This window comes from Erinaceus europaeus, chromosome 17, assembly GCF_950295315.1.
Source record: "Erinaceus europaeus chromosome 17, mEriEur2.1, whole genome shotgun sequence".
NCBI lineage: Eukaryota > Metazoa > Chordata > Mammalia > Eulipotyphla > Erinaceidae > Erinaceus > Erinaceus europaeus.
The window spans coordinates 78063460-78135548 of NC_080178.1; the positions used below are offsets into that span (position 1 = coordinate 78063460).

Sequence of the window (72089 nt, forward strand, 5' to 3'; positions counted from 1 at the left end):
AGAATATACCTAAAATAGACTTCCTAGCTTCTTCCAACATGAAGACCCCAAATTTCATCTGCTATACTCTTATCTTTAGGTTTCTGATTATTAAACAATTTGTTCTGCTTTTTATTTTAATGCTTTTCAGCTACCAAGTTGCAGATATTACCAAGACTCCAGCCTGACTTCCCTGGACAGACAACCTCACTAGTGTGTCCTAGAACCCCACCTCTGCAGACCTCTGCCCCAACTAGGGAAAGACAGAAATGGGCTGAGGGTATGGATTGACCTGCCAATGCCCATTCCCAGAGGAGAAGCAATTACAGAAGCCAGACATGCCGCCTTTTGCACCCCATAGAGATCTTTGGCCCATACTCCCAGAGAGATAAAGTATAGGGAAGCTTCCAGTGGAGGAGATGGGATACAGAACTCTGGTGGTAGGAATTGTGTGGAATTGTACCCCTCTTATCTGATAATCTTGTCAATCAATCATTATCAAACCACTAATACAAATATACAGTTTTCCCACCACAGCTGGTAGCAGCTGTTCTCATACTTCCTGAAACTCCTTTCCATTCACACCCCCTTCCACCCGACTGCTCTCAGCTAAAAAGAACTAGGAGTCACCACCATCTGTGAGCTAAACAAAACAAAAAAACAAAAAAACAGATCAGAGAACAGGTTTTGTTTGGTTTGGTTTGGTTAATTGCATGCCAAGCTGTCACCTAGAGCTTAGCAAAGGGCATGAACATACCCATAAATTACCCAGTAGTCAAAGGCAATTTTGATATTCCGATCGGGAGCCTCTCTATGCTCAAAGGAGCGTGCGGTATTTTTGCAAAGGTAAGCATTCCAGAGGGTGGCTTGAGTGACTGCAAATACCAGTCAGTTCTTCCCAAAGGGAGTTCAGCATGAGACAGTTGCCGATCGGACAGTCACATGGGAACCACTTCAAAAAGCAAGAGTAGCCTGTTGGGTTGTTTGAAAGCTCAGAAGTGGCTCGCTGTGACAGTGATGGAATTTGCATGTCCCTGACAGAAGGCCCAGTTGCCCCTGGCACTGCTGCTGTTATTGACAGGTGAGGGTGAAGGAATAATAAAGGCGACATTGAATCACAATTCTTGTAGAAGCCACAGAGGAATCTTTGGGAGCATCTGAGAAGGGGGTTTCTCATGTTCCATGTGCCTTCTCACAGGGCTTTCTCTATTCCTTGTGCTGATGATGCCAATGTCAAGGGTTAAGCCTGTACACAATTCTGAGCCAACTGTAACAGGTAAAGGCAGAGTCTTTCATTCCTTTTTATCCTTATATTGACTCAACACACAGACAGAGTGACAGGTATTGTTCAGAGCATTGTTGCAAGGATAAGAGAATACTCAAGGAGTGGTTTCTCCCTTGAAGTAGCCTACGCACCACCTACGGCTGCAAATGGACACAAAAGTAACCTTAATCTCTAATTTGTTCTTCCATACCTTGCCCTACCCCCAAGTTAGCCTCCACCTGACACCGACTTGCTCAACAAAGTCTGCCCAGTGGGGGTATGGCTTGACCTGTCACCGCCCCATGTCCAGTGGAGAAGTAATTACAGAAGCCAGAACTCCCACCTTCTGCACCCCAAAAGGCAATTCTGATCCATGTTCCCTGAGGAGGAGAAACAAGGGGAGGGGGGATGACTAGAGGGCTCTGAACTCCAGCTCCATCAGGTCCCAGAGAGAAAAGAGGAAAAGGAAAGGGACATTTGGATGGAGTAGTAGTAGGGTCAGGAGCGGCTTGGAGGGGAAGAGAGGGCTGGACCTGGATGAAAAGGGGGGCAGTTATGTACAAATCTAGACAGTCAGTTGTAGAGATGACAATTAACCCATGTCTGCAACCTTGGGAGAGCGCAGTGGACTGCAATAGAGGAATTGGGGATTCAGGATCCTAGAGATGGAAATGGTGTGGAGTTATACCCTGTTGACATGTAATTTTGTAAATCAATATTAAAGCACCAATAATAATAGTAATAAGATGGTGTATTGCACCAAAGTAAAAGACTCTGGGGGGAGTCGGCGGTAGCACAGCATATTCACTGCACTTGGCGCGAAGTGCAAGGACCGGCGTAAGGATCCCGGTTCCAGCCCTGGCTCCCCACCTGCAGAGGAGTCGCTTCACAGGCGGTGAAGCAGGTCTGCAGGTGTCTGTCTTTCTCTCCCCATCTGTCTCCCTCTCCTCTCTCCATTTTTCTCTGTCCTATTCAACAATGACGACATCAATAACAACAACAATAATAGCTACAGCAATAAAACAAGGGCAACAAAAGGGAATAAATAAATATTCATAAAAAAGAAATAAAAGTCTCTGTGTTGGGAGGGGAGGGTTCAGGTCCTGGAGCATGATGGCAGAGGAGGACCTAGAGGGGGTTGAACTGTGATGTGGAAAACTGAGAAATGTTACACATGGACCAACTATTATATTTTACTGTTGAATGTTGTAAACCCATTCATCCCCAAGAAAGGGGGAAAAAAGTCTGCCCAGTACTCTCCCTACTCCAGCCCTATGCCGCCAGGAAATGACAGTGCCCTGAACCTCGCTTCAAAGTTAGGAGTCGTCTCACACAGCAGAGTGGGGCAGCTCAGAAGAGCAAGGAAGAAAACAGAGAGGACAAGGTGGCCCAGCGCTGGGGCAAGGCAGCAAAGGCGTCCCGGGTAGAGCATGAATAAAAGGCAGCGCGATAGGTCTGTGCATCTGTTGTTTCAAACTTATAACTGTACCTGGGTCCCACATGATTCTCAATATCGTATAGGAGTCAGGGTTGGGGTAGTGAAATTGAACTCAGATCAGTATTTCTCTTAGACTCAGCATCTAAGAAGGTCTCCCTGCCACTTCCATCCTCTCCCCACTTTTTTTTTTTTTTTTGTCTCCGGGTTGTCTCTAGGGCTCAGTACCTGCACTATGAATCTACTGCTCCTGGTGGCCTTTTTTTTTTTTTTCTACTTTGTTGCCCTTGTTATTGTTGTTGTTGTTACTGCTGTCATCCTGTTGGATAGGACAGAGAGAAATGGAGAGAGGAGGGAAGAAAGAGAGGGGGAGAGAAAGAGAGACACCTGCAGACCTGCTTCACCGCTTGTGAAGCGACTCCCCTGCAGGTGGGGAGCTGGGGGCTCGAACCAGGATCCTTATGCCGGTCCCTACACTTCGTGCCATGTGCACTTAACCCACTGCACTACAGCCCAGTCCCCCGCTCCTCCAACACACACACATTTTAGAATAACTTTCTTAAACATTTATCTGGTGTCTGGGACCAAGCAAAAAACTAACAACTAGCAGCGATGTTTAGGCTGAGTGGCTTGATTCCAGAGGGGCTCTGCATGCGCTCTGTCCTCTCTCAGAGGCAGTAGAGTGGGGTGGGTGGGGAGAGGGGCTCTCTCCTACACTGAAAAGTCAGGGGACAACACATGGGAATAACGGTGGCCAGGCAGAACCTGCCACATGTAAAGAAGAGAAAGCCTAGGAGTGGTGGAGAACAAGGCTGGCAGGAGACGGACAAGGGATGGGGACAGAGAGGAGACCATGAGACTCTCTATTCTCTGCCTTTTTTTTTTTTCCTTTGTCAAGACTAAACATCTGCGAGCAGAAGCAGCATCTCAGATTGACACTTTGAAAAGTGACTGGGCTGCAGTTTGATAAACAGTTGGCCCAATGTTCCGAGAGGCAGAGAGAGGTCAGTTCGGGAGGATCCTAGAGAAATAATGGTGGTCTGCTCCCAGGAGACAAGAAGCTAAGAAGATTGTTGGCAGAGACACCATGGAAGTGGAATGGGTATTTCACTGGGTCAGGCTGCAGGCAAGGAGAGAGGCAATGGCGAAGGGGAGGTCTCTGTCCTCTTCGTTCTCGAGGTTCGTATCTTTTTATTCTCTCTTTCTTTCTTTCTTTCTTTCTTTCTTTCTTTCTTTCTTTTCTTTCTTTTTTTTTTTTTTTGCCTCCAGGGTTATTGCTGGGCTCAGTGCCTGCACCATGAATCCACTGCTCCTAGAGGTCATTTTCCCCCCTTTTGTTGCCCTTGTTGTTGTAGCCTTGCTGTGGTTATTATTGTTGTTGTTGATATCATTTGCTTGTTGGATAGGACACAGAGAGAAATGGAGAGAGGAGGGGAAGACAGAGAGGGGAAGAGAAAGACAGACACCTGCAGACTTGCTTCACTGCTTGTGAGGTGACTTCCCTGCAGGTAGGGAACCGGGGGCTTGAACCGGGGGCTCGAACCGGGATTTGTTCGCCCATCCTTGCGCTTTGTGCCATGTGCGCTTAACCTGCTGCACCACCGCCTAACCCTGAGGTTCATTTCTTAGATAGTGTCTAGTGATGGTGTGTTAGCTCCCTAGGGTCTCCATAGCAAAGTAACACAGACGGAGTGACCTCAAATAGTTCTCACAGTTCTGGAGGTCAGAATTTTGAAATCAGGGGCCAGGCCATGGCACACCCAGTTAAGTGTACATAGTACTAAGCACAGGGTCCCGCGCAAAGATCTGAGTTCAAGCCCCCGGCTCCCCACCTGCAGGGGGTTTTCTTCACAACTGGTGAAGCAGGTCTGCAAGTGTCTTTCTCTCTTCTTCTCTATCTCCCCCTCTTCTCTCAATTTCTCTCTGTCCTGGCCAATAAATGGAAAAAATGGCCTCTGGGAACAGTGAATTTATAGTACCAGCACTGAGACCCAGTGATAAACCTGGAGGGGAAAAAAATTGAAATCAAGGACTTGGAAGCATCATTCACTGCTGTACTACTCCAGGCCTCTCTCCTAGATTCTGGTAACTTCCAAAGTTGGCCATCTACTTTCTGGGTGTGTCTCCCATGGCATGTCTCTATGCCCATCTCTATCCAAGTGTCCTTTTTTTTTTTTTTTAAACCAGAGCACTGCTCAGCTCTGGCTTATGGTGGTGCAGGGGACTGAACCTGGGACTTTGGAGCCTCAGGCATGAGATACTCTTTGTATAACCGTTATGCTGTCACCCTCCACACAGTTCCTCTTGTTATTAGGACACCAGTCACCTTCAATGAGTGGTCCAGTTCTCCCTCATTTTAATTGATTCCATCCATAATAACCCTTTTCACAAATAAAGCTACATCCTGAGGGAAGGGGGACTCGTACATCAATATATGAGTTTGGGGGTGGGGTGCACAGGCCAACCCAATATGAGGTGCCTACAGTGTCATTCAAGAGACAGAGTTTAGTGCAGTGAGTGTGGTGAAGGGACGAGAAGAAAGCCTTGAGCTTGAAATCTGCTGGGTGCAGTGGCCCTGCAGGACACTCACTAGGAGTCACCTGGAGAACGGCAAGCTATAGTACTGGGTTTGTGTTTAAAGAAGGGAGCTGTAGGAAGGGCCGGGAATATAGATCTGAGAGTCTTCTGTATATCTGGGGAAGGTTAGGCCACCTGGAGGGGAAAAAAATAAGAATAAAACACTACCAGTTCATCTTGAGAAATACCAGAGCCTCCTTTAGTTCCTGCCAGTCTTCTGTACACTGAACTAAGCATGTGTCTGATAGAATAAAGACATTTCTTCTACCTTCCATTGGCAGAGACAAGAAGGCCCAGCATGAGTGATGACGGCTCACCCTCAGACAAACAAGCACCCCTGGGAGTCCCTTTTGCATCCTTCCCCCCCAACCTAATTTGGTGTTTTTGTCAAAAGCATCCACTCAGCAACACACACACACACACACACACACACACACACACACTCACACACACACACACACACACAGAAGGATATGAGGTCAGGAGTGCAGGCAGGACCCCAGGGCCAAAGATTGCTTGTTTGTATTTGGAGTGGGGGGGGGTGTGGGTGTCTGTCTGTCTGTCTCGTAAGGCCACAAATAGAAATAGCTTATACACCCTGCCATCCTTTGCAGCAACTCTTTCTTGAAAATCTTTACTCTTGGCTGGAGGTAGACAGCATAATGGTTCTGCAAAGAGATACCCATGCCTGAGGCTCCAAAGTCCCAGGTTCAGTCCTCCCCCAACACCACCATAAACCAAAGCTAAGCAGTGCTTTGGTCAAAAAAAAAATTTTTTTTTACTTTTGTCCCCCCCATCTTGCTTTTCAATAAATTAAATTGTAGTGAACTTTCTTTTTTTTTTAATTTGATATTAGTGGTTTAATAGTGATTAACAAGATTGTAAAATAACAGGGGTATAATTCCATACAGTTCCCACCACCAGAGTTCCGTGTCCCATCCCCTCCATTGGAAGCTTCCCTATTCTTTATCCCTCTGGGAGTATGGACTAAAGTTCTTTATGGGGAGCAGAAGGTGGGAGGTCTGGCTTCTGTAATTGCTTCTCTGCTGGACATGGGCGTTGCCAGGTGGATCCACACCCCCAGCCTGTTTCTATCTTTCCCTAGTGGGGTAGGACTTTGGGGAGGGGAGGTTGCTGGACACAAAAGAAAGCCTTTTGAATACCTCATCCATTCCCTCCAGTTCCCAAGACTTAGAGTAATTTGAGCTTGGAGGAGCTGGGCTGGAGGCTCTCCTGCCTGGCTGCCCTAGGGTGGCTGTGGGCTGGCCAGCCTGCTTTGTGTCTGTTGCCTGGTGACATCCGGAGGCTTCTCTCTTAGAACCACACTCTGGCTATTGGTCCCATGGTAGCATTTGTTGACAACAGACACTTCCCTGGCTCTGGACCCTGAAAGAGACCTTGGAGCTTGAGTTTCAGGCTACAGTGTTTCCCTGAAGGCATTTCCAACTTAACTCTTTGTGTTCTCTGCTAGGAAGAGTGAATTGCAGCCCCTTTGAAGCTCTGCTCTTGGCTTGCTTCAGTGTGTGCTGTCAGGCTGAGGACCCAAAGGGATGAGAGAGAGAGAGTGTGTGTGTGTGTGTGTGTGTGTGGGTGTGGGTGTGGGTGTGTGTGTGGGGGAGTCTTTTCTGCCTTGCTCTCTGTCAGGATAGTTTTATCCTCCTTCGAACCCCTTCCTGGACTTTCTAGTAAAATAGCTCAAAGTATCACAAGTCATCTGAACTGAGCTAGGAAGGCAGTTGAGATTAGCCAGAGAAAAGTTTTAATCAATGTTCTGGGGGCCAGGTGGTGGCGCACCTGGTTAAGTGCAGACCTTATAATGAGTGTGGTCCTAGGTTCAAGTCCCTGGTCCCCCCTGCAGGGGGAAAGCTTCATGAGGGGTGAAGCAGGGCTGCAGGCGTCTCTGTCTCTTTCTCTCTCTCTCTCTCTCTTTTTCTCTCTCTCTCTCTCCCTGCCCCCTCTCAATTTCTGTCTCTTCCAATAATAAATAAAAACCAATGTTCTGTTCTGAGGCATCTGAAAGACTGCCACTTTTTCTGGGGTACCTAGGGAGCTATGGATGTGATGCAGACCTTTCTCTGACAGAGCTGGCACAATGCAGGAGAAGAGAGGTTAAAAAAAAAAAAAACTAGGGTGACTATGAGGGAGGTGACGTGAGTGGGACACAAGACAAAAGAAGGGATTCTGGACGCCTCCAAGGAGGGCCTTATTGGGTTAAGGAGTGAATCCGTGACGCAGAGGCGTGGCATCGTTTCTGGAGGTCAGTTTGCCACTGGGGTGAATACCTGGCACCTCTGAGCCTCAGGCAGTTCCCTGGACCCTCCCTGGGTCTCGCCTCTTCCCTTTCTGCCTTGGAAACCCTTTAGAGGATGAATCAGCTGAAGGCCGGGCTGTGACAAGTAGGGCAGGGCAGCTACAGTGAGGATCCAATCTGCCCAGTTCAGAAAAGGAGACTTGTGACTGGTTCCTCCAAGGGGCCAAGCCTTGATCTTATATCCCTGTACCAGGTGGAGGGATTTACATGCCCGACCTCCTGACAACGCCTCCTCCCCTCCTAGGGGATGGGGAGCAGTCTTTGGTCCCACCTGTAATGAAATGCACTCTAGCAGGGAAAGCATAGTCTTGCAAAGACTGAGCAAGGCTAAGCCAACAGTGAGGCAATGCTGGGAAACAGAAGGAAGAGGAATGGACTGCTCTTAGGGTTAAAGCTTCAGTATGCAGACGACCTCACCAATGTGTCCCGAAGTCTCACCTCTCCAGAACTCCACCCCACCACAGAAAGATAGAAACAGGCTGGGGGTGGCAGACAGAGACGTACTCTGTTAAGCATACATAGTACTATGTGCAAGGACCGGGGTTTGAGACCCCTCGCCTCCACTCCCCATCTGCAGGGGGAATGCTTTGCAAACTGCAAAGCAGGTCTGCAGATGTCTATCTTTTCTTTTCCTCTCTTTCTCAATTTCTCTCTGTCCTATCCAATAAAATTGAGGGAGAAATGGTCATCAGGAGCAGGGGATTTGTAATGCAAGCATTGAGCCACAGTAATAACCCTGGAAGCAAAAAAAAAAAAAAAAAAAAAAAGAAAAAAGTGGGAGGCGGGCGGTAGCGCAGCGGGTTAAGCGCAGGTGGCGCAAAGCACAAGGACCGGCATAAGGATCCCGGTTCGAACCCCGGCTCCCCACCTGCAGGGGAGTCGCTTCCCAGGCGGTGAAGCAGGTCTGCAGGTGTCTGTCTTTCTCTCCTCCTCTCTGTCTTCCCCTCCTCTCTCCATTTCTCTCTGTCCTATCCAACAACGACAACAACAATAATAACTACAACAATAAAACAACAAGGGCAACAAAAGGGAATAAATAAAATAAATTAAAAAATAATAATAATAAAAAAAAGAAAAAAAAGAAAAAAGTAAAAGAAGAAAAAGAAAAGAGAGAGAGAAACAGGCTGGGGCTATGGATCCACCGGCTAACACCCATGTTCAGTGGATAAGTAATTACAGAAGCCAGACCTCCCACCTTCTGCACCCCATAAAGAATTTGGGTCCATACTCCCAGAGGGATAAAGAATAGGGAAGCTTCCAGGGGCCAGGCGGTAGCGCAGTGTGTTAAGTGCACGTGGCTCAAAGTGCAAGGACCAGCGTAAGGACCCTGGTTCGAGCCCCCGGCTCCCCACCTGCAGGGGAGTCGCTTCACAGGCGGTGAAGCAGGTCTGCAGGTGTCTTTCTTTTTCTCCTCCTCTCTGTCTTCCCCTCCTCTCCATTTCTCTCTGTCCTATCCAACAACAGTAATATTAACAACAACAACGATAGACAACAAGGGCAACAAAAGGGAAAAGGTGGCCTCCAGGAGCAGTGGATTCGTGGTGCAGGCACAGAGCCCCAGCAATAACCCTGGAGGCAAAAAAAAAATAAAATAAAGAAAGAATAGGGGAGTTTCTGATGGAGGGGATGGGATACGGAACTCTGGTGGTGGGAACCATATGGAATTGTACCCCTGTTATCTTAGAATCTTACATCATTAAATCACTAATAAATTTTTTTTTCAAAAGACTCCAATATGTGAATTGAGAAGAGCCATAACAAAGAGCTGTCGAGTATTTGGTGAAATCACCAGCTATCCCTAGGAAACAAGGTGAGTCTGCTAAGAACAACCTTCCAGTCTAGCTGGATTTTTTTTTTTACTGTCATAAGATTCAGGAAGAGTAACCAGGTTTACCTGGAGACAAGAGGAGGGACTAGAGTCCCATCACTGTCACTTTCATCCCAAGGAGAATGATGCTTTCCCTGAGTAAGCTAGGTTCTGACTTCTCTTCTGACCCAGGCCTCTAACATAAGTGCCACAAGTCGGCAAGAAAACTAGCCCTCCTGTGGCCTCCCCACTGGATCCGAGGGCAACGGTCTCTCATGGTTTCTAGGGTGCCAGTCACCATACACCCAGGGAGGCAACTCTCAGAATCATTTAGAATGAGATCCTAAAGCTAGGAAAACAATCCCGATCACTTCCCTCCTCAGCACACTTCCTCTCCATTTCCAAGCCTCATTCGCACCTCTTCCCACAGAGTCTGTCTGAACTGCTGCAGCGAATCTGTTTTTTGCCAGGAATAACAGTGCAAAGCAGTGTGGGTGGCAGGGCCCTAACTTGGGTCTCCATTTCCCGCCATTGTTCCCTGGTCAGGTTCCCAAACACTCCTCTGGGCTGTCCAGGGGAGGAGGAGGGTGGCGGTGGTTGGGGGGGGGGGACTTTTTCCAGATAAAAATGACCTGGTTGGTTGCCAGTGATTCAAGCAGGTTCACAGCGTCAAACCACCGGCTTTATCTCGGGCTTATCATTTATCGTCAGCTGCCAGGAGACAGACAATAGAGGTGAAGAGGCTTTCTGGCTGAGCCAGGTCTTAGGAAGCTGCAAGGCCTCCAAACAAACAGTCTGTCCAGGTCCCACGGGCTGTCCTGTTTGAGTCCTTTCTATGTTAATACAACCTGGGTTCAGTGAAGAGCCTTGATGAGACTATTTCCCTAGGCCCTGTAGAGACAGAAGTGAATCTGGGAATACTGCCTCTGCTTCAGACCTGCTCTTCCCAGAAGCCAAGAATGTCAGTGAGCCTTCGAGTGGCCAGAGAAGAAGTGACTCTAATGGAACTTCTAGAAAGTTGGTTTTAAGGGGCCGGGTGGTGGCGCACCTGGCTGAGCGCATATGTTACAATGTGTGAGGACAGGGGTTCAAGCCCCCAGTCCCCACCTGCAGGGGAAAAGCTTCACAAGTGATGAAGCAGAGCTGCAGGTGTCTCTCTGCCTCTTATCTCCCCTTTCCTCTCGATTTTTGGCTGTCTCTATCCAATAAGTAAATAAAGATAATTAAAAAAAATTAAAGTTGGTTTGATTTTGTTTTTTTATCTCTTACTTATTTGCTATTGGGTATAGACAGAGAAATTGAGAGAGGAGGAGGAAAAAGAGAGAGAGAGAGAGAGAGAGAGAGAGAGAGAGAGAGAGAGACCTGCGGCCCTGCTTTACCATTCATGAAGCTTTCCCCCTGCAGGTGGGGAACCAAGGCCTTAAACCTGGGTCCTTGTGCACTGTAACGTGTGCACTCAACCAGGTGCACCACCGCTGGGTCCTTATTTTATTAGTTTTAGTTTTCCTTTGAAAACTTCACTTTACTGAAAAAAAAAATAGACCTGACGGTAAAACGAGTGAAACCTGACTTGTTCTAAAGTCAGTTCCCTGGTTTTGAGATCACTCTGCACTACAAATCACTCAGGGTAAATTCTTTTTTTTTTTTTTTTTTGCAACATCCCATGAACTTATGATCCTTTTTTTTCATATTTATTTATTTATTCCCTTTTTTTGCCCTTGTTGTTTTATTGTTGTAGTAATGATTATTGATGTTGTTGGATAGGACAGAGAGAAATGGAGAGAGGAGGGGAAGACAGAGAGGGGGAGAGAAAGACAGACACCTGCAGACCTGCTTTACTGCTTGTGAAACGACTTCCCTGCAGGTGGGGAGCCGGGGGCTCGAAACGGGATCCTTATGCCGGTCCTTGTGCTTTGCGCCACCTGTGCTTACCCTGCTGCACTACCACCTGACTCCCACCTATGATCCTTTTACTGTAAAAGACCTATTTAAAATAGTAATAATAATGATGTTAGGAAGTCGGGCAGTAGCGTAGTGAGTTAAGATCATGTGGCGCAAAGCATAAGGACCGGTAGCATAAAGATCCCGGTTCAAGCCTGCCCCCACCCCTTAATAATGCTTCTTTGCACTTTTAATTATTGTATAATAGAGGCATGGGCATATTCCTTCTTCTTTTTCTCTTTTCCTTTACTCCTTTCTTTTTTCAACAACAGGTCACAAGCTCAGAATGTCATGTACATAACTGAACCCATTTTTTTTCCAGAGACCATAATGGTGATTCAAGTGAGTCCACACCTGGGCATGATTCAAACATGAGTCAAACACCAATGGGAGAGCTAAATTCTGCCCTAATATTTTCCCTTACAAATTGCTCAATGGCACTAGATGAAACCGCCAACATCACGGACGAAAAAACATCCCATGTCCACAGATAATAAAAATTGGTCCTAGTCTGTCAGCCAGGCGTCTGGGCTTAGGGCGAGGCAGGAAGCGCAGGGGCTGAAGGGTGTCAAGCCCTCTCAACCCTGACTCCTGAGTGAGAGATCGTTAAGGAAGACATATCTGTGTGAAACATCCCATGTTCCTGCACTTCAAGAAGGGCCACCTTGTTCAGGGTAAGCTTCAATGACTGCTCACCAAACCTCCTAGGATTTGAGAACAGGCCTGAAGGCAGTTCTGGCCCTGTCCTTGCTAGTCCTCCTCCCCTTCCTGAGCCCTGCACTCCAGACACGCTGATTACTCATCATTCCTAAGATGCCACCTGGGTTTTTCCAACCAGATCATCCACCTGTCAGGTGTCAGGAAGAGCCCCTCCCTCCAGCGACTCATTGCCTCCACAGGTTCCATCTTACTCACTTTTCTCTCCCCTCCCTGCCTCCTACACTCCCTCCTTCTTTTCCTCCCCCTCTTCCACCTCTTCTCCTCCTCCTTTTCCCTCTCCCCCTCCTCTTCCTCCTGCACCCTCTCCTTCTCCTTCTACTTCTCCTCCTCCTCCTTCTCCTCCTACTTCTCCTCCTCCTCTTCCTCCTGCACCCTCTCCTCCTTCTCCTTCTCCTCCTCCTCTTCCTCCTGCACCCTCTCCTTCTCCTTCTCCTTCTCCTCCTCCTCTTCCTCCTGCACCCTCTCCTTCTCCTTCTCCTCCTCCTCTTCCTCCTGCACCCTCTCCTCCTCCTTCTACTTCTCCTCCTCTTCCTCCTGCACCTTCTCTGTCTCCTCCTCCTCCTTTCCTCCTCCTCCTCCTCCTCCTCCTCCTTCTTTTTCTTCTTCCTCTCTCTCTCTCTCTCTTTCTCTCTCTCTCTCCACCAGAGTTAGCACTGGAACGGTGAGAGATAGAACAAGATAGGAGGGAAGACAAAGAAGAAAGACACTTAGAGCACTACTCCACGGTTCATGAGGCTCCGCTCCCCTATCACCACAAATGGAGATCAGGGCACCAACTGGGTCCTCAAGCACAGTAGCATGTGCGCCCCCTCAAGTGAGGTCCGCCTGCACCCTGCACCCCCTCTTCCCAAAGCTTCGGTCACAATCCTTATAGTCCTTGGCGCCGTTTCTGCACCACTACTGAGAAGCCATCTCTCCTTTGAATTCTCCCAATCCCTTCCTCCTTCTGGTACCACATTCATTCAATAAATATCAATTATATTCTAAATACCAAGTTCTGTGCTAGTTCCAGAGGGTGTCTCTGTCTCTGTCTGTGTGTGTGTCTCTGTGTGTGTCTGTCTGTCTGTCTGTCTGTGTGTGTGTGTCTGTCTGTGTGTGTCTGTCTGTCTGTGTGTGTCTGTCTGTCTGTGTCTGTCTCTGTGTGTGTCTCTGTCTCTGTGTGTGTCTCTGTGTGTGTGTGTCTGTCTGTCTCTCTGTGTGTGTGTGTGTCTGTCTGTGTGTGTGTCTGTGTGTGTGTGTCTGTGTGTATGTGTCTGTGTGTGTGTCTGTGTGTGTGTCTGTCTGTGTGTGTGTCTGTGTGTGTGTGTCTGTGTGTATGTGTCTGTGTGTGTGTCTGTGTGTGTCTGTCTGTGTGTATGTCTGTGTCTCTGTGTGTGTGTCTGTCTGTGTGTGTGTCTGTGTGTGTGTGTCTGTGTGTGTGTGTCTGTGTGTATGTGTCTGTGTGTGTGTCTGTGTGTGTGTGTGTCTGTCTGTCTGTGTGTATGTCTGTGTTTCTGTGTGTGTGTCTGTCTGTGTGTGTGTCTGTCTCTGTCTGTGTCTGTGTGTGTGTCTGTGTGTGTGTGTCTGTCTGTCTGTGTGTGTGTCTGTCTCTGTGTGTGTCTGTGTGTGTGTGTGTGTGTGTGTGTGTGTGTGTATGTAACCCCACGAGTGTTTGGGTGGAGATAGGAGAAAAGTAAGGAAATATTTAATAAATACGGCAAAGATGGATTTAAAAGTGATCTGTGCTTTAAGGGATGATCTACTTTAAGAAGGGAGGTTGGGGAAGGCTCTTCTTTATTAATTAATTAATTAATTAATTTACCTCCAGGGTGATCACTGCATTATGAATCCACTGCTCCTGGAAACCTTTTTTTCCCCCACTTTATTGGATAGGACAGAGAGGAACTGAGAGTGGGACGGAGAGGGAGAGAGACAGACAGACACCTGCAGACCTGCTTTACCTACTTGTGAAGCAACCCCCCTGCAGCTGGGGAGCCGGAGGCTTGAACTGGGATCTTTGCATGGTCCTTGCACTTTGTACTGTGTGCGCTTAACCCAGTGCACCACCGCCCAACTGCCTGACCTTGGGAAGGCTCTTCTGAGGTAAGAATATTCAATACTGCAGAGAAGTAACATTCAATTGACGATATAAATTCATTCAACAACACTGACTGAGTGTGTGGCCGACACTATGGTAGGAATTAGGTCATACCTACGCCACCAGGGAAAGATAGAAACAGGCTAGGGGGGACGGATCGACCTGGTGACGTCCATGTCCAGCAGAGAGAGCAGCAACTGCAGAATCCAGACCTTCCACTTTTTGCACCCAATAAGGAATTTTGGTCCATACTCTCAGAGAGGGAGAAATGCTAGGAGAAGATGACTAGAGGACTTGAAACTCAATTCCTCAGAGCCCAGAGAGAAAAGAAGCAAAAAGGAAGGATATTCAGAAGTAGTAACAGGTGTAGATGTGACTTAGAGAGGAAGAAAAGGCCGGACGATAGAAAATGGGCCATATAAATATATAAGATATATACATCTAGTTCTATAGATCTGTGACTCTGGGAGAACCACTGCAGTTTCCAATAGAGGGAATGGGGCACAGAACTCTGGTGGTGGGGACAGTGTGGAATTATATCCCTGTTATCTTGTAACTTTGTAAACCAATATTAAATCACTAATAAAAAGAAAGGAAGGAAAAAAGAAGGAAAGAAAGAGAGAGAAAGGAGGGCATAACATGAGCAAGACAGGGTCCGGGTGGTGGCGCACCTGGTTAAGCGCATGCTTTACAGTGTCCTAAGCATTGACGTGCTGCTGTTGTTTTCAGGAGCTCTGCCCTCAGTGAGCCTGGCATCTAGGCAGAGAGTTCTGAAGCCTAGGCAGAAATATCTGGGTAATGAGACTGACAAATCCTCTCACCGGCTACGTGTCTTTTCACTCAAGTGTCTGATATCATCTCTCCTGACGGCATGCTTTCAACCACTATTAGAGTTTCCCTGTGCTAACACTGTATTCATTTTCTCTTTTCCCTTTCTTCCTTCCTTCTCTTATATTTTTTAAAGTTTTTAAAAATATTTATTTCCTTTTTGTTGCCCTTGTTGTTTTTTTTATTGTTGTTGTAGTTATTATTGTTGATGGCATCATTGTTGGATAGGACAGAGAGAAATGGAGAGAGGAGGGGAAGACACAGAGGGGGAGAGAGAGACAGACACCTGCAGACCTGCTTCACCGCCTGTGAAGCGACTCCCCTACGTGTGGGGAGCCGGGGGGCTCGAACCGGGATCCTTAGGCCAGTCCTTGTGCTTTGCACCACGTGTTTAACCTGCTGTGCTACCACCTGACTCCTTCTTTTCTGTCTGCCTTTCTCTCTCTCTCTCTCTCTCTCTCTCTCTCTCTCTCTCTCTCTTCGCTTTTGTCTCCAGGGTTATTGCTGGGTCTGGGTGTGCCTGTACTACAAATCCACTGAGTGCATTTTTTCCCATTTAATTGGATAGGACAGAGAGAAATCGAGAGAGGAGGGCAAGATATGGAAAGAGACGCCTGCAGCCCTTCTTCACCGCTTCTGAAGTGACCCCCTTGCAGGTGGGGTGTCAGGGGCTCAAACCTGGATCCTTTTGCAGGTCTCTGTACTTAGTACTATGTGTGCTTAACAGGGTGTGCCACGGTCCAGCCCCCTGTATTAATTTTCTACTCTTTTGGTTGTGTGAGCCTCCAGAACAGTGATTATAGTATCATTTCCCATTTTGTCTCCTTACTAAATCCTGATTCTGCTATTTCCTGGCAGACATCACCAGCATCCTAGCTCCTGAAGCCTCCTGGCCTCAAATGTTTCCCATGTGTGATCTATTCTTCATGTTGTAGTCAGAGTGGTCTCGGTCCACCCCTTACTTAAATATATTAAGGACAGAGAGAAATTGAGAAGGGAGAGGGAGGGAGACAGAGAGAGAGAGAGAGAGACCTGCAGACCTGCTCATTCCTGTCTGCAGATGGGGACTGGAGGCTTGAAGCTGGGTCCTTGTGCACAGTAGTGTGTGCGCTCAGCTATGTGGGTCACAGCCTGGCCCCAGGCTTGGCTTCAAGCTCTCAGCTGTACACCAGGCACTGCAGGGTGAAGCCCAGTTTCTAAGTCGGATCTTTCAGACCTTCCCATCACATCTCACAGTCCATGTGTTAGCTTATTGTTCCAGCATGGAGTGGTGTGCAGGCTCCTAGCTCCATGCTCAACTGTTTCTCAGCGATGAGTCCCTGATATATATTTTTGTTAAGATTTATGTATTTATTCAGAGAAAGAGAAGAGAAAAAAAGAGAGAAAGGACCTTCAGCGATGAGTCCCTGATATTTTTTTGTTAATATTTATGTATTTATTCAGAGAAAGAGAAGAGAAAAAAAGAGATAAAGGACCCTTGGCAATGAGTCCCTGATATATATTTTTGTTAAGATTTATGCATTTATTCAGAGAAAAAGAAGAGAAAAAAGAAAGAACCCTCAGAAATGAGTCCCTGATATATCTTTTGGTTAAGATTTATGTACTTATTCAGAGAAAGAGAAGAGGAAAAAGAGATAGAGAAAGAACCCTCAGCAGTGAGTCCCTGATATATCTTTTGGTTAAGATTTATGTACTTATTCAGAGAAAGAGAAGAGGAAAAAGAAAGAGAGAAAGAACCCTCAGCAGTGAGTCCCTGATATATCTTTTGGTTAAGATTTATGCACTTATTCAGAGAAAGAGAAGAGGAAAAAGAAAGAGAGAAAGAACCCTCAGCAGTGAGTCCCTGATATATCTTTTGGTTAAGATTTATGCACTTATTCAGAGAAAGAGAAGAGGAAAAAGAAAGAGAGAAAGAACCCTCAGCAGTGAGTCCCTGATATATCTTTTGGTTAAGATTTATGCACTTATTCAGAGAAAGAGAAGAGGAAAAAGAAAGAGAGAAAGAACCCTCAGCAGTGAGTCCCTGATATATCTTTTGGTTAAGATTTATGCACTTATTCAGAGAAAGAGAAGAGGAAAAAGAAAGAGAGAAAGGGACCGAGCATCACTCTGGCACATGCAATGCCAGGAGTTGAACTGGAGATTGACCCAGGGGCCTAAGGACCTGTCACTTGACCCACTGTGCCATCTTCTGGGCAGCTGGGCCCTTGTTCTCTTACCCTTCTCAAAAAATGGTCTCTCCTCACCTTCACTTGGTTAACTAACTACTTATATTTTTAAGGAGAGAGAGAGAGAGAGAGAGAGAGAGAGAGTAGTAAGACAGACATCAACATGAAAGCTTCCTTCCTAGAAGTGGACCTGCCCTATGACCCTGCAATTCCTCTCCTGGGGATATATCCCAATGAATCAAACACGACCATCCAAAAAGATCTGTGTACACCTGTGTTCACAGCAGCACAATGTGTCATAGCCAAAACCTGGAAGCAACCCAGGTGTCCAACAGCAGATGAGTGGCTGAGCAAGTTGTGGTCTGTATACACAATGGAATACTACTCAGCTTTTAAAAATGGGGAGTTAACTTTCTTCACCCCATCTTGGATGGAGCATGAAGGAATTATATGTTCAGTGAAATGAGCCAGAAACAGAAGGATGAATATGGGATGATCTCCCTCATAGACAGAAGTTGAAAAGTAAGAATAGAAGGGAAAACACTAAGCAGAACTTGGACTGGAGTTGGCGTATTGCACCAAAATCAAAGACCCTGGGGTGGGGGTGGGTTGGGGGGGAGAGTTCAGGTCCTGGAACAGGATGGCAGAGGAGGACCTAGTGGGGACTGAATTGTTATGTGGAAAATTGAGAAATGTCACACATGTACAAACTATTGTATTTTACTGTTGACTGCAAACCATTAATCCTCCAATAAAGAATTAAAAAAAACACACACGAGGGGGTTGGGGGAGGCTTGACCGTGGTTCCTGTACATGCCACTGTCTAAGTCAACCACTTCACCAACTCTCTTGGTCAGCTTCTACTCACCTGTCAAGACTCAACTCAAGCAGAGGTCACAGAAGAAGCCTTCCTGGGCCCCTACTGCTCTGGGAAGTGTGATCAGCACTTCTCATGTTGTATGACAGGCATCTCCTTATGTGTTGACGTTTAAGCCTAGACTGAATTGTCAGGGGAACAACCGAGGTGTTCTTTCTCAGTCTCTGTAGCTCCAGAACCTGCCACCATATCCAGAAAACAACCGTCCCTCAGTGAATACTCCTTAACTAGATGAATGGGTGTGTGAATGATTAACCATAGAGCACTAGGATATACTCAGTGCCAAATGAGTAGAGTGGACAATAAGTGTCAGAGAGAGGAGGAAATGGCTACTTCCAGTTGGGATCGTCCCAGAAAGCTTCACAGATAAGAAGAAATTTATACGGGGCCTTGCAGGATGAGATAACACGTGTGGAAATGCTGGTCCCCGGCCAGCCGACCAGCTACTAGGACTGAATGAGGGTGAAATGAATCTAATTTGACTAGGTGCAACTAGGTAGTCAGGGCAAAGCTTTCCAGGTGGAAAAGCAGGACGCAAATGCAGGGAACCATCAAGCTTGCTCCGAGTAAAGGATTTACAACGGGAAAGACAGGTTGGAGGCAGGGAGCTTGGGAGGACAGACAGAGGACCGCGTAGCAACGTCTCGTGTTTTTGTCCAAAATGAATGGTCTCTGATCCAGTCACAATGCTGTCTGCACCTGTCTGTCGGGAGTAAATTTGGATTTGATTAAGGACATCTTTAGCAATGCAAACAAAACATTCAAACACTCAGGGTCCCGAGACAGGAGCACAGTTGGTGAGATCCAGGATACAGTAATTATTTGGTGTCGTAGTCTGAACCAGCCAAGGGGTGGGAGGCGGAGATGACGGGGTCAGACAGCTAGCTCCGTGGAAGACGACAAAGCTAGCAAAGCTTGAGGTCCCGGATTCTAATGCCAACACAGAATATGTTAGAACTGGGCCCAGCTCTGATCACTTGCTCATAAAATTTCTCTAAAAAATAGATTAAAAAATTTAAAAACAAGATAACTGACAACTTGACACTTCTCTGCCTCTCTAGTTTTGTCTGGATCACAGAATCTGAACTGACCTAGAAAAATAGCTACTTCAAGCAGAAAATGCAGGAGGGAAGAGAACGGAAAATTCTAAAATCGGAACAGGAGTGGAAGTAGTCAGATCTGGCCAGACTGGAAGGGTGGGGTCCTGGCTTCACGGGCTCCCGGCCTTGGGAACATGGTACCAGTCAGGCACAAGAGAGCAAGAGGCGAGGGTGTGTCACAGCAGCTACCCATGGCTGCCTGAAGCCAGCACCAGTATCACACACACTTGTGTTTGCAGAAGGAAAGCCGAGAATGCCGTTGAGTGACACACAGGAGCTCTGTCCCCTTCACCAACTCCACCTGCCTCTTGTGTGCGACTCAATGTACATAGCGTGTTGCAATGAACAGAGACTGGGGAGGGAATTCCAGGCTAGGAGCTGGTTCACATCCCTGCTGTCTATAAACTGTATATCTTCACAAAGCCACTGAAACTCCTAAGACATGATCTTCTTTCTCTTTCTTGAAGGAGACGGGTTAAGAATTCCAACTGTAGGGGAGTCGGGCTGTAGCGCAGCGGGTTAAGCGCAGGTGGCGCCAAGCACAAGGACCGGCATAAGGATCGCGGTTCGAACCCCGGCTCCCCACCTGCAGGGGAGTCACTTCACAGGCGGTGAAGCAGGTCTGCAGGTGTCTGTCTTTCTCTCCTCCTCTCTGTCTTCCCCTCCTCTCTCCATTTCTCTCTGTCCTATCCAACAACGACAACAACAATAATAACTACAACAATAAAACAACAAGGGCAACAAAAGGGAATAAATAAATAAAATAAATATTTAAAAAAAAAAGAATTCCAACTGTGGGAGTTGGGCGGTAGTGTAGCGGGTTAAGCGCACGGGGCACGAAGCGCAAGGACCTGCATAAGGATCCCAGTTCGAGCCCCCGGCTCCCCACCTGCAGGGGAATTGCTTCGCAAGCGGTAAGGCAGGTCTGCAGGTGTCTGTCTTTCTCTCCTCCTCTCTGTCTTCCCCTCCTCTCTCCATTTCTCTCTGTCCTATCCAACAACAATGACATCAGTAACAACAACAATAACTACAACAACAACAAAAAAAAAAGACAACAAGGGCAACAAAAAGGAATAAATAAAGATGAATTCTTTCTGAAAGCACTCTCTCAGAAATACCCAGAATAGCAATTGATCATGTAGTCAAATAATATCAACTTTGTTTTAACTCTTTGCTTCCTTTCCCCTTGTCAAAACCGAGAGGGATTTTCTACAATGAAGAGAGCCAAGTAATGCACACTGACTGGGAGACTTTTTTCATTTTTTGCCTCCAGGGTTACTGCTGGGGCTCAGTGCCGGCACCACGCATCCACAGCCCTTGGTGGCCAGTTTTTCCATTTTATTGGACAGGACAGAGAGAAACTGAGAGAGGAGGGAAGGTAGAGAGGGAAAGAGAAAGACAGACACCTGAGAGCCTGGTTTCACTTCTCATGAAACATCTTTCCTGCAGGTGGGGAGCAGACATTCTACTGTGTCTCCTTATCTCTAAAGGAAGGATGATCAAGTAGAACAGACCCACATATTAGTGGGAATAGAAGAGAAAAATAATGCATTATACACTCTGCAAGTATTTTGCATGCTATGGGACTTGTTAAAGATTTCAAGTTCTCATTATTAAATCAATAATAAAATAAGATTAAAAAAATTTTTTTAAGGTTTCTAGTAAAGTACCATAGACTAAGGAACTTATAAACAACAGAAAGTCTGTTTTTTCACACTGGTGAAGGCTGAGAAGTCCAAACTCAAGTTTCCAGGAGATTCAGTGTCTGTTGGGGGCTTGAGTTCTGATTCATAAGTGACTTTTGCTTTGCTGTGGTTTCACCAGACAGAAAGAGAGGAACAAAAAAAAGATTCATGGAAGAGTCTGGCGGTAGCGCAGTGGGTTAAGCGCATGTGGCGCAAAGCGCAAGGACCGGCGTAAGGATCCCGGTTCGAGCCCCTGGCTCCCCACCTGCAGGGGAGTCGCTTCACAGGCGGTGAAGCAGGTCTTCAGGTGTCTCTCTCCCCCTCTCTGTCTTCCCCTCCTCTCTCCACTTCTCTCTGTCGTATCCAATAATGACGACATCAAGAACAACAATAATAACTACAACAATAAAACAACAAGAGCAACAAAAAGGAAAAAAAGAGAAAAGATTCATGGAGTATCCTCCTCCTCCTCCTTTTTCATCTCCTTCTCCTTCTCTTCCTTCTCCTCCTACTCATTCTTTTTTTGATAAGGGCACTAATCCCTTCATGAAAGCTCTATTCACATTCAATTTTAGGCAATGTGGCTTCATTTAATCTCTTAGGGATATTTCATAGCCAGGAACAGAGGCCTTTTCAAGTATTTCTAATTAAATCCACATATTCCCGGAAGTGGAGACCATATACACTCTACTTTTACCTGGTGCTCTTAATCCAAGTTTTCCTTTTTCCAAATCTCCTTGAAATTTCTCGTTTCCTCTTTTCTTATTCCCACTAGCCAGCACCTTTTGCCTTCTCTAGTGGCTTATCAGAATTTCCCCGGCCTCTCTCGCTATGATGTGACCTTCTGAAACACTCTGACCGACCAATAGATAGCTGGTTTGGATTCTCCATGTTTCACAACAAATTCCCACGAGAGGTAATCTGATTGGCCTGGCTCATCTGTTCATGCTGGTTCATGTTCGAGCTCAGCTGAGAACTAACTGCCTGGGGTTTACGTGTCCACCTTTGTTCTAGCCAGCTGTGCACTCGGGCCGCATCTTCTTAACGCTATTCAATATGACCACCCGGAAATTTGGAGTTGTGGGTGGAGAAGTTTATCTTAAAGGGGTTGTGGGCAGACAGGCATGGTTGATAGCAAAATATACTGCTTCTCTTCCTGTCACTGGGATTCCCCGGTTGAGCTCATCAATCTAATCCCAACAGAAGGAAATGTCTGCCCTTCATCTACTACTAGCTCTGGGATAGCTTCACCTAACAGCAAAACTTGTGATGGGAGACCATGACGAACCTCATTGGTGTGGTGTGGTCAAGGCAGGGCTCAGCCAGTGGAAGGAGGAGGCCCATAGCCTTCCTTCTTCAGTTCCCAAGGAAGCCATTCCTAGGCCCAACCGACTGACCTAAGTGCCTACTTTTTTTTTTTTCTTAACATCCCTCTACCTTAATGTTAAGTGGAATTGTTGTGAATCTTCTGTCCTTGGTTCAGTTAGGAGCTGATTCCTAGTGACTCGGGAACCAGCTTACAAGCTGCACAGTTAGCGCCAACACAGGCTGAGTCTGAGCGGTATTGCTCGAAATCTTCACCCTGTGAGAGTCTTCTCTTACAGACTGTACCACGCCACTCCCTAGATTTCACAGGACTCCCTCAGAACATTTCTAGAACTTGTCTAGAACTTTGCGGAGAATCTAAAGTCCATCCAAGTGATACTCAGAAGCAACTTTAAATAAGTAGGAAGACCTGGCCGCCATCCATTCTGACCCAAAGTCCTGGCTTCAACCTGGAAGAGCCCCATACTTTGCCCCTGACTTGACATTTCCCATGGGACAGCAAAGGAATTTACCTGGTAGCTCTTGTGCAATAAATTAGCAGAAATCTCAAGGCACCACCCTGGATAAAGGCCCTCCTGGCTGACTGCCTGAGTCACAGCTCAATGGGATAAGCCCCAAAAAGCCCGGGGCGGGTAGAAAACAGAGTGCATGTGGGGCTGTCTCTCTGCAGAATCACAATGGAGCCTGTGTTTGCATTAAAACCAGACAATGACTCTGATTCAAGGGACAGGATGCCAAGGCTGACGGGTGCTCTGGGGAAAGAGGAGGCCCTAGGCCCCTTTCTTGGCTGTCTCTGCTTGGAAATTATTTCACTTTTGTTTTTATTCCTACCTGTCTTCCCCCCCCCCATTATTTTCAGAATCAGAAATAAATAGCCATCCATTTCTTCAAGATAATCCTATCTATTTCATATTTAACTCAAGAATTTCGACACTGTATTGTCCCAGTCTGTCCCAGTGATCAATGTGTAAGAGAGGTTGGTTCAGTTTCCAGATGAGGGAGGACAGGAAGAAATCTCCTTAACAGTGAGTCCAAACTGACATTTGACCTCTCCCAGAAGTCATTGCAAAACGTGACTACCCTACACACAGAATCCAACTCTGGTTACCCCCAACTTTAGTTTCTACTCTAATTTCTATTCGAAGCATACTTTTAAAACAGTGCCTACAGGCTTTGAAATTAGGCCCAATGTACAAATATAGTTACTATTGTATGTCTGTTTATTTGCTGAGCAGTGAGAGAAAACTCTTTTCTCCAGCCAAGAACTAGGTGAATTATAGCAAAGTCTCTAGCTTTGGCCTAAATATATTTCACATTAAAATGTAACCAGAGAGACAGAGAGAGAGGAAAGCTAACATAGACTATCTGTTTAATAAGAGGAGGAAAATGACCCATCCTTTTAGAGTAAAAGGCAGTCTTTTCTCACTCTGAGATAGATATTGTTTTTTGTAGGAAATCACAGTATTTTTAGAAATATTTATCTTGTAGTTTCAGCGATGACTATTAAATTCTCCCTCCTAAACAGGAAGCAGACTTATTGGCATTACAATTGGTCAAATTCGTGAGTGCTAAACTGAAGAAAGTTCACAGGGAATAAAAGCAGAGGATAGAGATTTGTGATTAAGAGAAAACAGGTGTTGTTACTGAGGAAAGAAACAGAGGCAGCAAAAAATAAAATATTCCTAACTTTACGGAAAAAGTCAGCTTAGCTGAATGTATGTTTAATGTGACTTTTTTTCTCCCAAATAATCAGCAGGTACAAAAATATTGACAAATTTTAAAATGTTCAACAGTGCCTCACTGTAACAGTAATTAATAACAATGAGTTGCATATTTGAAAGTGAGTCCATCTTAAAAGTCATCATAGCAAATTTCTGTGACTATATATGAAAATACATTAACTAGATATGAATGTCACCATCTATATATGCAAATGCAAGTCATTAATTTACACACCTGAAACTAGTACATTTTGTGCCAGTTAAACCATAATACTTTTTTTTCAACAAAAGGAGTATCTTAAACAATAGAGAGGATTAGCAAAACTCAAACAAAAGCATGACTGTTTTTAGACTTGATCTCTTTACAATAATGGCTAGTGAATACCCAAGGCAATGAAGAAACCTACAGAGAAATGTAGGCATGAGGTTGTAACTATAAATTCAGGAAAATATTTATTTATGAAATACACCAATAGAAAGCTACTCTCAGAAATGCAAGCATTAAGATAGCGTGCATCCCACTCACTCCATCGAGTTTCCTAAGGATGTTGTCTGGAATTCATGAGATAAATTCAAAGATCTTAGGACAAGCAAGAAGAAAGAGTTGAAATTAACAACGGAAACCAATTAATTACATGTACGATAATTATCAGTGTGTGTTAGAGACTTGAATATAAAAAAATGGGTAATTATATTTTATTTTATTTTTGTTTAGTTAAAATTACTCAAAGTAGGGAAAAGTCGTGGAGGAAGTAAGAACACTTGAGATATATATATATATATATATATATATATATATATATATATATATGAAGTGAAATTACAACTCTAATGGTTACTTTTTTTTGTCATTACTGGGGCTTCACTGCTTCAAGACAGCTTTTTTTAAAAAAAAATTTTTAAATTTATTTTATTTATTTATTCCCTTTGTTGCCCTTGTTGTTTTATTGTTGTAGTTATTATTGTTGTTGTCATTGTTGGATAGGACAGAGAGAAATGGAGAGAGGAGGGGAAGACAGAGAGGAGGAGAGAAAGACAGACACCTGCAGACCTGCTTTACCGCCTGTGAAGCGACTCCCCTGCAGGTGGGGAGCCGGGGCTCGAACCGGGATCCTTATGCCGGTCCTTGTGCTTTGCGCCACCTGCGCTTAACCCGCTGTGCTACAGCCCGACTCCCTCAAGACAGCATTTTTCAGATGAAAAACAGAAACACCGCACACCTACTGACACTTACTTTTTGACAAGGGAGCCAAAAATGTCAAGTGCAGACAGGAGAACCTATTCAACAAAGGGTGTTGGGAAAACTGGGTTGAAACATGCAGAAGAATGAAACTGGGCCGCCGCATCCTATAAAAAGTCAACTCTAAGTGCATCCATGCTTTAGATGTTAGGCCAGAAACTAGCAAAGACTTAGGCAGAACCCTCTTCCGTGCAAACTTTAGAAGCATCTTTGTCAGTTCAAATCCAATTGCAAGGGAAACAAAAGCAAAAATAAACCAGCGGGACTACATCAAACTGAAGAACATAGCAAAAGGAATCGACATCCCTGTCAGAGAGACTCTCCATAGACTGTGTCACACATGAAACTGAGGGCTAAAATAACAAATGCACAAAGAACTCTCCAAACTCGGCAATCAAAGGACCAACAACCCCACTGAAAAACAGGAGGGAAGACAGACAGGAAAAGTTGTCTCCCAAGAGGAGATCCAAAAGGCCAACTGATATATGAAAAAGATCCTCAAAGTCTTTTGATCATGGAAACGCAAATAAAAACAACAATAAAATACCACTTAAGACCTGTGAGAGTGTCATACTTTAGAAAAGACAGAAATAATACCCATTGTGGGGAAAAAGAACCCTACTATACTGCTGGTGGGAATGTAAATGGACCCACACCCTGTGCAAAACAGTCCGGAGATCCACTAGAACACTACACATGGGCTTTTCTTATGACTCAGCAATCCCTCTCCTGGGGATTTACCTATTTAAAAAGACCTCTGTGCACCTATGCTCAGCAGCACAGTAGTAGCCCAAGCTTGGAAGCAAACTAGATAGCCAAAAGCAGATGAGTAGCTAAGAAAGTTGTGGTAAATATACACAAAGGGACACTATGCAACTGTCAGAAATGATGAGGTCATCTCCTTTGCAGTATCTTGATCAGAATTTGAAGATACCATGTTCAGTGAGACGATCCAGAAAGAGAAAGACCAATACCACATAACCTCACTCATAGGTGAAATTTAAGAATAAAGGCCAGTGAAGGGCAAACATAAGGTGAATGAATATTGGACTGGGTGTGGTGTACTCAACCAAAGCAAAGGACTCTGGGAAGGAAGAAATGAAGGGATCTTGGGGTCCTGATGTAGGATGGGAGAAGAGACCCTAGGATGGGCGAGTGGATGTTTCTCAGACACCTGTCAAGGGGGGACGAAGGGTTGCACCTATGTGTCTGAGACTATACTGGAAACCACGAACCCTCCCCCCCTCCATAAACATTTAAAAATATATAAACAGAAACAAAGACAGAGGTAGGGAAAGGCGCCATGGCAGTCAGGCTCCTTTCAGTACAGTGTGGGGCCAGTGCTCAAACCTAGGCCCTGTGTCTACCAGAGAGAAGGTGCGATCAAAGATGGGCCTAGTGAACTCTCTTGCTGGTTCCTAATATTGACCTTTAAACAGAACAGTCACGATGCTCTTTTGGCGGTCAGTTCCTGACTTGCTGTTATTCGACTTGGCTGCAGAAAAGTCCCGATCGACCTTTCCTATGTTGTTATGGGACAGATTTTGTCCCGGAGAGGCACCCTTAAGAAGTCTGAAAGGAGGGAGTCGGGCGGTAGCACGGCAGGTTAAGCACACGTGGCACAAAGCACAAGGACCCGCATAAGGATCCCGGTTCGAGATCCCGCCCCGGCTCCCCACCTGTGGTGAAGCAGGTCTGCAGGTGTCTGTCTTTCTCTCCCCCTCTCTGTCTTCCCCTTCTCTCTCCATTTCTCTATGTTACCTATGCAACAACGACGACAATAATAACGATAACAACAATAAGGGCAACAAAAGGGAAAATAAATATTTAAAAAATTTAAAAAGAAAGAAGTCTGAAAGGAGAGGTCCCTTGTTGATTGAGACAGTTTGTTGTGACCAAAATAGCAGACATTCCTGTGACATCAAGTTACTTCCTACAGAGTCCTGCAGGCTGCCTGCTTCAGACCTGATTCAGATCATGATAGCGGCTTTGCTAACTTTCACAGCCCTGCTCTTCCCAAGTTGTGCCAGTCACTAACTCCTGTGCTAAAACCCTTCACTCCAGAAGCTCTATATAGCTAGCTAGTTGTGCTGATTGAACCCTGGTTGATGAATTGAAATTTAGGAATTATTTCACCATTTAGTTATAGAACAGAAAGCAGGAAGTACAGCTTTCCATCCACTGCAGGAGATAAATGGAAACAAAAGACTATAGCTATGGTAAAAGACATAATGGAAAGCAAACAAAGACCGTGTAAGGCATAAAGCAAAATGATAGACGCAACAAGAGGCATAACAGTTATGTCAACAAACGCTGACGTTTTACAGCCCATTTACAAAGCAGAAAGAACTTAGGAGGGAGTAAAAAAAAACAATAGAGCTTTACCAAAGATGATTTACAAGGATATCAAAATGCTGAAAACAAAAGGGTTGGGTAAAGCTGTGTCTGTCTGGCAAATGCAAACAAAAAGCAAACAAGAAAGAAGCTGTGGAGGTAATGGCGATTAAACAGGATAACTGGAACTTTAAAAGTGTTTATACAACTGGTTCATAAATACACACTCATTGAGTTAAACAGAGGTGAACCCGACCAATTAGGTGGTGCTCATCCTGTTTCAGGCTTCTATCTGTTGATTAGATACCTATTTCTCTACCTCAGTATTTGTCTATGCCATATCGACCCTGAAATGAATCTGTTTGTAATATATCAAGATTTTTGTGTGCATCTAAGGAGAAAAAAACACTGCGAGGTCAATTATGGCACACCAGGAATTGTGAGGTTCATCCAGATTCTGGCAAATGCTAGAAGAAGAAGAATCCAGATTCTAAACATGAAAAGAAATACCCAAGCCTCACAGTAGACTTGTTTCTAAGATGATCATATGACATGTTTTGTGTAATTTTTGTTCTTTTTCTGTTTCTGTGATCTTTTTTCTTTTACTGACATGTCTTTCTCATCATAATTATCACCATAAAAATGTCACAAAGGCAACACAGACAAAACAAGTGGAATTCCTTGGATGGCGGAGTCTTCTCTCTCTCTTCTCTCTCTCTCTAGGGGAAAAGTAAAATAAAAACTAAAGTTACCATAGAAAAATGAGGTGGGGGAGTAGGCATTGGGTTGTGGAGGATGATATATCTCTCATATATATATATATATATATATATATATATATATATATACATACATATAATTTTTTTCAGTAAACAAGTGGTCTGGAGAGTCAGTAGTGGAGTGTATGCTTTGCAGGTATAAAACCCTGTATTTGTTCCTGACACCAGGCTGATAAAACAAATAAACAAAATATCTTTATTTTCAAAAGCCACATTTCATAATCTGTATGACCCGTCAACTATTCTTTCCTCTGCGGGTTAAAAATTAATATTTGTTTCCTTTCTATTTTTGCAATGACAAACAATGCTCCAATGACCATCCTCATGCATTCTCAGGGAGCAGTCCTGTGCACATTCTTCTAGAATAAATCGCTTGGTGGTAGACATGCCTGTTCAAACACAAGCACTTTTATGACCTTGGTAGATGCTAGAGTATTCTCCTCCAGCAAACTGTGACAATTCACACTCCACTGATATTTGCTTCTTCATCAAAATAGAGATATTTATCACCACTCGAATTTTTTTGGTCAATTTGGTAAGCTATTTTTGGTCATTTTCCTAATTATCAGAGAGGCTGTGTTACCTACTCAAATTTACTGTGTCTCACATCTCGTCTACAAATTGAATTTTTCTATTCTTTCCTCGTCTTTCTTCTTTTTAACTTATTTTATCATTTTATTGGCTCACGGTATCATTGCTGCCCCCACAGGTACAATTTCTCATCTCCCTGTGGTTAAGTGTCAGCAAAATCACTCTGACCCTTAGCTTTGGGCCCATTCCCCCCCATCTTGCTCCACAACCCAACCCCTATTCCACCAACTCCTTATTTTTCTATGACCGTTTTTATTTTTTTTTATTTTTCCCTTAAAGTTTGGAGTGTTAACCTATTATTTATCCTGCAAATATATTCTCCCCTCCTGCTCTTTCTGTTTTCACTTTGTTATGATAAAGTCAGCCATATCAGGTAGAGTTGAAACTTTTTTTTTTTTGCGAGCCAAAATGGCTTCAAGGAAAGGTGCAGTAACCGTTGACTTACACGGGACGATGTTTGAGTGTTCCCATACTCAGAGAATAACCTCCCAAAGTATCCAAGTGGCACCCAAAACTAGACTTCACGTAGTAAGAATAATGTCTGTACAGTGCAGCTTCACTCACCAGAACCAGGACCCTGGCAGCTCGCAGGAGGTGACCAGGAAGGTGCGCTTGGCTGACTCACTGGGGGGTGGGGGTGCAGGCATGGGGGTGCAGACATTTGGGGGTGCCAGAGACAGCGGGAGAGGACCCTCTGCTGATTTCTCATTGCCTGAATCCATCGAGGCTTTCAAGTCACTGCATGAGCGGGCAGACAAAGCTTCATCCTTCCTGGTGGCTGATTTGGGTGCTTGCAAGGCAGACAGACAGCATCCGCAAGGCAGACTGACAGCATCCGCACTGCTGCGCCTCACATGCCCTTGTCCTCAAGCACTTCTTTGCAGGAGCATCCCGGGCCCAGCACACCTGCCCTGCAACTCCCCTGCACCCTTTCACCCACAGTGGTGGCAGGCTGTCAGTGATGGTAAAATCTGGAGGCAAGAGATTCCCAAAGAGCCGCCTCCAGGCTCCTGGCTATTGTATTTGATTTGTAGCTTTCTTCCTTTGGTGCGACATTCTTCTTCTGCTAGCGTTTGCCCTTCTTCTGTAGCCAGTCGACAGCGTCAGGTTGAGCCTGATGTCAAGTTTCGAGACCTCCTTTGAATCTGGAAAGGTGGCAGTCGTTGACTATGTGGGTCATAGTCTGTCTGGAGCCGCAGGGGCAGTTCGGGTCGTCTCTGGCTCCCCAGCGATGGAACATAGCGGCGCACCGGCCATGGCCTGTTCGATAGCGATTGAGGAGGGCCCGATCATAACGAGCTAGGTCAAATCCGGGTTGACGCTTGCAGGGGTCTGTGATGACGTGTTTGTTCTTTCCCTCAGCTGACTGCCAACTCTGTTTCCAAGAGTCTGGAACAGAGAAGTTCAGTGTAGGCGTAGGGGACCAGATTGGGTGACGAGATGTCAAGCGTTGGACAGGGTGGGCGAAGATATCCGCGTATATTGGCAGGTCCGGTCGAGCGTAGACGTGGGAAATGAACTTAGATGATGCCGCATCCCGATGAATATCTGGCGGGGCGATGTTGCTAAGAACTGGCAGCCATGGAACCGGGGTGGAACGGATGGTTCCAGAAATGATCCTCATGGAGGAATATAATTTGGAATCAACCAAGTGGACATGGGGGCTACGGAACCATCCTGGGGCACAGTATTCTGCAGTGGAATAGCATAATGCCAGAGAGGATGATCGTAGTGTGGAAGCGCTCGCGCCCCATGAGGAGCTGGCCAGTCTTGCAGTGATGTGATTCCTCGCGCCCACCTTTGCTGCCGTTTTTATGAGATGTTCGTGAAATGACAGGGTGCGATCGAGAGTAACGCCAAGATAGACTGGCTGGGCTTCATGCCGGATCGAGAGTAACGCCAAGATAGACTGGCTGGGCTTCATGCCGGATTCTCGTACCGCCAAGCTGCACATTAAGCTCACGCGAGGCCGAGGCATGGTGTAGATGAAAAACAGATGATACCGTTTTTGCAGTGCTGGGGATTAGTCCCCATTTTTTACAGTAATCAGATATCAGAGACATGTCTTTCATGAGTGTTTCCTCAAGGATGCGGCGACCTCAAGTCCTTCATCTGTCAGTACTCGTTCGTGGGATGCCAAGAGCGCTTAAAGGACATTGTCATCAACTTGTGATGCTGAGTGTCTTCTGGGGAGAGAGCCTGGTCGGGCATCTCTCTGCTGGCGGGGTGCGCGGCCACTACTGCAACCGCTGCAAAACCGATCCTAGTTTCGCTCCTCGCTCTCTTGAAAAGATTTAGGGGGGAAAAAAGTCCTGAGAGGCGGCTGAACGACGCTGCTCACGTGCAAGGCCCCGAGTTCTTTCCCGCCTCCAGCAAGGCCAACGAGAAGCAGTCTCATCGGGTCAGCAAAGGCGGCCGCTTTTCCTTACGGCCCAGTGGTTATCGCTCAAGCTTGCAGCGAGAGGAGATAACGTGCGTGCACCGTCAGCTACATCGACTTGTTTTCTTTTTAGAGATTTGCAATTTGCATCTTGCTTTAGAAATACTTCTGGGGGGAGCGTGGAGACCAAAAAAAAAAAAAAGAAGAAGAAAAATGTTTTCTGGAACAGGGTGATCGCCCCATTGTTAGCACAAGAAACATTGGAGGTGTTAAGTTTTCAGTTCCTGGCACCGCCAGAAACCAGAATTGAGCAGTGTTCTGTAAAAAAAAAATTAATTAATTAAAAAAAATTAGGGGCTGGCCTGTAGCGCAGCGGGTTAAGCGCACGTGGTGGCGCAAAGCGCAAGGACGGGCGTAAGGATCCCGGTTCGAGCCCCCGGCTCCCCACCTGCAGGGGAGTCGCTGCACAGGTGGTGAAGCAGGTCTGCAGGTGTCTGTCTTTCTCTCCCCCTCTCTGTCTTCCCCTCCTCTCTCCATTTCTGTCTACCTTATCCAATAACAACAAAGGCAACAAAAATGGGGGTTGGTAAATGGCCTCCAGGAGCAGTGGATTCGTGGTGCAGGCCACTGAGATCTAGTGATAACCCTGGAAAAAGATTATTAAAAAAAAATAAATTAAAAAGTAATAATACTTTTTTTCTTTAACCAGAGCACTACTCAGCTCTGGTTTATGGTGGTGGTTAGAGGGGATTGAACCTGGGACTTTGGAGCCTCAGACATTATGTTATCTGTACCCTATACATTTTTTTTTTAAATTTCCACCATGGATACTGCTGGAAATCAGAACCTACATGATGAATTCATGCTTCCAAAAGGCTTCTTTATTTCTTTTGTCCTTTCTTTCTTTCTTTCTTTCTTTCTTTCTTTCTTTCTTCCTTTTCTTGATAGAGACAGAAATTGAGAGGGGAGGGCAAAATAGAGAAGCAGAAAGATGCCTACAGCACTGCTTCACCACTGATGAAGCTTCCCCTCTGCAGGTGGGGCTGGGGAGGGGGACTTGAACCTGGGTCCTTGCGCACGGTAACATGTGCATTCTACTGGGTGTGACACCATCTGGCCACCTAATAAGTATTTTGGGGGGCCGGTTGGTGACGCAGCGGGTTAAGCACACATAGTAGTAAGCCCAAGGACTGGTATAAGGATTCCAGTTCAAGCCCCCAACTCCCCACCTGCAGGGGAGTCACTTCATAGGCAGTAAAGCAGGTCTGCAGGTGTCTGTCTTTCTCTCCCCCTCTCTGTCTTCCCCTCCTCTCTCCATTTCTCTCTGTCCTAACCAACAACAATAACAATGGAAAAAAGATAAGCTTCAGTGGATTTGTAATGTAGGCACCAAGCCCCAGTGATAACCCTGGAGGCAAAAACAAAACAAACAGACAAACAAATAACCCTTAATTCTAAACTATTTAAGGTATTTTCCTGGTTTTTTTTAAAATTTCTTTATTGGGAAATTAATGTTTTTCATTCGACAGTAAATACAACAGTTTGTACATGCATGACATCTCCCAGTTTGTGTGTGTGTGTTTTTACCATAAGGAAATGTATTATTTCCCTTAAATTGTAAGTTCAGGCATGGTGTGGCCAGGGCTGCAATGGGGGGAGGGGAGGGCTTGAACCTGGGTCCTTATACATAGTAGCTTGTGCATTCTACTGGATGTGCTACTGTTGTTGTTTGTCTGCTAGTTTGTTTTTCCCCCTCTTGAAGCTTTATTCTAGGCTGCCAACAATATGGCTACAGCAGGCACACAGACTTCCTATGCAGAGCCCACTCCAAATCCCGGAAAGACAAAGGGAACTGTAATTTCCTGTTTGACACAGGAACATATTTCCTTCCAAAGTTCCAACATTCTTCCCTTCAAGTCTTGGCCCAGTTATTGCCTGGGACAATGTGATTATCATCATTGCTTGAGATTAAGCCTTTGGGATAAATAGTTAGAGGGGAGGGGTGTCAAGTACAGTGGTCACCAAAAATATTTGGCTGAATTTTTAACGTCTAACTCAACACCTGAAATAAATTTTGTGTGTGTGTGGGGGGGTGGGGGTAAAACTCTATCTGCTTAATTCTTTTCCAGATTATTTTAATACTGTTTACTGACAGCCTGTTGCTTTGCTGTAGACTTAAAATGACACTTAGAATGCCCATATATAGGAAGGCACCCCACCCCTGAAGTCTCCTCTTAACTTTTTCTGCATCAAAGTTGATAGAGATCAAAGTAAGGCATTTAATTTGCTTACAGATTGAAGAGAGGAACTTTTTTTTTTTCCCCACTTACAAGTTCTATTACCCCAGTACGAAGAACTGAATACTCTGTTCTTTCTACACTTGCTTATTCACTCTCCTTTGTAGTGTTTTATGAGGTTTCCTCTTGGGAATCTTCCAGTCTCCTTATGTTCCTCCAATTTACTGGCCTCTTTACTGCAGGCAATAGACTGGTCCAACTTATTGCATCTAGAAACAGGAAAAGTTGTGAATGAACATGAGAGAGTGTGTGTGTGTGTGTGTGTGTGTGTGTGTGTGTGTGTGTGTGTGTGTGTGTGTGTGTTTGATCTTGAGATATTTTCAGGTCTAAAAGGTTAGAAGAGCTATGATAAAGGCCACACATTCTCAGAACTGCGGCACCAACATCTCAGCCCTCACAAAGTCTAGGACGTATTCAATAATCTCTAAAATTTTAAGAGAACTGTTGCTCCAAATTCCTATAAGAACTTTGTTTTACAGGGAGTCGGGCGGTAGCGCAAAGGGTTAAGCACAGGTGGCGCAAAGCGCAAGGAGTGGCATTAGGATCCCGGTTCGAGTCCCCAGTTCCCCACCTGCAGGGGAGTCGCTTCACAAGTGGTGAAGCAGGTCTGCAGGTGTCTGTCTTTCCCTCCTTCTCTCTGTCTTCCCTTCCTCTCTCCATTTCTCTCTCTGTCCTAGCCAACAACAATGACATCAATAACAACAACAATGAAAAACAACAAGGGCAACAAAAGGGAAAATAAATAAACATTTTTAAAAAAGAACTTTGTTTTACAACATCTAGATTTCTTTTTTTTTCAGTTAGTAATTTAATATTGACTTAGAAAATGATGAGGTAAGTCGGGTATAATTCCACACTGCTCCTACCACCAGAGTTTTGTGTCTCCATTCTCTCTGATGGAAACTGTAGCAGTTCTCCCTAGGTCATAGGTATGGGATGACTATTATTTCTATAAATCTATAATATATATATGACCTTTTTTTTCTATGTTCCTGTCTTTTCCTTTCTAAGTCACACCTACACCTGTGACTACTTCTAAATGTCCTTCTCTTTTCCCTCTTCTCTCCCCAGGTCCTAATGGAATTGAAGATCAGAACCCTCTTGGTCATCTTTCCCTAACATGTCTCCCCCTCTGGGAGTATGGATCAAAATTCTTTATGGGGTGCAGGAGGTGGGATAGATGTTAAGAGGCGACTGGTAAGTAGAAAAAAAAATCCAGCCTAGTGGGGGTTGTGTTGTTATGTGGAAAACTGAGAAATGTTATTCATGTACAAACTATTGTATTCACTGTCAAATGTAAAACATTAATCCCCCAATAAAGAAAACAAAAATCCAACATTATGAAGGCAGTCAGTAACCCTAGGGGAGTCATTGGCTGTTTGATGATTAACTTGTTTTTAACGTACATGCTACAAAGAACAGAACAGAGGCCTAAACTGTCATTGTAAACCAACAAATTATTGGAACAAATACATTTCTATACCATGTCCAGACCCCTCTAGGCACCAGCTCTGATCCCTCCAGAACAGTATCCTATAATCACCCAACCCTAGTATTTTCTCATCATCTTCTCATTTGGACAGCGGAGAAATCTCCTCAGGTTTCTTAAGTCTCTTTTTGGCTTCTTTAGGAGGGAAGCAGTAAGGTTAGAAGGCTGTGTGAAGTAATCTCCACTCTCTGTCCTCACCCTGCAATGGAAAGGAAATGTAATACTGTCTTGCAAGCTACATCAAGAGGAAAGCATTCTTGAGTTTGAAAGAGCAGATGGTAGTAGTCGTAAGGGGGGGACCGCAGGCGCTGGCCAAACAGACAGAACCAATCTACCTTGATGCTAAACCAGAATCATAAATCCATCTTGAAACAAAGATGGCAGAAAATTCTCCTGAGCACTGCTGCTTGAGCTTGAGTCAGTGATGCTATGTGAATGGGACCTCCCACTTGTAGGCTACGATGGCCCTGTGTTCTTTCTCCAGGGATGGTCTTCCTGGAGTAGCTGGCTGTAGGGCAGACAAAAAGCAGTGCTGCAGGCGTCTCTCCTTTTATCTGTCCCTTTCTACCTCTCTATCTCTCTCTGTTAACTTTTATTCTCTATAAGAGACTTTTAAAAAATAATTTTTATTATCTGTATTTATTTTTTTCATTAGAGACAACCAGAAATTGAGAAGGAAGGGGAGATAGAGAGGGAAAGAGACAGATACCTGCAGCCCTGCTTCACCACTTGTGAAGCTTTTCCCCTGCAGGTGGGGACTGGGGGCTTGAACCTGAGTCCTTGTGCACTGCAGTGTGTGCACTCAACCAGGCGTGCCGTCACCGACCCCAAAAGAAAGTTTTAAAAGTGATCATTGGGGGCAATGGAGTCAGATAGTCACTGAGCCCCTGTGATAACTCCGATGGCAATGATAAAAATAGTAATAATAATAACTTGGATACATAGGGGCAGATAAAATATGTTTCCTTACTTTTTAAATGTAATGTTTGGAAAACTAAAAATTAATATTTGGCTTATATTACATTTTCTAAATTTATTTTTTGGAGGGGATTAATGTTTTACAGTCGACAGTAAATACGATAGTTTGAACATGCCTAACATTTCCCAGTTTTTCACATAACAATACAACCCCCACTAGGTCCTCTATTATATTTCTATAAGGCAACATATTCTGAAAAAATTACAAGGTGGGACAGGGGCAGATGGGACACATCTGGTTAAGTAAGCACAGATAGGACTACAGGCACATAGTACTAAGCACAAGGACCTGCACAAGGATCCAGTTCAAGGCCCCAGTTCCCCACCTGCAAGGGGGAATGCTTCACAAGTGGCAAAGCGGGTCTGTAGGTGTCTATCTTTCTCTCTCCCTCTCTCTATCTCCTTCTCCCCTCTCTGTTTCTCTCTGTCCTGCCCAATAAAATGGAAAAAAATGGCCACCAGGAGCAGTGGATTCGTAGTGTTGGCACTGAGCCCCAGCGATAACCCTGGAGGCAAAAAAAAAAAAAAAAAAATTTACAAGGTGGGGAAAGCGTGTTCTCATGTGCTGACATGTGACAGGATGCCTTTATGGTTAACTACTATGTGTGCGTCAGTTTGAAAAGCTAGAATGGGGGCAAACTGACTTCATGGGTCCCCTGTGAGATGGGCCAAAAAGAGCACGTCAGTCAGGAAGCAGTTCTGCCCAAAATTTTTGGCTTGGCTCTAATCAGCAGGAAACACCAGACAAACCCAACATGAGGGACAGTCTACAAAACCCTAGCCTGGACTCTCCAAATACACCATCAGAAAAGAGAGAAATTTTGAGAAGTGATCTCAAATGAAAAGCCATTGAAGGAGGTTCAATGCCAGCTGTCATCCGTTTTTTTTTTTATGCTGTCAAAGGTGTTTCTGGGGTGGTTGACAAAATTTTGGTCCTAACTGCAGAAGCAACATGTTAAGTGCTCTGATCTTGATCTTTTTGTTTGTAGTGATTGAATAAAGTAGGAGCCTTTCAGTTTCTGTGTGTTCCTCCAATTTACTGGCCTCTTTACTGCAGGCAATTGATTCATCCACCTTACTGCATGTAGGAACAGGAAGAGTTGTGGATGAATGTATGTGTGTGTGTGTGTGTGTGTGTGTGTGTGCGCGCGCGCGCGCGCCCTTGTGCTTCCCAGAGGTCAGCAGGTTTGATCTTGAGATATTTTCAGGTCTAAAAGGTTAGAAGAGCTATGAAAGGCTATGATAAAATTCTTTCTCAGAACTGGGGCATCAACAACTCAGCTCTCACAAAGTCTCGAACGCATTCAATAAAGTCTAAAATTTCAAGAGAACTATTGCTCCAAATTCCTATGACAGCTTTGTTTTACAACACCTAGATTGCTCGTGTTCACTGAAAATAGACACGAACGTGTTTAGAGGAAGAGGATCACAATGCTTGTCACGTATCCTCAGATGGTTTGGCAAAAGTTATTGTGGTTATACAGCTATGTAAGTTTATGTGTATGTAGTGTGGGGGGGGAGAGTGGGATTCATGAGACTTTTTTGCAACTTTTCTATAAATTTGAGGAGCTAGAATTTCTTAAAATATTTTTAAGCATATAGAAAGTGCTGGGGCCGGGTGGTGGCACACCTGGTGAAGCGCACGTGTTACAGTGTGCAAGGACCCAGGTTTGAGTCCCCAGTCCCTATCTGCAAGGGGAAATCTTCACGAGTGGTGAAGCAGGGCTGCAGGTGTGTCTGTCTCTCTCCCTTTCTATCACCCCCTTCCCTCTCAATTTCTGGCTATGCCTATCCAATAAATAAATAAAGATTTAAAAAAAATTTAAAAAGAAAGAAAGTGCCTGCAAGTTTTAATTAATTAATTAATTAATTTTGCCACTAGGGTTATCACAGGGGCTCAGTGCCTGCACTACACATCCACCACTTCCAGCAGATATATATTTTCCTTCCTAATTTTTTTTTTCTGTTTCATTTGATAGGGTAGAGAGAAATTGAGAGAGGATGGGGAGATAGAGAGAAAAATAGTCACTTGCAGACCTGCTTCAGCTCTCATGAAGCTTTCTCCTCCAGGTGTGGGCTCAAATCCAAGTCCTCCCACACAGTGACGCGTGCACTCAACCAGGTGTGCCACCGCCCGGCCCCCATATAACCCAGTTCTTCAGAAACTTTCTTTGCTAAGTCTCTCTTTCTATGTCAGCAGGCAGACACAGCAAACTCTACAGAGTCATGGAACAAAGTTCCAAATAATTCCCAGAAAGACCAAAATTCACAGAAATATTTTTTTCTGAAAACATTTTTTTTTCCCACTGAGAAACCGTGACGAAAACAACACAAATCGATCACCTCAAATTGCCACAGGTTAGGAGTCAGACATATTTTAACTGAACCTTCTGCTGAGCGTCTCACCATGAAGTAAAGACACCAAGGAGCTGAATCCTCATGTTCTTTCTGGCCCTGACTCCACATCCGGCTGTTGCATTTAGTCCCTGGTGGTTGTAGGCCCGAGGCCCCTACTCATACTGGCCACTCATCTTAACTTTCAAAGTAGTTTTCAGCTCCCGGTCACACGGTCTTCTCAGCCACAGTCAAAGGTGAAAGGTCACATCAAACCCCTCTCCCACTTTTATTGGTCTGACTTCCCCTACTGATAGCAGACAGGTAAAATACTTTGCATCTAAAAATCCCAGCTGATGAATTCAAGCCAGTCTGGGTAAATCTCCCGGACTTTAGGTCCACTGCGCCAGATGCTGTCACCACAGGGTCAGAGTTACCATCTGCAGAGTTCTGACATCAGGACATCAGAGCACGTACGTCAGGACCAGCAGTCCTTAAAGGACATTCTAGAATTCTGCCTATCACCATCAGATTCATTTGCCTGTATAACTCACTGTAGATGTATTGTAAAATAAACACACACGGAGGCTGGGTGGTAGCACAACGGGTTAAGTGCACATGGCGCAAAGCATGAAGGACCAGCATAAGGATCCCGGTTCGAGCCCCTGGCTCCCCACCTGCAGGTGGTGAAGCAGGTCTGCAGGTGTCTGTCTTTCTCTCCCCGTCTCTGTCTTCTCCTCCTCTCTCTATTTCTCTTTGTCCTATCCAACAACGAATGACATCAACAACAATAATAACCACAAGGGCAACAAAAGGGAAGGGGAAAGCCTCCAGGAGCAGTGGAGTCATAGTGCAGGCAAAATAACCCAGCAATAACCCTTGAGGCAAAAATAAATAAATAAACACACATATTTATAAGTATAATCATTCTGTATATATGTGTATATAATTTGCATAAAACACTGATTCCTGAAATTGACTTGGAGAGTGTAGACTAGCTCCTCAACATCCCCCTTTCTCTTCCCTCCTCTGCACCCTCAGATGGAGAGGCCCAGCTAGGAGGGGCCCCACATGGGGCTGGGCTGCATGTCAGATGACATGAAGCAGGAGAGTGAGACACAGGTTAACGTGAATCAGCGTGAGCTCCGTCTGCATTGACTAAAGTCGAATCAGGAGTCTTCATCTCTAATACTCGAAGTGCCCTGGACTTGGGCAGATGACGGCAGGGTGTATGTATCATAGCCAGGACCTAGCAAATGCACAGTTTCACTACTCCAGCTGACTTTCAGAGAGTGGGAAAAGGAGAGGGGAGGGGAAGGAGGGCAGAGAGGAGGGGGGAGAGGGCAGAGGGTGCAGTGCCAAGGCTTCCTCTAGTGCCATGGCTCTTCCCTGCGGTGTTGGGCTTCACAGCTGGACGACAAGTACAAGATACACGCCCTGGCCAGTGAGCTATCTCTCCTGTAGAGACAGGAGCTTTGGTCTTTTCTCTCTTGCTTGTCAGCTGTGTATCCTTCAATGACCCTTGAGTTGTCCATCTTGGACTATGGACTGTTACATTTACCTAGTAGATTCACTGTGAGTCTCAAATAAAATAGTGTCTGAGGATGTTCTCAGTCCATGACTCGAGAGTTGAGCAGGTACTCTGCAATGGTACATGGATTCTGTGTCTGGAGTCACACCAACGAGCTAAGCATCTGGGTGATGTCCCCTGGGGACTTCCCTCACAAGGCAGACATGCCCCTGGAAGGGGAGAGGTCTCTCTGCTGATTTGACACCTGACACCTGACAGCTGACAGCTATGGATAAACGCCTGCTTTGTCATCAGCCCTGGTAATGGGAGGGAAGTCATAAGGCAGAACTCATGACAGAGGAGACAATCTCAGGGCAGGGCCCCCTTGGGTAGGAATGGTGTGTAAGGAAGTCTACAACGAGAAGGACCCGTTCCTGAGGCTTTGGACTCAGTGAAAGCCTTAGAGCTGTTTCAGACAGTGTGTGTGTGTGCGTCTGTGTGTCTGTGTGTCTGTGTGTGTGTCTGTGTCTCTGTGTGTGTCTGTGTGTGTCTCTGTGTGTGTCTGTGTGTGTGTCTGTGTGTGTGTGAGTTCTGGACAATGCATCTATTCCAGGAGGGAGTGGGGTTAAGGCCCACAGATCAGAAGCACTCACCCCACCCCAACAGAGAAGCCATTACACCTCATGGACCTTCCCTCCGCCTGCCCGTAACTCCCTCCTCGGCCACTCCCTCTTTCTCTCCCTCCCTCCCTCCCTCCCTCCCTCCCTCCCTCCCTCTCTATCTGCCATTCTAGCAGGTTCCCACCCTGACCTACAAATTCCACTACCTTTCACAACACATTGCATTCTAAGCTGATCTACTTTCCCATAGGTATATCCTCAGAGTGGGTATGCGTGTGGGATGGGGGTAGGGGTTGTTGGTCAAATGCATATAGCAAGAACCACGTTGACTGGATTGTAACTGGGAATCTCTTCAATGCTAAGTCAGGACAGCCCAAATGACCAGGCCATGGAGGGCACTGACATAAGATCTGAGGCCAGGTGTTACTGCCCAAGCTTTATGCCTATTTTTTCTTAATTTTATTAGCTTTATTTATTTATTGGATAGAGACAGCCAGAAATCGAGAGGGAAGGGGAAGATAGAGAGGGAGAGAGACAGAGAGACACCTACAACACTGCTTCACCACTCATGAAGCTTTCCCCCTGCAGGTAGAGACCAGGGGCTCAAACCTGGGTCTTTGCGCACTGTAACGTGAGCTCAACCAGGTGCGCCACCACCCAGCCCCTAAGCTTTATGTCTTTAACCACATTCTATTGATGATAATTCATGTGGAAATTGGAGGGGTTTATGAGGTTCCCACTAGCCCACTATAGAAACGTTTTTAAAAACTTTTTATTAGTGATTTAGTAATGATTAGCAAGATCATATGATAACGGGGAAAATTCCACACAGTTCCCACCATCAGAATCCCGTGTCCCATCCCCTCCATTGGAAGCTTCCCTGTTTTTTATCCCTCTGGGAGTATGGCCCAAAGATCTCTATGGGGAGCAGAAGGTGGGAGTTCTGGCTTCTGTAATTGCTTCTCTGCTGAACATGGGCTTTGGCAGGTGAATCCAAACCCCCAGCCTGTTTCTATCTTTCCCTAGTGGGGCAGTGCTCTGGAGAGGTGGGGTTCCAGGACTCATTGGTGAGGTTGTCTGCCCAGGGAAGTCAGGTTGGCCTCATGGTAGTGTCTACAACTTGGTGGCTGAAAGGCAGTAAGAAACTTTTTTTGTTTGTTTGTTTGAACTTTATAGAGTCAATGAGGTTGAGTCTCCAGAATTTAAAAACACATATCTTTTGATAAGTGTTTTGGATTCCCTCAGTTTCACCAGGTGCCTCTGCTGTTAGAAACTGAGTCTCAGACTTGCTAAGCCCCACCCATCCAAGATCATGCAAGGGGTGGAAATTGCCACAGGTCTGTCTGCAATCAAGAACAAGCTCCGGTGGTGGTCCAGAAAGTGGTGCAGTGGATAGGGCATCGGACTTTCAAGCATAAGGTCCTGAGTTCAATGCCCGGCAGCATATGTACCAGAGTGATGTCTGGTTCTCTCTCCTCCTATGTTTCTCATTAATAAATAAATACAATCTTCTAAAAAAGAAAAAAAAAAAAAACAAGCTCCGCATAGAGCACTTGCCCCGGCCCCTTGCTCAACTGCATGTGTTCTGACCTGAATGGCACAGTCTGTAATTATCCATGCTGATTGTATTGGCTTTAGCACGTCAGCTCATCAAATCGTAGGCTGATCAGTTGTAAAACAGCAAAACAAAAAATCCCAAGCTTGCAAATTCTTTTTGCTCCCACAGTTGCGCGACCTGTGTGTTTTCATTTGTCCTTTATCATAGAGAGGAGGCTTGTGTGGGTGATCAGGACACAGCAAGAGTGAGCAGGGTGGGAGGAAGGGGGTGGCAGGAGAAGGTGTGGCCAGGTGGTTGGTTTCTGAACATATAATCTGGATACTGTATGACTTTGAGCTGTCAGGAGAGGGGAAACTTAGAGTCTCCAAGCTGCATTAGATAATTGTAGAATGAAAGGAAAGAGGACACAGGAAATCTGACGTTGATTTTCTTTGATACCATCCTACAATTAACAGGAAGTGAGTGTGACAACAGGAAGTGGAAGGAAAAGAAACCCAAACCTTGAGAAGGACATAGAAAGGGCAAGCAAGCAAGAGGGGCTGGATGGTGGCCCACTTGGTTGAGTGCCTGCCCATGTTACAATGTGCAAGGACCCAGGTTCAAAGCCCCAATCCCCACCTGCAAGGGGGAAGCTTTGCAAGTGGTGAAGTAGGGCTGCAAGTGTCTCTCTGTCTCTCTCCCTCTCTGTCTCCCCCTTCCACTTTGAGTTCTGACTGTCCAATAAATAAATAAAGATAATACAAAAAAATTGGAAAGGTCCACCAAGGAAGACAACCGCTTTCTCTCTGACATGCAGAGGAATGAAACTGGGCAAAACATCTGTGGCCTACATAAACCTGCGTGGAAAGTTATTACAGAGGGAGGTGGGGAATCATCAAGAGCAGAGCAAGTGTGCGGGGCATGCTCTATTTAGCAGGGGAAGCTGTCTTCATGGCCAGCTCCAAAAAAGAAAGTGACCCTTCACGGTTAAAGAGGACTAAATCCCTTCCCCAACGTCACTAAACGTCTCGCCACACCGAGTCCACAGAGGGAATAGACAGCTAACAAGAGGCCATCCGAGGCAGAGCCAGCATCAAGCAAGAATGCTCTCTCTTTAGTTGGACTGTTTCTGAAACAGGCTTTGGCCATGCTCATGTCCCTGACTAAAGGAGTCAAAAGTCCTTGTGAGAACACAAGAGAGGACGACTCTCTTCTTCCCATACAGGCTTAGGACACCCCCAGCCCTAGACAGCTGCCCCCCACCCCACTCCATCTCTCTCCTGCTGGTCCAGAACATATAGGAATATGGGTCATGGACTGCCACCTCCTTGTCCACCTCCTTGTCCATGATCTTGTGACTTGGCGGCAATTTGCTTCCATCCTGAGCATCATTCTTCTCCTCCTCCTGACATGAAGTTAGTCTACCCCAGAGCACTTCTTTCCCCGGTGACACTGCCTTAAATACCAAGCTCCCCTGTACTCACCTAGCTCTTCTTAGGGCTGGAGCCTGATGCCTCTCTTGGCTTTAGCCATCACCTCCATTGCTGCTATTTTTTCTTTCTTTATTTTATTTTTATAAGAGGAGAGCGCTTGATCGAGCAATTAAAGGCAGGAAAAGTTACAGCCTTGTTGTGTAACCACGAATCACTTATGACTGATTTCTAGAACACCTTTAAAAAAAATTCAGAACATTTCATTAGTGTAGAATAATGCTTTCTTAGTTCAGTGTTTCTTATCTTAACTCCCTAGTGGCTGGTAAACTCTGACCTACCTAAGGTATCTGCTGTTCCTTTTGTTTAGCAATGCATATGATTAATTTTCTGCCGAGGGCATGAAGACACAGTCAATGCCTGGCAAAACATTAATTATAGAGTTCGTGATGTGTTTTGGTTTTCTTTCATATCTGAACTTTGATAGTCATCAGATATGAGTGCATTGTGATTAAGAGTAAAATAAGGTTCCGTGCAAGTCTAAGGTATCGTTCACTATTATGTTCTGATATACACCTTTATTATTTTTCATTTGTGATTAATGGTGGTTTACATGATTATTAAGAGTACAGGGTGTAACTCCACATGGCCCCACCACCAAAGCTCTGTGCCCCCATTCTCCTAGCAATAGCCACCAGAGTTCTCACAAAGTCTTAGAAACGGGTTGCTTGCTTCTGTTTTTGTGTGTTGTTTTTGTTTGTTTGTCTTTTGGTTTGGGTTTTTTTTTTTTTTTTTTTTTTGCCTCCAAGGTTATCACTGGGGCTCGGTGCCCGCACTAAAAATCCAATGTTCCTGGCGGCCATTTTTTACCATTGTTATTGCTGTTGTTGTTGTTAGATAGGACAGAAATTGAGAGAGGAAGGGAAGACAGAGAGGGAGGGAGAGAAAGACAGACACCTGCAGACCTGCTTCACCGCCTGTGAAGCGACTCCCCTGCAGGTGGGGAGCCGGGGACTCGAACCGGGATCCTTACGCTCGCTGGTCCTTGTGCTTCGCATTCTGTGTGCTTAACCCGCTGCTCTACCACCTGACCCCCTTTGTGTTGTTAAGTTCACAGACCACTGCTTTTTATTTCCCATGTCCTGGGTACCACCCATTCCTGAGAAGCTATGTCTATGCAAACAAAGTCACATTCCAAAAGAGAGAACATCTTTTTCAGGCCCAAGTTTACCCATGGGGTTGTTACCCTGCCTTGCCCATTTTTGGAACTCAAAATTTGTTTCTAAAATTCAGTAGCTCCTAGTTCTCTATTCAGAAATTTATATTTTGACCATGATAGAAGACTGAAAACAAGACTCAAAATGTCACAAAAAAACATGCTTCTAAGAATGCCCAGGCCCTTGTTCTTTTAGAATCGTACCCAAAACACTTTGGCTTCATCTTGAAACAACCTCCCAGTAAATTCTGAGGTGACTAGGGGTGGGGAAGGATGCTCAAAACTCAGTTTTCATGTTCACTCCCTTCTCTGGACAAGCCTGGGTCTCAGAATCTGGGTGTACATTTTGAGGGTCTGTCAGTGTAATTCTGTGTCCTACTGTGAAGGCTACCTTGGACCAGGTTTGCAGTTTCTACAGTACAGAAGCATCACCTAGTGACTGTGAGTAGACACCTATGCCTGGACCCCAGTTCTTGGATTTGAACTCATGTTCTTGTATGGTTTGACATTATGACTAATTTTCTTTTTTTGAAATATATTTTTTAAATTATCTTTATTTATTTATTGGATAGAGACAGCCAGAAATTGAGAAGAAAGGGGAAGATAGAGAGGGAGAGAGATCTGCAGCCCTGCTTCACTACTCACAAAGCTTTCCCCTTGGGGGTGCAGACTGGGGTCTCGAACCCGGGTCCTTGTGCATTGTAATATGCGTACCACCGGGTGTGTCACCATGTGACCCCACATCAAGACTAACTTTCTGAGCCTCCATTTTTACATAGTAGAAATGGAAAAATAAAACAGTACCTTACTTGTGGTTTTTTTTATTTTTTTATTTTTATTTTTTACCAGAGCACTGCTCAGCTCTGGTTTATGATGGTGCAAGGGGTTAAACCTGGGACTTTGGAGCCTCAGGCATGAGAGTCTCTTTGCATAACCATTATGCTATCTACCCCCTACTCCTGGGTTTCATTAGATTTGGTGTAGAGTAAGTAACTGCTCAGTATCTGTTAGTTACTATTTTGCTTACTGCTGCTCCAAGCTGGGCTGCCAGACTTCATAATATGTTAGCACCTTTCTTCTCCTGAATTCTCAGGGGAGACCACACCCCCTCCCTAGGCTAGGGGCTGTTCCAGTTGACAGTAAACAGCCAAGGCCCCACTTCCTGACCTACATACATACTGACTCCTCCTCTCTAAGGCTGAAGCGTGTCTTTCTCATCCCCTCCCACCCCCCACCTCACTGCTCAACTGTAGACCCCTGACTGTTATGGTCAGAACGGCCCAGCTTGAACTTGGTAACTGCTTGCCACCATATTCCTTCTCTTACTCTTGGGGCTGATTAAGTTTCTTGGATTTGGAGCTCTGAGTCTCTGCATCAAGAGTGTTGCTCCAGCCCTCGCACCATCAGAGTTCAAAAGAATCCCAGGGCTCCCAGGGGTGGGGTTAATCTTGAGAAAATTAAGAGGAGCACTTTCCTCAAGTGCAAAGTCAGGAAGGAAGATTTACCTGGTCACCCTACTGTGAGGATTAAATGAGGTCACACATGTCTGACGCCTTGTTGTGGGGTAAGCCTCAGAGATCATCCAAGACCCGTTCAGTCAAACTGGAGTCTTGTTATTAAGCCGGCTGGTGACTACACTCAACAGCTGAAAGCACCGCCCAGAGTGCAGTCCCGAGTTCCGCGTGGCACAGCCGTGTATGGGTTAGGTGCAGAAAGCCAGCTAGGTTCCAGCAGCCCAGCACGCAGTGGCTGAGGTGGTCTGTGAGTGCAGTCAGGGCAACCCGTTATGGAAACAATCAACGATCAACCATTCATCAATAATTTCAGAACACTAAGATCTACTTCTTGTTGGCAAGGAAAGCAGTTGCACAGGTTCAGCTTCAGGTCAAGATGGAGTCAGTTATGCTAAGGAAGTGAGGATCCGGTCACACTAGGACCACACCTGACACTCAGTAGGCAGCCAGTGACCAACAGCTATAAAAGGATCTGAAACAACGGATGAAAAAGACATTTGTTTGTTTCTCATTGTTTACTTTTGTGTTCACACATTTCTCAGTAACAATTTATTTTATTTTATTTTTTCCTCCCAGATCCCTGCTCAGCTCTGGCTGATGGTGGGGGGGGGGGGTGGATTGAACCTGGGACTTTGGAGCCTCAGGCATGAAAGTCTCTTTGCATAACCATTCTGCTGTCTCCCCCTGCCCTGCATTTACATATTTAATGATTGCTCCCTTAAAATCTGTAGTGATGGCCCCCTTGTCCAGCTCTCACTATCCCCAGCTAGTCTTTGGGCTCCGAGATGAATTCTGAAGGGCACTGCGGTGAAGAGAGAATCTGAACTCTTAGGAACCTGTGCAGGGCACACCAGAGACACCAAGTTGCCCAGATCTCCCTCCTGCCTAAAAGCTCCAGGCAGGAGTGATTCCAGGGGAAAGGAGGGGGAGAGGGAGTATGGAAGGACCTTGGAGATGAAAATGGAATGGCCAGCAATGGCCCCTCTGCGAACAGGGCAGAGGTGAAAACAGAGGTGCTTCTGTGCCAGGGCAAAGTGGACATGGACACACACCAAGGCCAGGCTGCTCCTCCGGCCCTCTGGGTTCCACACTTTCAAAACTCCCGTGGGCTGGGCTGCTCCATTTTGACACTATCTGCTCAGCACTTAGCCAGGATTTCTTCAGCCCGGGAGGCTTCCCAAGGCTCTAATTACACTTCCCACCAGAAACACTTTTCACAGATGGGGGTGGTGATAAGAGCAATTAGCCTTGGCCTTTGGGTCAAAGTTGCCTCCATCCAATCTGTCCCCCTCAACCCAGAAGAAGACAGATAGAAGGGATTTGTCAAGTCATTAAGCCCGGGGCCAAGAAACATACAAAGCAGCTTCCTTGAATTGCCTTCCACTCGTTTCAAGTCACTCAACTATTACCGTAGTGAGAGGCAAGAAAGGACCTGCATGGACTAGGAACTTGAACAGGAAGATTCAAGTTCAAGGTCTGGCTGTGTCTCAGCCTTCTCATGTGACAGACTAAACTGAGCTGAGCACCCATCAACCCTCAACGATGGGACCATTCCACTCTACATGACTGTTAATACCTGCTCCACGGACATTTTATTATTATTATTATTATTATCATTGGTGATTTAATATCAATTTACAAAATGACAAGATAACAGGGGTGCAACGCCACATCGCTCCCACCACCAGGGTTCTGGATCCCAACTCCACTATAAGCTACAGCAGTTCTCCCAAAGTTGCAGACATGAGTCAATTATTATTTCTACAACTCTCTGTCTATATTTGTATAGATTTGATTTTTTTTTTTTGTTTTGTTTATTTTGTCCCATCTTCTCTTCCTTCCCAAGTCACACCTACTCCTATGACTACACCTAAATGTCCCTCCCTTTTTCCTCTTCTCTCTCCGAGTCCAGATGGAGCTGGAGTTCAGAGCCCTCTGGTCATCTTTCCCCTATTGTTTCTCCCCCACCAGGAATATGGATCAAAATTCTCTTTGGGTTGCAGAAGCTGGGAGTTGTGGCTTCTGTAATTGCTTCTGTTTTCTGTATGTAAATTGAACTTCGGCTTATATTCTCTTACCTTTGAGAAGTCCATCGTGGATTCTCTTTGCGCCTCTCCTTAGAGTATGCGCGTACCTTTCATTCATGTCTTTGACGAGAGGATTCGGCCAAAGTTTTTGCACCAGCAGGGAGAATTATATTTAAATGTCTTTTTTTTTTTATGCCACCAAATCCAACTCCCTAGAAAGGTGGGCTAAGAGGAAACAGTGCTACCCCACCCCGTGTCCTCTGTGATTATTTGCTGTGTGTGTTATTTCTATGGAGCTACATAAGGGATGGGGCGTCATCTGAGTCTTTGCGACAGTCATAGTGGGCGTCTGTCACACTGGGCACCACTGAGTTCAAATGGCACTGCCCAGACGACCACCATCTAAATCACTGTGACTTAACAATTGCTCCCACCCCTTTACCGGAAGAGGGGACTAGTAGGTTACAGTTGACAGTAAAGTACAATAGTTGACCCATGTGTAACGTTTCTCAGTTTTCCGCATAACACTCTAAACTCCCCCCCCCCCCCGTCCTCTTCCACCACCTTGTTCCAGGATCTGAACACTCCCCCCACACTCCCAGAGTCCTTTGCTTTGGTGCAATACACCAACTCCAGTCCAAGTTCTGCTTTGTGTTTTCCCTTCTGTTCTGATTTCTCAGTTTCTGCCTCTGAGTGGGATCATCTTGTATCCATCCTTTGAGACCCACTTAGTGTCTTACTGAAATGTTGCTGGTTTTATACTTCCTGTTTATTATTCTCCTGTCTTTCCTGGTTTTCCCCTTTGCTTTCTCCAGTCTCATATTCTAGTTCATCTGCCTCTGCTGCTGCTGCTGTTGTTGTTGCTTTCCTACTCTGACTCGGTCATCTTAAACACCCTCAAGATCAAAGATATTTCTTTTTAAAAAAATAATTATTATTTTCATTTTTTATCTTTATTGATGTATTGCATACAGACAGCCAGAAATTGAGAGGAAAGAGGCATAGATAGATAGAGAGACAGAGAGATACAGAGAGACACCTGCTGTCCTGCTTCACCACTCGTGAAGCTTTCCCCCTGCAGGTGGGGACTGGGGGGCTCGAACCTGGGTCCTTGAGCACTGAGATGTGTGCACTTAACCAGGTGCGGCACCGCATGCCCCCCCAAAGGTGTTTCTGACCCCTGACAAGAAGCTCAACATCATTGCCTAAGAGGGTCTCAGATGTTCTGCCATCTGACTTCTCCTGGCTGGACTGAAAGTCCTAAGTCCAGCCTCAAGCCTCTTACAGGCTGAGTCTCCTTGGCAACGGCTGTGGTCGGCACACACACATATGTTCCTTCCTTTCTAGTCCATCTCCTGTGCTTACCGGCCTGCTTACAGGTGCTGCATCTGACCCTGTTCTGCCGTTGTTGACGTTCCTGTGGAGCAGGTCAGATGCCAGGAGTCAGCATCCTGCCTTCCTCCTAGGAGCAGTTCTCGTCTAATGATTGATGGGAGCCGGTGGCTGAAGAGCCCCTTTCCCTCCCTCCTTTGGTAAGAGAACTCCGTGCTCCCAGAAATACTCACAGGCAGGGAGTCTAGTCTCCACACTCTTGTGACAGCCTACCCTCCCCTTGGAAAGTACTTGTCTAGACCCCTAGTCCTCGGTATGCTGTCTCACGGCAAGCTACTAGGAAATCCCCAAAGTTTCTGAGCCAGAAATGAAAATATTGTGGCGAGACCAACAGACTCATTCAGGGCTAAGCTCAGAGAGGAGACGCTGCTGCCCAAATTTGTCCAGTCACGGAACTACTGTGCTTCAGAGCTCTTAACAGTTGCTATCCTCACCTGCCAATCACCCCATCAAAAACATGTCAGGGTTGTAGTTCTTCTTTTGTAACAGACTTTAAAAATCTTCCTGGAGGGGTCCAGGCAGTAGCGCAGGGGGTTAAGCGCATGTGGCACAAAGCATAAGGACCGGCATAAGGATCCCGGTTTGAGCCTCCGACTCCCCACCTGCAAGGAAGTCACTTCATGGGTGGTGGAGCAGGTCTGCTGGTGTCTGTCTTTCTCTCCCCCTCTCTGGCTTCCCCTCCTCTCTAAATTTCCCTCTGTCCTATCCAACAACAATGACAATAACAACAACAACAATGATAAACAGCAAGGGCAATAAAATTGAGAAAATGGCCACCAGGAGCAGTAGATTCGTAGTACAGGCATTGAGCCCTAGTGGCAAAAAAAAAAAAAAAAAAAAAAAGAGAAAAAAAAACCTCTTGGATTTAGTCAGAAAAAGAAAGATACATGCCACAATTTCTCAGTATCAGGCTGTGTACAGGTAAGGCATCTTCAAGAAAACAAACCTAGGAGTCGGGCTGTAGTGCAGCAGGTTAAGCGCAGGTGGCGCAAAGCACAAGGACCGTCATAAGGATCCTGGTTCGAGCCTCCAGCTCCCCACCTGCAGGGGAGTCGCTTCACAGGCGGTGAAGCAGGTCTGCAGGTGTCTGTCTTTCTCTCCCCCTCTCTGGCTTCCCCGCCTCTCTCCATTTCTCTCTGTCCTAATCCAACAATGACGACATCAGTAGCAACAACAATAACTACATCAATAAAAAACAAGAGCAACAAAAGGGAAAATAAATAAAATATAAAAAAAATTTTTTAAAAAAGAAAGAAAACAAACCCAGAAACAGACACTAGCAGAAGGTAAAGAGAATGCACTCATCTCCCTTTGATCCTTCCTCCCCTGGTTTCTCCATACCCCACACCACTGATACCCGAGCCCAGGCTCTGTCCGTGAGCAGAGACTTTCTCGTTCAGGGTTCCAGGTGTGAGCAGACCTGGATATGCCACCCGCCTCCCGTCTCCAGCCCTGCCGGTGGCCCTCAGGAGCAGCTCTGAGCACACCCTGAAGTGGTAACCATTGTCTCCGGCTGTTTGGAAGGATGTCAGCCAGGTGATTCAGTGATGAAAGAATCTATTCTTGGGAAATAAGTCCCAAAGTCAAACCTAGACACTTTCCCCCTGTTTCATGATGGGAAACTTATCTCTCTGTCAGCTGTGTCAAAAGTGACTCACTGTTACTTAATACTGCCCAAAGTGACTAAAGGACTTCAGGTAGAGGCCTGCTATAAGCAGGTGAAGGTGCCTGCTATAAGCAGTGACATGCCGGCCCCTTCCTGCCTCTGAGGAAGCGTAGGGGGCTGTTCTTTTTTTAAGTGATTTAATAACGATGAATAAGATTGTGTGATAATGGGTACAATTCCACACAGAGCTCCCACCACCAGAGTTCCATGTCCCACTCCCTCCATTAGAAGCTTCCCCATCCTTTTTTTCCCCCTTTTGTTGCCCTTGTTTATCAGCATCATTGTTATTATTGTTGTTGTTGGATAGGGCAGAGAGAAATGGAGTGAGGAGGGGAAGCCAGAGAGGGGGAGAGAAAGACAGACACCAGCAGACCTGCTTCACTGCTTGTGAAGCAACCCGCCCCCTGCAGATGGGGAGCTGGGGGCTCAAACTGGGATCCTTATGCTGGTCCTTGCATTTTGCGCCTAGTGCTCTTAACCCGCTGTGCCACCTCCCGGCTTTACCCCTCTGGGAGAATGGACCAAAATTCTTTATGGGGTGCAGAAGGTGGGAGGTCTAGGTAATGTACAAGGGCATTGGCAGGTGGATCCACACTCCCAGCTTGTTTCTGTCTTTCCCTAGAGGAACAGGGCTCTGGGGAGGTGGGGTTCCCGGACACATTGGTGAGGTTGTCTATAGGGGCTGTTCTTTTACTCAGTGCCTAAAGGTCAAGCAGAAGCTCCACATGGGTCTTGAGATGCTGTCTAACTGGGGTGTAGGTGACCTGAGAGAGCTTATTGCTACCGCAAAACCACAGCCTGTGAGAGTCACCCTGGCTGACCGACTGTGCAGTAACCCTCGGGGTACAGACAGGGTGAAGGCAAGGCAGAGGTATCCCTGTCACCAGTCTGCTTTGGACAACGCCCCGGGGATCAGGTGGTGTCTGTTACCCTTGTGTGCACCTGTGCACACAGGTGAGCGGGGGAGGGAGCTTTGCCATGACTACCATTTCCTCTTTCAGAGTGAGCCCAGGGGTTGCCGTGGGTGGGCTCTGTAGAGCAGGGCTCCCAGTGTCCTCAGCATGGGCTGGGTCACAGCATCTCTGTCCTGAGCTCAGCAACTGGAGAGATGTTTTGCCTGCATATTTTGCCAACATTCTTGGGTTTTTGTTTTTTTTTCCTGCTGGGGAGAAAGATCTGTCTGTATGTCTCCATTGAGGGCAATTATAGTTTAGCACCTTGCCGAGCATGCTGGGTGATCTCATCTCAGAGAAGAGCCCATGAAGCCCTGTCTCGCTTGGAGCAAAAGTGAGAAAGGTACCTCCCTTCTCTTGTCTCATCTAGACATTCTCTGCTTTCTGTGGCATCACCCCATGCAGATGAGAAGCCTGCCTTTGTGTTTTGTTTCCTCTTGAGAACACCTATAAAACTCACCAAGGATGATATTTAAAAACTACCTCACTTTTGGAGAAAGGTTTTCTTTTGAGAGAGGAAGAAACAAAATACATGCCAGCTACCCTGCCTTTCAAATTAAAAAACAGGTAGCCTAAAACTTTGATTTATTTAGTAAGTGTCAGATTTGACCCTGTAGCCCCCACCCTTCTGCTCCCTCCGTAGTGTCCATGGCTGAGGGGGTCTGTCGCTTATACCTTGTGTCATGTGTGACCTGACTTTAAACCTCTTTTGGTTTTCACATCTGTGAACTGACAGTGACAGTAGCAGCTACCCTGATTCCAACACTGAGTTGTGGAGTTTTTGGTGTGTGTGTGTGTGTGTGTGTTTATGTTTGAGAGGAGACAAAGAACACAAAACAAAGACACATAATGAGCCATGAAATGAGACAGGAACAGGAATCATGACTGTTTCTTTTACTCTGATGGTCATTACTCTGTCTCTCTGTCTCTCTCTCTCTTTCTCTCTCTCAACCTTCATGAACAGATCTCTCTCCCTAACTATCACCTGCTCTTCTCAGTTCCTAGTTTCTCCCTCATTCTCTTTCCATCTGTAGACTCAATCATCACACACAACATACTGCATCCCAAACATCTCCAGCCCCGCATTCACTCTGGGGCTATGAGGCCATCTTGCAAGCTGTGTGCCTCAGGGGTGCTCAGCACGCCCACACGGTGTGGCCAGAATGCCTCAGTGCTTTCCATGAGAGCCTCTTCTACAGGGACGGAGATGGCATTGTTTCTATGGAGAGACAGACTGGCTTTCTTGCTGCATACTTCTGCACTCCTGTTCACCCAGCCATAAATTAGAAAGTAGAGCCTCACTGAGAAATAGGACGAGGCTTACAGGGATGGAATATTAAATGGCATTGCACAGGGAGTGAGGCTAAGAGGGTCTGAGAGCTTCTGAAGATACAGTACAAGTTTACAGAGTACGGGGGGCTAGCAGACAAACAGAAGAGAGGTTAAGGGCATAGACTATGGGTTTGTTCAAACCCTCACTTCACTACTTACTAGCTACGTTGCTTAGGGAAAGTGACTTGAGATCTATTTCTGCATAATGGCCTGTTGTGAGTTCACATAGATACAGTTAATAGTATTTAGATACAGTTAATAGTATTTAGATACAGCTAATAGTATTTAGATACAGCTAATAGTATTTAGATACAGTTAATAGTATTTAGATACAGTTAATAGTACTTAGATACTTTCCTCATATTTGGGAGCTACTCTCTGTCTTAATCCAGCTTTCTAGTCCTGTTCTCAACTCTGACACCATCTTCCCAGACAAGACTTTTGTCCACCTGCATGTTAGCTATCAGGCTCAGGCAAAAACTACTAGAGGCAAGAGCCCCTTGGAACATACCTAAAATAAACTTCTTAATTTCCCTTGTCTGGGAGCCCTGGAGTGAGCCACACTTGCTAGCTGCAAAGACACCCAGGCAGTGACATCACCAGGTGAACCAGACATGCTTGTGCGGACAAGGGGATGATGTGATGGGAGGGCGGAAAGTGCCTCGAGGCCCCCGTTTCTCCTGCCCAGGTGACTCAGGCACATGGCATCATAGGTCACTCCTGCCTCTGGGCCAAGCAGGCACGGGAGGAGTGAGGCCCTGTGGGGAGAAAGGGAGGTGGGTCTAGAGTGACCAGTGAGACGTGAGGGGCTAGTGGCAGTGAGGGGAGATGAGAGCAGGATTTTAAGACTGATCTGGCTCATGGGATATAAGACTAAGCACAAGACTAGGTAGGGAATAAGGACAGCAGAAGGAGGATACAGACACTGTAATCATGCCACAGGTGGTAACAGTGGGACAGGAACAGAAGGGCCATGTAGGTCCAGCCTTCAAGATGGAATTGGGCTTTGATGGCTGAGTAGACGTTGACTGTGGGGAAGACTGGAGAGTCTTGGGTATCCTGGTCTCCAGAGTAACAGGTAGAGAAGTGCTTTTTAATTTTTTATTAGTGATTTAATAATGACTAACAAGATTGTAAGATAACAGGGGTACAGTTCCATACGATTCCCACCACCAGAGTTCCATGTCCCATCCCCTCCACTGGAAACGTCGCTATTCTTTATCCCTCTGGGAATATGGACTAAGATTCTTTTTTTTTTTTTTTTGCCTCCAGGATTATCGATGGGGCTTGGTGCCTACACTACAAATCCACTGCTCCTGGCAGCCTTTTTTTTTTTTTTCATTTTTTTGATAGGACAGAGAGAAATTGAGGAGGGGGAGAGGTAGAAAGGGAGAGAGAAAGATAGAAACCTGTAGACTTGCTTCACTATTTATAGAGCAACTCTCCTGCAAGTGGGGAGCCAGGGGCTTGAACCAGGATCCTGGCGAAGGTCCTTGTGCTTGGTACTGTGTGAGCTTAACATGGTGTACCACCACCACCCAGCCTCCAACCAACATTCTTTATGGGGCGCAGAAGGTGGGAGTTCTGGCTTTTGTAATTGCTTCTCCACTGGACATGGATGTTGGCAGGTAGATCCACACCCCCAGCCTGTTTCTATCATTTCCTCAACTGGACAGTCCTTTGGGCCAGGGACGAAACCATCTCTACTCAGTCCTTCCCTAGAGCTGTGGGCTGACGTGTAGATTCATAGCTTTACTTCCTTGAGACACGTGTCAGCTGACTGCCTCATCTATAAAGGAGGAGCCTGATAACTGATGAAGAAGCTACGTGTTATACGCACCTCTCTGAGCAATGCTGGCAGGCACTAAGTTTCCAATTCAGAGAGGCACTGTGACTGTCACTATCTCTATCACAAACCCTTCCTCTCCTTACCTCTAATGTTTTTTTTTTAAATTTTTGTATTATCTTTATTTATTTACTGGATATAGACAGCCAGAAATCAAGAGGGAAGGGGATAATAGAAGGGAGAGAGACAGAGAGACACCTGCAGCCCTGCTTCACCACCTGTGAAGCCTTCCCCCTGCAGATGGGGACTAGGGGCTTGAACCTGGGTCCTTATGCATTGTAACCTGTGTGCTCAACCAGGTGCGCCACCTTCCGAGTTCTGCCTCTGATACTTGTAACACTTCCCATTGCTTTGCTGTCAATGACTCACCTGACATATAGTCCTTCCCTGTATACGCCAGAGAATTGAATGGGCTCTGAACAAACCTTCCCAGGTTGAAGGTGGAGTCAGCCTCCCTATTTTTCTCTTCTAGTCTACTATCAAAAAAGGAAGTAAGGAGTCGGGCAGTAGTGCAGTGGGTTAAGCACAGGTGGTGCAAAGCACAAGGACCAGTGTAAGGATCCTTGTGCCAAGGGCTTTGTTAGCCATAAAGACAATAACTCTGCGTTATTATCGTTATACATTTTTCCACTCAGGAAGTTTTCTCTGCCTGATCTGTGTGTTGTTGAGCCAGGATCTGGGCAAAATACACTTCGTGCAGCAGGCTCTGATGATATTGATTGATCGACTCTGAGTTACTAGTTTGCTTAAAAATAAACAGCAACGCTGCAATATATTCACATATTGTCAAAACTCGCCTATTTAAAGTATATAATTCAATATCTTATAACATAGTAACAGAGTTGTATCATCAACATCTAGTTTCAGAACATCTTTATTCCCATAAAAGAAAGTCCATGCCACTCTCTCTTTCCCTGTCAGCTCTCCTTACTGCACCACACATGGGTACTGCAGGTGTCTCTCTGTCTCTCTCCTCCACACCCTCTGCCCCCTCTCAATTTCTCTCCGACCTGTTAAATAAAGGTTAAAAAAAAAAAAACAGAAAAAGAAAATGTGACTGATAGGAGCAATAGATTCATAGTGCAGGCACCAAGCCCCAGCAATAACCCTGAAGGAAAAAAAAGAAGGGAAACGACCCACACAGCAGAGCACTGCTCAGCTCTGACTTATGGTGGTGCTGGGGACTGAGTCGAGGAACACAGAACCTCAGACACAAAAGTCTTTTTTGCATAACCCAGCCCTATTTTGGAATTTCCAATGATGTGGAAATATTGATTACCCCCCTTTTTTTAAGTGCAAGAAAGATAAGGAAGGAAGGAAGGAAGGAAGGAAGGAAGGAAGGAAGGAAGGAAGGAGAGAAGATAATATTCTAGACCATAACTGGCTGATGCGTTGAGTACTCATTATGTTTGCAACACACTTATTGTTTCCCTGGAGTCTTTGTATATGTTCTGAATTTCATATTATGTTGTTGAAAAGTTTTGCTTATAAAAAGGTTGTGGTAGGGGGTTGGGCAATAGCGCAGCGGGTTAAGTGCACACTGCAAGAAGCACAAGGACTTTTCCCAAAGACACACCTTTGTGTTTTATTGATCTTCTCTGTATATTTGATTTTTTTATTTTTTAATTTCTTTATTGGGGAGTTAATATTTTACACTTGACAGTAAATACAATAGTTTGTACATGCATAAGGGATATTTGGTGTTTTATTTTCACTTCAATCTTTATTATTTCCTTTTTTCCACTTACTTTGGAATTAATTTCTTCCCTGTTCCTATATTGATTTAAGGCCTTTTATTTTTCTGATACAGATATTTTGTATAACAAACTTCTCCTCAAGTATGGTGTTAGTGGAATCTCATGAATTTTGATATGATTTTATTTTGTAATGAGAAATTTTAAAGACTTACTCTAGTACCTTTTCCTTGGAATTTTATTTTTATTTAATTCAAAATGTTCCCTAGTTATCTTTTTACTTTTTAAATAATTTTTAAACCTTTTTTTTTCTCTTAATTTATTTTTTGGATAGATACAGCCAGAAATTGAGAGGAAAGGGGAGAGAGAGAGAGAGAGAGAGAGAGAGAAAGATGCCTGCAGCCCTGCTTCACCACTTGCCAAGCTTTCCCTTTTGTTGCCTTTGTTGCTTTTTATTGTTGCTGTAGTTATTATTGATGTCATCGTTGTTGTTGGATAGGACAGAGAGAAATGGAGAGAGGAGGGGAAGACAGAGATGGTGAGAGAAAGATAGACACCTGCAGACCTGCTTTACCGCCTGTGAAGCAACGCCCCCCCCTGCAGGTGGGGAGCAGGGGCTCGAACCAGGATCCTTAAACCGGTCCTTGTGCTTCGCACCACCTGCGCTTAACCTTAACCTGCTGTACTACCACCCAACTCCCAGGATATAGCCTTTTACAACCTGCTATCGGTGTCTTGGAAACTTTTATTTTGCCATCAAAGTCTAACTTAAGATCACTTCTCTCCTGTATGATATGATATGTGTAGTAATTTTCCTTAAAAATGAACTACAAGTTAGCAGAAAGACCATGTCAGCCTAGATCATCTTAGCAATATAATTCCATTTGGTTAAAAAGAAAAAAAAAAAAAGGCAAACATATCTCTTGGCTTTTCCGAAAACTTAGATGATTTAAAAAGGAGATAACACTTACCCACTGACTTATAGAAGCTCACAGTCCAATGCAGTCATGTCTATGTTAATAACTCGAGCAAGAGTAACTACTCTGTCAATCTAACTGTTGAAAAGTTGAGGCAGCTCCTCTTCCTGCAGCCTGCGGGCTGAAGAAAGGTAGGGTGGGGCTTGCAAAGGGCACACAACCCAGTAGATTCCTCCTAAGTGGGAAATTTCAAAAGGCTGATAAATGGAAAGTCATAAATTTATCTGTGATGTTTATCTTCAGAGATTTGGAGCAGAAGCTTGAAAGACATGAGTACAAATGTGATCAGAGTTTCAAACAGGCCAGGGTTTTAAAGTCTGAAAGTCCTATCAATGTTCTTGCCAGCAGGTAGCCGCAGGGCTAAGGATCAAGCGGTTCATTGAGCTACAGGTGATAAGATGGGAAACGTGGGTGTTTGACTTTTAGGGGAAGACAGCCTCGGGGTGAAATCCCAACTTTGTCACCTGTTTTTTGTTTGTTTGTTTGTTTTCTATGAGTCTTCTCCAGGTCTCTGTTTCTCCAAGCTCTACTTTTCAATGACTGTTGAAAACTTAGAATTCATGTGCTAAAGTCATATAAGTCATGCATCATTCTTCGGAATTCCATTAAGACCTTCCCTCACAATATAATACTATCGTTTAGCTTTCAACATTTTAATTAAAAACAAACAAACAAAACCCTCAAGCTTGCTATGCTCCAGCTGAGCTGAGTTGGTGTGTTTACAAATATCTGAAATCTTTTATTTGGGAATTTGGGTCAGGTGACTTTGTAGCAGTGATTGTTCTCACTTGTGGCTTTTCCAGTTTCCCTAATTGTCACCGCAGGACACAGGCTGCTCCCAAAAACTGGCCAGGCAGGTCACCGCATGGTGCTTATCATATCCCTTTGGAAAGTATCTGCTATTTACATAACTCACTATATCCCACTAGGAGATTAAAAAAAAAAAAAAGAAACTTTAAGGTTTATTACTTTGTATTGCCAAGACCTGCTATAATGAAGACGTTATTGTTAGAACCTGTTTGATATGACTAGCAAACAGCAAAAGAATGAATGAAAAGATAAATGGATAGGATATTTGGAAAGGATAACATTTAAATAGAGCAGAGATTCAAGACTCGCAAGCTACCAAGCAGTAGCAAGAGTAATTATTTGAGTTTAGAATTCAAACGTCTGCAGAGCCTCTTTCTCAAAAGCATATTTGAAAGAAGCAGTATGGCAGAGAAAAAGAAGCAGAGATGTAGACAGCCGCTAGCCAGTGAACTCCAGTTCATTTCCCAGCTCATCTATGACTAAAAGGCGTGACTCTGGAGAAGTGATCAAAGCCATCTGAACATTAGTTGTATTTTATAACATTAAAAAGGAGAATTGATACTAACAATCATTGTGGTCATCATTAATGCTCTTTACCAAATATTTCTAGTGTTTGTTTGATTGATTGTTTTTCAAATACTTAGTTTCAGGCATAGTCATATGCTAGACTTTGAAATGAAATACGGAGACTTTAAGTTAGTGTAAGATTTGCTATCATTGGGGTCGGCTGTGGCACACTTGGTTGAACGCACGTGTTACAGTGCTCAAGGACCCAGGTTCGAGCCCCCAGTCCCCACCTGCAGGGGGAAATTTTCAGGAGTGGAGAAGCAGGGCTGCAGGTGTCTCTCTGCCTCTCTCCCTCTCTATCACCTTACTCCTCTCAATTTCTGCCTGTTTCTAATCAATCAATCAATAAATAAAGACAAAAAATTTTAATTAAAAAGAAAAAAAAGTTTTAAAAATTGCTATTGTTGGGGCTCGGGGCTCAGTGGTGGTGCACCTGATTGAATACGCATGCTACAATGTGTAAGAACCCATGTTCGAGTCCCTGGTCACCTACCTCCAGGGGGAAAGCTTTGCTGCAGGTGTCTCTCTTTCTCCCTCCCTCTCTATCTCCCTCTACCCTCTCAATTTCTGCCTGTCCCTATCCAATAAATAGAGGTAATAAAAGTATTTTAAAAAATATTTGCTATTGTTTCTTCCTCTTCCACTGCAAGTAAGGAATGTCCCAGAGTTGAACTGTCCATCAGCTGGGCTTCTGACTGGATATGAAAAACAATAGAATCCCCATGTTTTAAGTCACTGAGATCTGAAGGTAATTTATTACTAAAGTATAAAACAGAATCGTTTTTGCTGATATAAATACAGTATTCATAGGTCGTTCAAATAATTGAAATAGTTTTAGTGTCTTTGTCAAGTGTTATATTTCTGTAGGTTGAATGTTGCTTGGTTGAAAAAGGTAAAAATGTTATAAACATTTGTGAATTTTTTGGGGGGGAATGCTGTGAAATCAATTGCTAAGTCTTGGTCTCAACAATTCTCAGTTAAGGTGCTTACAGCCTTGTTGAAAAGAAAGTGCTTGCACACACACACACATCCCAATTAAAAAGCAAGACAGTATCCCAAAGAGTGAACAGCAGCATTGCTAATCAGTACTCAGTAATAACCACTAAGAGGGACCGGGAAGATAGTACAACAACTTATGCAACAGACTTTCACTTCATGCCCAAGAGGTCCTAGGTTCTACCCCACCATCACCACAATCCAAAACCAAGCAGTGTTTTCCTTTGTTTGCTTTTGTTTTTAATGGTTTTATTTATTTACTTATTTTCCCTTTTGTTGCCCTTGTTGTTTTTCATTGTTGTTGTGGTTATTGATGTCGTTGTTGTTGGAGAGGACAGAGAGAAATGGAGAGAGGAGGGGAAGACAGAGAGGGGGAGAGAAAGACAGACACCTGCAGACCTGCTTCACCGCCTGTGAAGCGACTCCCCCTGCAGGTGGGGAGCCGGGGGCTTGAACCGGGATCCTTACGCCAGTCCTTGGGCTTTGTGCCACCTGCGCTTAACCCACTACGCTACCGCCCGACCCCCCCCCTTGTTTTGTTTTTAATGGACAAATAATGAAATGATGTATAAAGGGGATGTGCCAAAGGGGATTGTGCTGGGAGAAGCCAACTGGAGTTAAAGGATAGAAGAAGCAATTCTGAGAGACGTCTTGGTGATAGAGTCGGAAGCACAGAGACACAGTTACTTGTAAATCGATAAGACACATCTAAAATGCCTGTTTTGTTCTCATTGAAATCTTCTGATGAGACTTTGTATCTTCATGTGAAGAGATAACAGTTTTTCTTTCCAGGAAGGATGTTATCATCAAAAAAACGTGCAGAACACAGTTCTTGACATACAGTAGAAACAAAATAAAAGAATGCATAGAATGTTAGAAGAAAGATAAGGCTGAAACCTCAGTTCTTGGGGACGGGGCGGTAGCTCCCCAGGTTAAGTGCACCTAGTACCAAGCGCAAGAACAGGCGCGCAAGGATCTGGGTTTGAACTTCGGCTCCCCACCTGCACGGGGGTCGTCCCACAAGCTGTGAAGAAGGTCTGCAGGTGTCTTTCTCCTTATCTTCCCCTTCTCTGCCAACTTTGCTATGTCCTATCTAATAAAATGGTAAAAAAAAAAAAAAAAATGGTCTCCTAGAGCAGTGGATTCCTAGTGCCAGCATTGAGCCCCAGCAAGAACCCTGAAGGCAAAATAAACAAGTAAATAAATGAAATCTCAGTTCTCTTTCTTACTGTGTCACCTTACAACAAATCAATTCCATCCTGTAGGTTTTTTTTGGTTTTTTTTTTGCATCTTAGCATAGCGTGGTATCAGATTGTGGCGATGCAAAGAGAACATAATCAAGCATTGTCCCCACGTTGCTTTCGCAGTGATCACAACCCATCGTCGTCATGAAGTGGATGTATATTCTTGGCACAAAAGGAGTTGTTTGATTTTTTTTTTACTACTGTCATAGAAAATATGCCAGTGAAGATCAAACCAAGCCTACAGCTTCATCTTTTGGATATTTTCCATTGAATATTTTCTTTAGGATTAAGTCTTAGGCTTGGACTCCGTGACTCAAAGTCAATTAACATATCCATGGAAAAAAAATCAACATCTCAAAGGGGGTGATAAAGAAGACAGTCTTGGCTTGTATCAGGCTGGTGCATAATTATAAGAGACCAAATTTAGCTGATGAATTTAGATCTGATAATAATTTTTAAAAAATCTGCTTAGGCTTGCAGACAGATTCTGCTTAACAATGTTATTTTCCAATGAAAAACTCTTCGGTTTTCAATTAATCTTCAGTCCTCCATCCCATCACTGTCTTCTGTGTCCCAGAGCCTGTCATCATTACCTATGATTCCTTATTAGTGAATAAACCATCCAAGTATGGTACAGCTGCCGAGGGAATTGGTGAATTGTTTTTCTGTTCAGTTTGTTGGGGCTGTTCTCATGCCTCAGATGCTCTGAGTTCCAGTTTATATCTTTCAGGACTAAGACTTTTGAATATATTGATTGTTTTTTTTCCCCCCCTTTTGTTGCCCTTGTTGTAGCTTCGTTGTGGTTATTATTACTGCCCTTGTTGACACAATTCGTTGTTGGATAGGACAGAGAGAAATGGAGAGAGGAGGGGAAGACAAAGAAGGGGAGAGAAAGATAGACACCTGCAGACCTGCTTCACCGCCTGTGAAGGGACTCCCCTGCAGGTGGGGAGCCGGGGGCTCGAACCGGGATCCTCACGCTGGTTCCTGCGCTTTGCGCCACATGCGCTTAACCCACTGCGCCACCACCCGACCCCCTATATTGATTGTTTTAAGGTAAGCTACAGCAAGGCAAGGTAAGCTATAGCAAGACAAGGTGTGTGGGTGTTCATGTGTATTGTCATTCAGGAATTTTAATTCATGGTGAATCCACTTCATTCCACAATATTTCGTGACTAAGAAGCTGGCCACCTTGTCCAGGGTTATGCCCTTCCTAGTTTCCTATACAGCTAAGAGATCCTATTGGAAGTGGGACAAGCCTGGTTAACGTTAATGCAATCCATGTGATACAACATTGATTAATGAAACTCCAGAGCTCCTAGAAGGTTGGCTGAGCCTTTTTTAGCAAAGTTTCTAGTTTAGAGTCTCCTGCAGAATTCAAACTGCAACACCTTTCACTCCTTCTCTACTCTTATTTTGCCTCTAGGTTTGTTGCTGGGGCTCAGTGCCTGCACAAATCCACTGCTATTGGAGGCCGTTTTTTCTATTTTATTGGATAGGACAGAGAAATCAAGAGAAGAGGGGAAGACAGACCTTTACATGCCATTTATCAGACAAGAGACTAATAACCAGAATATATAAAGAGCTCACCAAACTCAACAACAAGAAAACAAATGACCCCATCCAAAAATGAGGAGAGGACATGTACCGAATATTCACCATAGAAGAGATCCAAAAGTCCGATAAACATGAAAAAATGTTCCAAGTCCTTAATGGTAAGAGAAATGCAAATAAAGACAAGAATGAGATATCACTTTGCCCCTATGAGAATGTCATATTTTAGAAAGGACAGTAACAACAAATGCTGGAGAGGTTATGGGAGAAAGGAACCCTCCTGCACTGCTTGGTGGGAATGTAACTTGGTCCAACCTCTGAGGAGAGCAGTCTGGGGAACTCTCAGAAGGCTAGAAATGGACCTACCCTATGACCCTGAAATTCCTCTCTTGAGGATATAGCCTAAGGAACCCAACACACCCATTCAAAAGATCTGTGTGCACCTATGTTCATAGCAGCACAATTTGTAATAGCCAAAACCTGGACGCAACCCAGATGTCTAACAACAGATGAGTGGCTGAGCAAGTTGTGGTCTAGATACACAATGGAATACTACTCAGCTATTAGAAATGGTGATTTCACCATTTTCACCCCATCTTGGGTGGAGCTTGAAGGAATTATATTAAGTGAGATAACTCAGAAACAGAAGGGTGAATATGGGATGATCTTACTCTCAGGCAGAAGTTGGAAAACAAGATCAGAAGAGAAAACACTCAGCAGAACTTGGGCTGGGGTGGGTGTATTGCACCAAAGTAAATGACTCTGGGTGGAGGGGAAGGGTTCAGGTCCTGGAACAGGATGGCAGAGAACTTAGCAAGGGGTTGTATTGTCGTGTGGAAGACTGAGAATTGTTATGTATGTACAAACTATTGTATTTACTGTCGACTGTGAAACATTAGTCCCCCCCAAAAGAAATTTAAAATAATTGTTTAGTTCATCCAAGCTTCTCCCAATTGTTGTGAGCATCTTCATGAACTCTCTTTGAACTGTTCATCTGCTTATCTCAGTTTCTCTAGGTATTTTTCTGGACTTTTGTATCTTTTTTTTTTTTTTTTTCACTTTGGGATGTGTTTCCCGTTAAGCCACTCTGCTTTGTTCCTTGTGTTTGTGTCTAAAATTTAAGCAACTCAGCCACCTCTCCTAGTCTTGAAGGATCGGTGCCACGCAGGTGATAGACTGTGGAGTCCAGGAACGCTACACAGCTCTGGCCACCCGTGATGATAGTACACTGAGAAGTGTTGTGAGCAAGAACAGCCCCTGTGGTGGGGATACAGGGTCACAGTCCATCCAGCAGAAGACAAGCCCCTTGTGCAGAGTAGTTATGTGGGACTGAGCTCTAGTTCTGGGAGCTGTGTACTTCTGTGGTAAAGAGATGTGACATGAGGGGGTAACATGTCACAGGGCTGTCTGTTTGCCATCCAACAATGATGCTCACTTAAGAATCATTGCCAAAGTATCCTGCCTCTCAGATAGACTGTGTAAGTATAGTAAGAAAGACTCTTTAAAAAATTTTTATATAAAAAGGAGACATTAACAAAACCATAGGATAAGAGGGGTACAACTCCACACAGTTCCCACCACCCGATCTCCATATCCCATCCCCTCCCCTAATAGCTTTCCCATTCTCTATCCCTCTGGGAGCATGGACCCAGGGTCATTGTGGGATTCAGAAGGTGGAAGGTCTGGCTTCTGTAATTGCTTCCCTGCTGAACATGGGTGTTTATAGGTCAATCCATACTCCCAGCCTGCCTCTCTCTTTCCCTAGTGGGGCAGGGCTCTGGGGAAGCGGAGCTCCAGGACACATTGGTGGGGTTGTCTGTTCAGGGAAGTCTGGTCAGCATCATGCTGGCATCTGGAACTAAAAAAGAGAGTTAACATACAAAGCCAAACAAATTGTTGAGTAATCATAGACCTAAAGGCTGGAATAGTGCAGATGAAGTGTTGGGAGCTACTCACTGCAGACTCTCGTGCACTTCTGCTTTCAGATATATATTTTGCCCTAGTTTATGGATACGTGTGAACATATACTCTATCTCAGGGGACCTGGTCTATATCTAGGTGTTGGGATTTTGTTAGGAAGCGAACCACCTGGAGTGGAATTATAGAATCCTATGAAAGGAAAGGTCTCACTCCAGTGGCTCAGGTGTCCTTTTGAGCAGTGTGACTGCCAACAGTTCTGGGTCTAATGACTCAGTGCCTGGATCCCCTGAGGGAGGGAGGGCTTTTCATTCCTGATAGTTCTTTGGTTCACTGAATATATATCCCACCTGTCCTCAACGTCACAGCCTCAGGAACTCAGCTCCTCTGTACGGGATCAAAGAGCTGGGATGCCCCTTCCTTCCCTTCTCAGTGAAAGATTTCATACCTTTGAGAATCATTCCAGCTATTGAGTCACAGCTGTTGAGGTGGAGTTTCTGACTTGAAAAGAGTATGTCTCTGGCTCTCCCCCGCCCTCATTCCAGTAATGCCCCTCTCCCCCTTTGTTGTGGAAGCTCTATTCATCTGTTTTTTAGATCTCCCTCTGAGTGAAGTTTTTTGTTTTTTTTTTTTTAACATGAGAAGAGATGTTACCAGGAGCCCCTCCCCTTTTTAAGATTTATCTATGAGGGAGAGAAAGAGAGAAGGAGGGGGCAGGCAGTGGTGCACCTGGTTAAGCACACACACTCACACACGCTCCAGTGTGCAAGGACCCGGGCTCCCACCTGCAGGGGGAAAGCTTCACGAATGGTGAAGCAGGGCTGCAGGTGTCTCTCTGTCTCTCTCCCTCTCTATCTCCTCCTGCCCTCTCAACTGTTGTCTGTCTCTATCCAATAATAAATAAATGAGTAAATAAATGTAAAAAAAAAGACTTTAAAGAGAGAGAGAGAGAGAGAAGGAAGAGGAGGAGGAGGGAGAAGCAGAACATTACTCTGGCCCATCCAATGCCGGTGCTCAGAATGGGGGCGTCATGCTTGAGAACCCAGTGCTTTACCCACTCTGTCCCCTCTTGGGCAACTGGAGATCCTCATGATTTGAAGTCTTGGGTTCTTTTGCTATTTTCACCCCCAAGAGATTATGGTATTCTAGTGATTTAGTCAAAGCAAGAAACCGCTGAAAAAAATAGCTAACAAGAGTTGATCCTACTTGAACATGACTCTCACAAGATTTCCATGAAAGAGAACACATCCCTCGGTGACAGGACCTTATTCATGGGGTCAGTTGTAAGTTTTGACTAGTCAAAAAGGAAAGTGGACAAGGATTGCTTTACTCTGCTGAATTGTTAGTTCTCCTGTAACCAGTATCCCACAAATAAGATAAAATAAAATAAAACAGGCTTCTCACTGGGACCATGCCAAAAAGTGATGAATAACAATAGGCCATATGCCATTCTTTAAATAACCCAACTAGAGCAGAGAGGCTGCCTTGTGTCCAGAAGAGCAGTGGAAACCATCTAGATCCATAAACATGACAAGAGGAGATTGAGGTAGGGGAACATAAAGAGAAAGGTTTAGTTAAGATGCTATTAAGTATGATTTGTCCTGCTTTATATCTTACCACCTTTCAGCCACTAAGTTGTGGATGCTACTGATTCCATCCTGACTTCCCTGGGCAGACGACCTCACCAATGTGTCCTGGAACCTCCCCTCCCCAGAGCACTGCCCCACTAGGGAAAGACAGAAACAGGCTGGGGGTGTGGATCCACCTGCCAATGTCCATGTCCAGTGGAGAAGCAATGACAGAAGCCAGAACTCCCACCTTCTGCTCCCCATAAAGAATTTGGGTCTGTACTCCCTGAAGGATAAAGAATAGGAGAGCTTCTAGTAGAGGGGAGGGGACACAGAACTCTGGTGGTGGGAACTGTAGGAAATTGTACCCCAGTTGTCTTACAATCTTGTTAATCATTATTAAATCACTAATAATTTTTTTAAAACCATTCTTTTATTTTTCCTTTTGTTGTCCTTGTTGTTTGTCGTCATTGTTGTTGTTGTTATTGTTATTGCTGCCGTTGTTGTTGGATAGGACAGAGAGAAATGGAGAGAGGAGGGGAAGACAGAGAGGGGGAGAGAAAGACAGACACCTGCAGACCTGCTTCACCTCTTGTGAAGCGAACCCCCTGCAGGTGGGGAGCCAGGGGCTGGAACCAGGATCCTGATGCTGGCCTGTGAGCTTTCTGCCATGTGTGCTTAATCTGCTGTGCCACCGGCTGGCTCCCTCACTAACAATTTATTTTTCTTTTTTTGACACCTGTAGAACTGCTTCACCACCTGTGAAGCGACTCCCTTGCAGGTGGGGAGCCGGGGGCTCGAACCCAGACCCTTACGCCGGTCCTTGCGCTTTCCGCCATGTGCACTTAACCTGCTGCGCCGCCGCCTGACTCCCACTAATAATTTTTTTTTAATGTTATTAAGTCACATGTGCTAAATGAGAAGTGCCTTCTGGTCAACTGGATCTTTTTTGATTAAGAGGAGTGAATAGTTCTTATTTGGTGAAACTCCGTTTCAGACACTCTATACTTTCAGCAGCTCCTCCCCCTGCCCCAAAGATGCCCTCTGGAAAAGATACTTTTTCTTTTTGCTTCTCCATGCAAAGGCTCTTATGTCCCTGTGTTATCAAGCACAGTCATTACTATCCCATCTTAGACTGGGATTGGGTGTTCAGGTCTGACCTAGACAAAGATGTTTCCTAGTTGGAGGGATTCTCAGGAATCATAGATAGCAATGTGGCCACGTAAACGGGCCTTTCCACTGAAGCAGGTATAGCAGGAGTAATTCACATTTTGAATTCTTTAAAATTGTTTTTCCTTCTTTGCCCTCGCAAGTACATGACCTTCGTCATAGAATACCTCAGGAAGATTATATTCTGTGACAGAAAGAATGTAGAAGGAATTACCAGGGTGGTAATTAGCTCCAGCAATCACAACTCACACAACAGGATAATGGTTTGATGCCCAAGGCTACTTACTGTCTTGAGTGATGGTATTTCCAGATTCTTTTGTTTCCCTCTTGAGGAATCAGGGTCCATACCTGGAGGTCTTGGCTCAGAGAGTGTTTCCTGAAGCAGAAAACTGTATCTTGCCATTATGAGAGACAGTTGCATTCTGTACAAAAAGAAATGGAACATAGTTAAAAAGCTAACCCTTCACTTTCTATATTCCGGGGAATAGCTGGGAGCAGGAGGATGCCATGGAGTCAAAATAGCAATGGTATCCATCATATTAATTATCTCCCATCAGACCAAGAAGTCTCCAAGTGCCCAAGCACTTCTGGGGGTGGGGAAGAGTAGGGGGAAATGGAATTATAATGATCCCCAATGTTAGTTCATTCTATAAAGCAGGAGTAATCAAAACAGGTGCTGAAATACAGATGGACACTTGGGTAATGGAACAGAATCAAGAGCCTAGCAATGAACCCACCATACACACAGCCGCTTAATATATAGCAAAGGGGCCAAAACCATTCAATGGGGGTAAAAAAAAAAAGTCTCTTCAAACGATGGTGCTGGGAAAATTGGACAGCCACATGTAGAGAGAGCAGTGAAACTGGACCACCACCAAACAAACACCTTACACCAAAATCAGATCCAAATGGATTTAAGATACTCTCTCAGTGTGTGATAGAAACTCCTTAAGATCTGGGACCTTGAATGTGCGTGGCATGTTGGAGGCACCCAGTAGTTATTGCTGACAGAGAAATAGAATAATTGAGAGACATGATGCATCTTTAGAACACAAAACTCCATTCCCATGGCAAACATACACATAGATCTCCTTCTTTAAAAGGTCTCTAAACCTTGTCAGTCCCACTCCTTCCTTCAACAGACTGTTTCCTGAAGGGAAAACAAACAAGCAAACAAACAAACAAACACCTCTGAACATTGACCTTATGCTAGAACCTTCTTCTTCTAAGGCAAGAACAACAGATTATCAAGTTTTTCTTAAGCACAGGGGACTGTCAACAGCTTCAGAACCACGTCTGTCTCATCATTCCTTTTCACTCAGATAAAGAGGTAGAAACCATGACAGGGTCTGGCCACAAGACTCTTAGCTTCAAACTACCTGGAATAGGGACTGGATAGGGAAGGGAGTCAGGGGAGAGACACTTGAGTTTTCTCTGGAACTATAATTGTGATGATCCCTGGAATGAACTGTATCTGCATTCTGTTTGCCTGTTTCATCTTAACTTTCTAAAACTCAGTTAAAAAAACAAAACAAAACTTAGTTCAGTACAGCCTTTTTTTTTTTTTTTTTTACCAGAGCACTGCTCTGTTCTGGCTTATGGTGGTGGTGTGGGGGATTGAACCTGGGACTTCGGAGCCTCAGGCATGAGAGTCTCTTTGCATAACCATTATGCCATCTACCCCCACCCCCAATGTAGCTTTTTCTAGGGTGCTTTGCCTGACTGGGTATAAGCAGCATGAATTGCATGGGAGAAACTCTGGGATTAGCATGTAGAAAATAAATAACGACAGTGGTGCACCCAGTTAAGTGCACATAGTGCTAAGCTTCAAGGACCCAAGCAAGGACACTGGTTTGAGCCCCCAGCTCCCCACCTCCCCACCTACAGGGGGGAATGCTTCAAAAATGGTGGGGCAGGTCTGCAGGTGTCTCTCTCCTCCTTTTTCTCTCTCTCCTCTTCCTCTCTCAGTTCCTCTCTGTCCTATCCAATAAAAAAAAAAGACAGAAAAAAATGGTCACAGGAGCAGTGGATTCACAGTGCAGGCATCAAGTGCCATCAATAACCAACCCTAGCAGCAGAAAGAAAGAAAGAAAGAAAGAAAGAAAGAAAGAAAGAAAGAAAGACAGAAAGGGGAAGTAATCCAGGGAGGGTGTTGATACTTGTGGATGAGAAGAAAGCAGAAAGCAGACTGGGTAGAGGAAGAGGAGGAACAGCTGCGCAGCCCCACCACAGCCCTCACCAAACCCACAGACCTGACCCACTGACTTGTCACAGTGAGGCGGCCAGGCCTTGTAGTCTCCCACATTTGCCCATCAGTGGGTGCTAGCTGCCTCTAGAAGATAAGGCTGTAGGTGCAACCACTTTCTTCAGTTAAAACCATCCTCAGGAAGAACCATCAGCAAAAGATGACCTTCTGGAAGCAGCTGGGAGAGGGCGTCTTTCACGCCAGAAAAGGGGTTTAATGGTGTGACACCGAACCAGACACATCCTCCAGCAGAGCCTTCACAGGCCAAGGGAATCAAAGCTCACAAACATGCACTCAAGATTTGAAGACTGCAGACCAAGAAACACAGATCCAAGAGCCTGAGTTTTCCTCTGGGTGGGAAACGCTTTTTTTTTTTTAATATTTATTTATTTTCCATTTTGTTGCCCTTGTTGTTTAACATTGTTGTGGTTATTGATGCCATTGTTGTTGGATAGGACAGAGAGAAATGGAGAGAAAAGGGGAAGACAGAGAGGGGGAGAGAAAGACAGACACCTGCAGACCTGCTTCACCGCCTGTGAAGCCACTCCCCTGCAGGTGGGGAGCCGGGGGCTTGAACGGGAATCCTTATGTCGGACACACACACACACACAGGTACCATTAGGAAAGGTAGAAAATTTGTCAAGCTATGATTGGCTGAGTTCCTATCCTGGGTGGTCTTTGGTGAGTTGAAGTGCTTTCTTAGCAGCGAACCTGTCTGGGCTTGACAGAACTAGGGCCGAGTCCCTGGACTAGCCTCAGCTCTGTGGCCCTCAGCAACTTCCTGACTCTGGTCCATACCCAGATCCAGATTCTAGGTGGCTCCGTTTTTATCTTTTATAATATTTGCAACTTTTATCTGTAATAAAAAAGTGAGATGTTAATTTTTATGATCTGATTGTTATCTTATCAATTGCATATTCTAGGGGTGGGCAAAGAGGGAAGGAATCTGTGAGGCTCCTGAATCCTTCCCCACTGCATTTTAAATTTTTTATTATCCAGATCAGGAAGGTTATTTTTCGAATTCCACAGTCCAAATTCTTATACACTAATCATCATTCCAGTTCTCCCAGGTTCGGAGTCAACAAATGTGTGTGTGTGTGTGTGTGTGTGTGTGTGTGTGTGTGTGTGTTATGAGCATATGTGCCTAGATGTATATTGATAATACACAAACTATTCCCTAGATCTGTAAAACAAAACAAAACAAAACCCAGTAGTGGGCAGACAAAACAGCTCACTTGAATAGTGTGCTACCTTGTTGTGTTTATAACCTGGGCTGGAGCTTGGCCCCATCACACGGAAGGAAGCTTCAGTGCTATGGTGTCTCCCCCGACCTCCACCCCATCTCGGCCTTAGAAAAAAAATCCCCGTAGCAATAATACTCCCCTCTAAGAGGAGAAACAGCTGGTTCCAGGGTTGAGATGAGTTATGGGTAAAAGGATACCCATTATATCAAAGGCTACTTGGAGCCAGACAGTGACACACCCGGTTAAGCACACCCAGTACTAAGTGTAAGGATCTGTGCAAGGACCTGGGTTCAAGTCCCTGGCTCCCCACTTGCAGGGAGGATGCTTCATGATCACTGAAGCAGGTCTGAAGGTGTCTCTCTGTCTCCTTCTCTATTTCCCCTTCCTCTATCAATTTCTTACTGTTATATGGAATAATATGAAAAAAATGGCCGCAGGGAGTGGCGGATTCATAGTGGCGACACCGAGTCCCAGGGATACCCCTGGAGATCAATCAATCAATCAATAAACATGAAAGAAAGTAAAGAAATTCCAAATAAAGAAGGAAAGGGAGAGGGGATAGCATGTCATAAGGATATAGAAGTAAAACTAGAATTCCCTCTAAATCACTTAGTTATAGTAATAGCTTATAAGACATTGAAAACAGCAACTTACCGATAATAAATAAAAAAAAAAGAAGGGGGGAAAAGCAGAGCTTTTGCTTATAGTAAAAAGCCAAGGGCCAGGTGGCAAAGGTGGAGGGAAGGCTGCAGTTGGAAAATGTTCATACTGGGAGGCGAAGTGGTGGCACACCTGGTTAAGCTCCCACATTACAGGTTCCAG

The 72089-nt window shown here is 45.1% G+C and overlaps 1 long non-coding RNA gene across 1 annotated transcript; it reads right to left on the bottom strand.

Moving 5' to 3' along the window:
* Window positions 1-43395: 43395 nt before the first annotated feature.
* LOC132533686 (uncharacterized) lies at window positions 43396-58204 on the bottom strand. The gene is made up of 3 exons (XR_009545535.1): window positions 57947-58204; window positions 46057-46537; window positions 43396-43575 (listed from the first exon to the last, which is right to left on the bottom strand). It is a non-coding gene; the product is annotated as an uncharacterized LOC132533686 (long non-coding RNA).
* Window positions 58205-72089: the final 13885 nt, after the last annotated feature.